The 72,089-nt window shown below is 38.9% G+C and overlaps 1 protein-coding gene across 1 annotated transcript; it reads left to right on the top strand.

Annotated features, from left to right (window-relative positions):
• The first annotated feature begins 35,454 nt into the window (after positions 1 to 35,454).
• Positions 35,455 to 64,977, top strand: lim2.1 (lens intrinsic membrane protein 2.1). Its single transcript, XM_028808987.2, has 5 exons — positions 35,455 to 35,588; positions 36,574 to 36,749; positions 48,831 to 48,980; positions 50,189 to 50,323; positions 64,845 to 64,977. The coding sequence occupies exons 2-5, from the start codon at positions 36,575 to 36,577 to the stop codon at positions 64,904 to 64,906; spliced, it is 522 nt and encodes a 173-aa protein (XP_028664820.1). The 5' UTR covers positions 35,455 to 35,588; position 36,574; the 3' UTR covers positions 64,907 to 64,977.
• The last annotated feature ends 7,112 nt before the right edge of the window (positions 64,978 to 72,089 follow it).

Below are 72,089 nucleotides of genomic sequence, written 5' to 3'. Positions count from 1 at the left end.
ATTACACATTGTACATTTTTTCACAATTAAAACTCAAGTTAGGTTCGGTTCACAGTAAAGCAAAGTAATTTCAATATGATTAACATAAATTGACCATAACAATGTTAGTCTTTTAATATTATCAGTGAGATATGGCCAGTTGATAACCAAGGAAAGGAAAGGAAAAACTTCAGTCAGCAACATCCCTGGAGGAAAGAAAACTCTGAAAAGGTCCACAGTCAGTTATGGGGCTTGAAGGATAGAGCCATTTTATGTGATTCATTGATCGATTTTCTGTGAAGCAATTTAAAGCTTTGTGAAACTGTGTGTCACACTTTTTTGGAGTTATCATCATCATGAATCATGTCGATTCCTTAAGTCTAGATGATTTAGCATTTTGCCCATTGTGCAAAAATTTTAAATTGATGTATAATCATTTGCATTTCTGATTTCAGAAAGTATTTGAAGTTGATGTTAAGATAAATTGTAATACTGTCATTTTGTTGTAGTACATTATGACAAATTATTATATTGGTGGATTTAATTTTGTGTGATTTTTTTCTTTTATGGAATTATTTGTTGACATTTTATTATCACAGGTGGTAGCCTAATACATCGTGAAATGTTCTGTCATTTCCTCACTTCCCGTTTTTCCATGATCCCTTACATGCTGCCCCAATGATCTTTATTCTGCTGTATCTACTTCCAGTCAGCCCCAAAGTTTGCTTTAACCTGCTCACTTGGGGTCAAAGGTAGCACAATCAGTGCTTAGTTTTCTTAACTGCATGAGCTAAACTGATCCGAGCCAGTATCCTTCTTGAGACTGCAGGCAGCCATGTACCATGGCCAATGGATTTAAGCAGAATAATGGATCTCATTAATCTCCTTAATGCTTGATCCCACTCCTCTCTCCCTTTCTCACATTCACTTACACTCTGACACAAACACCCTCTGCGCTGTGTCTCAGGATGGCTCCATCCCATCTGATAGAGTTCCTCTCTCAGGTCCCTGTGGCTTCACCAAAATATTTATGCCCAAAACCATAGTGAACATAAGTAAACCATGGTGCAGTTGTATGAGGTGTCATTCAAATCATTCCAAACAGTGTATACTCTACACTGAAATGCATACACTCTGAAGTAAAATTGTTACACTGTATACTGAGGCGTTTGAATTGAAATGGGAGATCAGAGGGTATAACGGGGATGCGAGGAATAAAAACTCTCTCCCCTGAGCCACCGCCAGTAAAAATTATTGCCTAAATGAGGTTCTTTTGCAGACACATGACCTGAAGTCTCGTGCCGTCACAAAGTTTCAGTGGCTGTACGCAAATCCACAATCGGTTTCATATTGTTTTCATACCTTATCAATTGTGTAATGTGTTTTTTGAACAGGTTTGATTCATCGAAGTGATCACTCCTGCTGCGTTCAGTCACTTCACATGAGCCGCTCTCTTGTGTGATGTTGCGATGTCCACGGGTTTATTTAATGTTAGCTAAGACCCGGCAGTTAAAAGTTTCTCGCTACAGCAATTTTAACTCTGTTACAAAGTGATGCAAACTGTCATTTATACCTCGTGTCTTCTCATTAAACTTGTATCTCGCGAATATGATTGTATGGGTGGTTACCTACCAGGTAACGTTTATGGTTAGCCAGCAAGTCAGCTCGAAGTGATCACTCGAGTAAAGGCAGCTTCACAAAAAAACAGATCCTTAACAAATTGTTATTAGTATATTTTCTCTCAATTTAAAAAGGTTTTCTTTTCTTCTTAATAAAAATTTAAAAGCAGTACTTCACCGGTGCGAAGCGCGGGGATTTGAGCGACTGACGCATACAGACATATTCATGAGTGCAGGTACTTCGGAAAGAAAGCACCGTGTAAACCAAAAGTTTAAATTAAGTTCATAGACCTACAAAAGGTTGCCATTGACTTCAGGCAAGATTGCTTTTCTCCTGTACAACTATACGTTGCATTCTCAAGAGTGTGCTTGCACAGCTTGGTCATATTACAACCGGAGTGCTGAACTGACAATGTGGTATGCAAACAGAACTATAACAATCGTAAAAAAAGAAAAAAAAAAAAAGCGAAGAACTCTTGCATTTAATAAAAAGGCTCCTTCCTTAGCGTTCGTTTATAAAACAGCGGAAAAGCTGTGTTAAGGCTGCTTCACAAAAAAACTGATCCTTAATATAGATATAGATATATATAGATATAGATATATATATATATATATATATATATATATATATATATATATATATATATATATATATATATATATATATATATATATATATATATGTATGTATGTATGTCTATATATATATATATATATATATATATATATATATATATATATATATGTAAGCTTATAAGTACTGCCTTACTTCTCTTTAAGAAAGGAAGATGTAATGATACTTGATTTAAACGATTCCATGTCTTGGTGGGTTTGCTTAGCTTATTGTCAATATCTTTACACCTGTTTTTAAGACTTTTTGACTGAAACGGGCTTTCACGAAAAAAGTTAGGGCTTTGCTACAGGATACACCCTCCACAAGTTAAGGAAGTAAAAATAAAGGTATATATTTCTGTTTTATTTAAACCTTTTAAGTTCCTATGCATAGCCCCATTTGGCTGTTTTAGTTTTTTTTTCCTTTCTTCAGTATTATTTAATCTCCTTAAAGAAAAAGAACATATGCATTTTACTTTTTTTGTATCTCTTTAGTAATATTTTAGTGTAAAAGGATAACCAGTATTTAAACCTTTTATGTTACTTTATAAAGTTATTTTACTCAATGTTGAAAAATTAATAAGAAAGCTACATATTTTGGCAGCTGCTGCTTTAATTTTCAATGAAATGAAAAAAGCTCTCCAAGAGAAAACCTCAATGAAGAAGAAACAGTTTGCACTATCTAAAAATGAGAAACCCTCATTTATAAAGGTTTGCTGCAGATGACTTAACTGAAAATAAATGAATAGTTCCTATGTGTATAATACATATTTATCTATTTTACTTATGCCTTTATTCCAGCAACTTGCAACATCTGAGGTACAATTTGTTACATTACTTTTGTTTTTTGCAGCACAGGCAGGTGAAGTGACTTCCTCAGGGTCACACAGTGGTGTCGGTACCAGGATTTAAACTGACAAGCTCCGGGTTTGCTGAAATATTACTGAAGAAAGAAAAAAAACAAAAACAGGCAAATAGGGCTATGCATACAAATGTCCATCCATCCATTATCCAACCCGCTATATCCTAAACACAGGAGCCAATCCCTGCCAACACAGGGCACAAGGCAGGAAACAAACCCCGGGCAAGGTGCCAGCCCACTGCTGGGCGCACTCACCCACACACACCCACACACCACGGACAATTTAGAATCACCAATGCACCTAACCTGCATGTCTTTGGACTGTGGGAGGAAACCGGAGTACCCGGAGGAAACCCAGACAGACACGGGGAGAACATTCAAACTCTATGCAGGGAAGTGAACTGGGATCTCCTAACTGGCACCTTTCACTGCGCCACCATGCCGCCCGCATACAAACTTAAAAGGTTTAAATAAAACAGAAATATATACCTTTATTTTTACTTCCTTAACTTGTGGATGGTGTATCCTGTAGCAAAGCCCTAAGTTTTTTCATGAAAGCCCCTTTCAGTCAATAAGCCTTAAAAACAGGTGTAAAGCTAAACTTGCAGCACCATTATTCAATTACACTTGCCTAACGCCACTCCTAAGGGGAGATACTGTGGGATCTGGGCATCAGTCAAAGCACCAATCACAGGCCCGATTAGAAAGCGGGAAGCTGTGATTTGTCGTCTCCCTCCCATGTAACAATCACAGCCCGTGTTACAACACACTATGTATATATGCATATATGAAGAGAATGGATGTATATGTGTGTGTTTATGTATGTGTGTATATGTATGTGTATATATATGTTGATATGTGTTTATATATATATATATGTACTGTATATATATGTGGATGTGTATATGTATATACTGTATATATATATATATGTGTATATATGTATATATATGTATATGTAGATATGTGTATATATGTATATATGTATATATATGTTTACATAACCTCTTTAACACACTACTTCTCCACTGCAAAGCACGGGTATTTTGCTAGTATGTATATATATATATGACAGCAACACTCATAACAATGACAACACAATTACATATATATATATATATATATATATATATGTAGATATGTATATATATATATATATATATATATATGTATCAATGTATGTATGTATGTCTAGATATATATATATGTAGATATGTATATATATATGTATATATATGTAGATGTGTATATATATATATGTAGATATATATGTATATATATGTGTCTGTGAGTGTATATATATGTATATATGTGTGTGTGTATGTATGTATGTATGTGTGTATATATATGTATATGTATGTATGTGTATGTATGTATGAGTATATGTATATATGTATATGTGTATGTGTATGTATGTGTGTATATATATGTTGATATGTGTATATATATATATATATATATATGTATATATATGTGGATGTGTATATGTATATACATATATTTAGATATGTGTATATGTAGATATGTATATATATGTATATATGTATAGATATGTTTATGTGTGTGTGTGTGTATATTATATATATAAAAGACAGCAACACTCATAACAATGACAACACAATTACATTGACAATCATATTACGTTATTTTTAAAATGTTTCCTTTTCTTTTTCATAACCTCTTTAACACACTACTTCTCCGCTGCGAAGCGTGGGTATTTTGCTAGTAAACAAATAAATAAAACTGTGTGCTCAGGCTCAGGATGGGCATAGGTGCATACGATAGCGTGGATGAGTGGCAGTGGCCCTGAGGGAATTGGCAGAGCCCGCACTCGTCTGCAGTCACACACAATTCAGCCAGTTTCCTCATTAGCTCTCTCAGGTTCATAATTAAAGTATCTAATCCCACTATAGTATAAGGGAAACCTGAACAGGATAGACAAGAATACTGAACAGGGATCAATAAAAAATGACAAAGAGAGGGTAACCCAGGCATCACACCTCCTTGATTTATCAAATTAAGTAAATACAGTATATGTGCATCACAAGCCTGTCGCAGTCAACTCAATAAATGTTCATTGTTTAAAAGTATTTTGGTAACACTTTCGTTTAGGTACTGCAAAAATGCATCTATTTCTCAATTACTACTATGTAACAAGACCTTAACAATGTCTTCTTTGGGTCTTCGTTACATTTACAAAGCATCAGTAAAGTGTTTCTCTGCCACGTGACTTACTAACACAGCCTCACTTTGGAGTGCTCTGAGGTGTCTTAACTGAGACACGTTTGTTGTGATGATCTGTGACTCCTTCAGTATCACTTTAGTTTAGGTACTGCAAAAATGCATTTATTTCTCATTTACTCTTATATAACAAGACCTTAACAAAGACTTCTTATGATCTTAAAATCACTTATAACAACAACAGTAGATAGGTTATTTATCTTTCTGCTGTGTGGCATGTTGACACAATGGTAATGTGAGGAATTTACAGGTCTTATACTAAATATGATATATGAAGAGAAATGTGTCTCATGTAAGCCAATATACCTGTAGATCTTGTTACGGTCTTGTTACACAATAGTAAATAAGTAATAGATGCATTTTTCCAGCACCTAAACTAAAGTGTTACCAGTATTCCTATTCAAAGTGTGTGACAAAATTTCAGTGATTGTGTTTCACTATATAGTTTAAGTAAATCTGGTTAGATATTTCTATTCATCATTATAAATACTATATGATTCATCTACATTGAGTCATGTGAAAGAAAAAGTTACATTTTGCTACCCAGTGTAATTTGTAAAAACGTAAAATGAACAAGCCTGCTTAACATCTTCCAAAGTTACTAAACAGGCATATTCATGAAACAGATATTTTTAAAGTCTATAAAGCTTAAGAATCAGACACTTGCATATGATTAATAAAATAGGCATTATTAATGTTTAAGGAACTTTGTCACAAATCAAAATGAATGATATATTACTGATTGATAACATTCTGTATAATCAATTAGCCATTTATTAAATCAATAGCCATGGTACCTGTCAAAGACAGGTAATAGAATAATATAAAGATTTTTGCCAACTCTAGCCCTAAGTGTACTTTCCTGTGTATTCACGTGTGTGAACGTCTCTCAACTTCATTCCTCTAAAACCTGTTCTCATACTCTGTCATTATTTTCGAGGTGCCTTTCTTGCCTCCAGTCTGGTTTAATATTTTCCATCTTTAAAGGTGATGCTCTCAGTGTGCGACTTTACTCCTCCTTGTGCATCTCACAATTGCACTTCCTCTTTTGGCACATCACCAAAGCCAAACTGACCAATTAGATTGCTCTGATGAACTGGGCACATAGACTTTAGTGCTTTATTATATTTGAGATTTGTGTTTTTAAAAATCATGACCTAATATAAATAAACACCATTTAATGACTTTCACAACTATTTGAATGTATAAGAACTAGTAATTTGTTTAATAATATATAATGTTTATTTATGGCCTGTTAATAAAAGCTGTTATAAAGTATTTCCTATTCTTTAAACTCACTTCTTTCAACGTAGGGTTATGAGGGACTGGTGCTGTGGCCAGTGAGAGTTTCTTTCCATAAGAAGAGTAAAAAAACCTACATTAACTCAAATACCTTAAAGTCACTTAGAATAAACAATTCCGCAAAGCAGCTGTTCACTTTCAAAAATTATAATGTGTACCTACGTATTTAGAAACAGAGACAAGAATAATTGGTGGGCCCAAGTTTACAGAGCGAGAAAATGAAAAAATGCCTTGCTCTGAGTCACCTTAATGGATATTTTGCCGCTGATCAAAAATGGGACACATGTAGCTATGCCTAATGTCTCCTTGCAGTGTTACAAGTGATAGAGAGAAAAAAAAGATGGATAGGAAATTGTCAACCATTATTTCTCCAAACAATCACTTAATGTGGACAGTAAATTTCAGAGAAATGCACAAATAGTGATCTGTTTTGGGGACCAATTGATGGAATAAATCTTCCCTGCTTTCCAAGTAACGAAAAAAAAAATTCTCTCCGTAAAGTGCAGTCTCTGACAGGAATTTCAATTATTTCATTACAGAGGAAATGAAAGGACTTAAGTGTTGTGATTTCAGCTGTCTTTTCATAGATAAATCTAATGTATGCTCACATTGGAAATCAAGCAGAATGGGGAGAAAACATAAAGGAGCATCTACTTAAATCATGCAATTAAAATGGAAAATTAGTTTCTTGATATATTCATTTAAGTCGTTAAGTGGAAGGGCTTTTTTGCCAGCCATAGTGCTGTCAGTCAGTACGTGAAATTTATCTGGATGCTGTTTTGATTAGGCCTACCAGTTAAATGCCAAAGAGAGACAGAAAGTGCCTCCCAACTAAATTAGACATCTGTGGGCTTCCAAATGACTTTATGGAGATGGAGAGTGTCTCAGAAAGCCAACTGGCAGCAAAACAAAAGCATTTCTTTCTTTCTTTCTTTCTTTCTTTCTTTCTTTCTTTCTTTCTTTCTTTCTTTCTTTCTAAAATAAATAAATAAATAGGCAATATAATAGTTCACAAACAATCAATCCATCAATTTACTAAATACGTTGATTTCAGGTCAGAGTCACAGGAGCTACCCATGCTAACCATGCTATCTGATTGGACATCATTATGGGCACAATCACTTACATGAAGTGGAATGATGGATGAACAAATGTATATGAATAAAGTGTGTTTGAAATTGCAGTTTGATATCATAAATAAATATGTTAGGTTATCCATTCACAAATTTATTGCCATCCTTTATTGTGTGTGTGTGTGTGTGCATCTGTGTGCATGCGTGTGTGCGTGTGTGTGTGCCTGTGTGCGTGTGTGCGTGTGTGTGTGTGTGTGTGTGTGTGTGTGTGTGCGTGGGTGTGTGTGTTTGCCAGAGGATTGCAGATGACTGCCTTTACATGTCAATACTTTATAAATTAATGCAGCTTGTTATATTTATTTTTTGTAAATCATTCCTTATTTCGTTCATTTATTTTCAAAACTCACCTCCTTCAATACACATTCAATGTGGCTGAAGTGTATCTCATAATCACTGGGTGCAAGGCAGGAGTGAGCCAAGCAGATTCACACAACTACATCTACTCTCATCTGGATTCAGTAAGCAACCCAACACTCTCATCTTTTCAATGTGGAATGAAATCTGGCGTCCCCAGAGAAAATCCTCTGATACACAGAGAGTGACTGAGCTGGGCTCTGAACCCAGTCTCCTGGACCCATGAGCTAAATAACCACATTAATTGAACTCAGGTAAGTGTATTTGTATAAGTTTTAAAACTGCACTTCAAATTATAAATATCCATCCATTATCCAACCCGCTATATCCTAACTACAGGGTCACGGGGGTCTGCTAGAGCCAATCCCAGCCAACACAGAGCGCAAGGCAGGAAACAAACCCTGGGCAGGGTGCCAGCCCACCGCAGGGCATGCACACACACACCAACCATGCACTAGGGACAATTTAGAATCACCAATGCACCTAACCTGCATGTCTTTGGACTGTGGGAGGAAACCAGAGTACCTGGAGGAAACCCATGCAGACACGGGGAGAACATACAAACTCCACGCAGGACGGACCCAGGAAGCGAACCCAGGCCTCCTTACTGCGCGGCAGAAGTGCTACTCACTGCGCCACCATGCCGCCCATTATAAACATACTATACATAATTACAATTACAGTACAGTTAAAACACAATAAGTAAATCACATTCCAGCAAAAATGCAAAACACCAAGGTAAAGCAACTTTTGAGATTGAACCTTCATCACAATGCAGAAGGTATTTTTCTGGAAGCATTATCTTACATGTTTAACTTCATGTTAACATTCTAGATCATATGACCTTATTTGCTAAAGTCCAGCCCTTTAGTCATGGCCTGCCTATCAGCAGAAGTACATAAAATGTCATGTCATTATCAGTATGAGATGTGTTCACAATGTTAGTGTAAACATGTGTCAAGAAAACATCTACTCCTTACCTAAGCCACTAATCAAATAACCTACAGTATACATTTACAGCGATTCAGAGAGTATTCAGACCCCTTCTCTTTGTGCACACTCTATTGTGTACATTTAATTTTAAACAGATACTGTACATTTGCAGTTTCTCGCCATAAATGCGCACTGACTAACTCACAAATGTTACACAATAACTGTGAAAGTGAAAGGATACTTTCCAAATCCAGTATATATACATAGTGACAGACTGAACGTCCCTTGCCCAGCCAGGATGCCTCTGAAATGGAGGGACCACTGGAGAGACTGTCCTCAGGGTATTTTCTCCCCCAATTCAATAGATGGCAACCCCCTGGGTTGCTATAGCACCTCAGATTCCCACAGGGCATACTGGGAATTAGAGTTTCGTGGCTCAGCCCTGTTGGGTCCTAAGGGTGTTGCTAGGGGGTGATGCAGGATCTCCTGAACCCTGGAATCATGGAATCATGGAATCATCAGGCTCCCACCTTACCTGGAAGTGCTTCCAGATCAGTCCTATGGAACTTCAGAAGTACTCCCAGGTATTACATAAAAGGAACCAGCTGCCACTTCTCTGGGGGAAGGTGACAAAGCTGCTGAAGGAAGGTTTAGGTGGAGAGAGAGAGAGAGAGAGAGAGAGAGGGATGAAGAAAACAAGAGTTGTGTGTATTTCTGAGCTGTATACTGTGCTTGTGTGGGAAATTATTTGAGAACAATTTCCCACAGCCAAAATAAAGCCATGTGTGTTACTTGACTTGTGTCTGTGTCTGCAGGCCACGATACATAGGTGAATAATAATTCAATGATCAGTGCATGAAAATTTTCAGAAATAAAATGCAATGATATGCTCACAGAGGCCCTACGGAAAAATGACATTAATTTCTCTCCATGATAAATAGAATAAGGTGTTATGATAGAGACGTAGGACATCACCACAAAATAGTGTGGTCAAGGGTTTCCTTTACAGTTAAAACTTTACAGTTTAATATGTAACAGACATCCTTAATCAGTGTTAAAATGTTGTGATTGTGGAAATGTGATTAATAATTTTTATAATTCAGTGTACATAGACTATGGATATTATGGCAATCATCCAATCACTAACATCTAAGTTCCTGGATATAGTAATGAGAACAACATTTGATTTGAGTTTCGCATACATTTTCACTAAACTGATCTTCATTTGTGTATGATTGTAGTGTCACCTTGAAGTTTCGCGGCTTCCTCCATGTTTCTCCATGCGATATCATCATACTGCTTGCTTGCCCTGTACCTCTCATTTAAGTGTGGGGGTAATGCCATTTTTAATAATATACATGTTTCCTTAATTCTGTAGGCCACATACCCAGACCAATTGATTTTGGCAGCAGCAAAGTGCTAGTAGGTATTGCCCTCTTGTCATTAACACCCTTTCTACTCAGGATCCCATAATAAACCATGTCATGCTTTTGTGCTGTTACTCATAGGGAAAAAGGCTGCTGATGAGATGAAGATACATGTAGTAATTGCCTGGATTTCACTTGTGGCAAAAAACAATTTCTTCTGCAAAAGTTTTAAGTTTCTCTGTGAATTCATTTTGTGTGAATTGTTTATGCTTATCAGTATCTGGTTACATGTGAAACATATAAGGGATCCATCTCATAAAGATTAACCAACTATTTGTTGAAGGTTATGATTTTGATTTCCAACACACTACTGGATTTAGAAAGTAATTTCTGAGCAAACCTAAATCTAAATTTCACTCTCCTAAAAATACTGGCTACAAAACCCCTAATCAAAAAAGTGTACGATTAAACATGATAGAGGAAACAAAGAATTGTAAATAAAAAATTAAATAAATTTCAACTACCTCTTTGGTTTTAATTAAAGGGGTTGATTTTCATTCCTTTTTTATTCTCTTCCAAGCTGGATGGCTCCCACGTTTTCTTCATTTTCTAGCACCACCAATGCACTCTTTCTCTGAACTCTCCTCTTTCTCTCTCTGCTAGTGAGTGTTTACGTAAATCTCCTCCTGATTCTAGAGTCAATTACAGTTCATCAGGAAAATACGTTTAAACCCCAAATTCAGAATCCTGGGAAATCAATGGAATTTCATCCAGAGACAGTGGTCTCAAATTATTCTAACTCACTATGGCACCTTATAACCCATAGAGGAATTAGCATTCTTTATTATGTCAGGCCTTTCTCTTTACCTTTGCCATCTTTATTATTGTTGGGTAGCACCTTATCTAATTTTATATATAATAAACAAATTGGTTTTAGTAGGACAACAGAGGATCCAGGTGACATCATCTTCTCCTGTTCTCTAATGTCCCCTAAGTTTCCTCTTGAAACTGTTTATTCAATGTTAATCCATCGGTCAATCATTATGCCTCTGGTTGTCACTTTATCCTACTTGTTCTCCTCTGGGTCATAGAACTATAGCCTTCTAACTCCAACTGAGGAATTCCATACTTAACTTCTCACTTTTAGGGGTGGCTAAGCTTCTCCTTTCACTTTTGGTTTAACTTCAGGGTTCATAATAGCTCCATATTTGTAACACCAGACAACAACTTTTCCTATGTGGCCTGTGGTGTCTCTACACACCTAAGTTGTCCATGGGTCTAAAAAGAACGGAAGACTCATTTGCTTGCTTCTGCTTTTGACATGCCAAGTCATTTTAAAGACTATTATGGCAAAATAAAGTATCTAAATCTGTTCCCATGTTTGCATTGCTGCTCTATTCTTCCTATCCAGGGATAGATGAAAAAGTGAACAGTCTCATAGAAAGAAGGGTCACAGTAACAGTTAATCCTGGGTGCAGTCAGACTATAGACCAGAGTGTAAGTGCTTTGTGGCTGTGGGTTGTGTCTCCTTTTGAAATTGTAAGCACAGGAATAAAATACAAAAGGAAAAGAAGTGCTTTGCTTCTGCTTTTGGCATATCAAGTCAAAGATTCATGGGTGAGGGTTGACTTAACTTGAACCTAGTTTTTGTAAAATTTGACTTGCTTGTATGGAATGTTGTTTGATTTTAATAAGTTCAATAAAATGTTTAGATAAATAAATAAAGTAATGTTAAAGACTAATGACTGATTCAAGTATCTATCTATCTATATCAACTGTGGGCCTCTGGGAAAAAGAGTCTGTGCATTGAGACGAGGATTTTGGTTTCAGGAGATGTTGCCTTAAAATCTTTCCATGACAAAACACCTAATCAAATTTAAACCCAATAGAGTTGCTGTAGTAGGACCTTTACTGAGCAGTTAATTTTCAAAAACCTACAATGTTTGTGCTTTAAAGCAGGTCTGAAGTGAAAAATAAGCTTAAATTCCTCCACAGTGATTTGAAAGACTGACATTAAATTATAGGAAGCTTTTGGTTGCAGTCATTGCAGATAAAAGTGACACAAGCGTTATTAAGTGAAAGAAAGCAATTAGTTTTCACCCACTCCCAGCTGGTGAAGGATAACTTTGTTCATTTAATTAAGGATACACATAAAAATTCTGTTATGTGTTTACTCAGGTATCTTTCATTTAATATGAGACATTGAAGGCCTGAAAACATTCAGGACTAAACATTTGTAATAATAAAGGAAATAGGGAAGGGGCAAATACTTTTCCATGGCACTGTATATATGATTATTTTACAAACTGTATATATGACTAAAACAAAATTCAGGGATGACATTGATGATGTTAAGATATTTTTATGTACTTAAAATAAAATGAACATATTTTGATTATAATTTTTGGGTTTCAGGCTAATATTTATTTACAGCTAAAATCCCATTCAAAGCACATTTGCAAATAAGCAATAAAGAAAGGGGATGAAGGGGCAGGAAAGAACAGGAGTGTGTAAGCTCCCAAGTGCTTTGATAGGTCATTAATAGGTTTTTGATGTGTGTGCGTGAGTGTGTGTGTGTGCATGATGGAGAGAAAGAAAGTGATGGTAACGTGTAAACTCCTTCATTAAAATGATTACATGCCCTGTTTTCTGCCTGCTGGCAGAAGGAGTAGGCGTTCTTTTATATTGATAGATAGAGAAGAGGCTATTAAGGCTGAGGATTTAGATAATTGAGGGAAGGAGAATGGAAGTGGAAGCAGGAAGATAGAAGCAGGAGCTGAGAGCATGCGGGTCACAGAGAGCCAGAGGCATGACATGAAAGGGCATCTTAGAACAGAAATGGAGACAAAGATGAAGCAGAAACATTTTATGAAGTTGTCTAGTGCAAAGAGGTAAAAAATAGACGAAATGTAGGTTTAAAAATGAATTTTGAAAACTTATTGAAAGTATAAGCAGATTACAACACATATATAAACAGGGTTTTTCCTCCACAACCATCTTATCAAAGAAGTTTTCCAAACCAAGTATTATGCAGTAAACAACAAAGAGATTTTGTTACTCCTTTCATCCATCCATCCATTTTCAAGCTCATTTATTCTGAGCTGGAGCCTATATAGGTCAAAAACAAATCAAGTTATGTTTTTGGATTTAAAAAAATGTAATCCACATAACAATTTAATGAATTTTGGACAATCCCCCTACACCAGTGACAACGTCAGCTCCATGCCAAATAAAAATAACTCAAAAATAAGAATCAAGAGTAAAGACTGAATCAGTTTCTGAATGCTGTGAAACATACAGACACAAGTGACGTGCAGTATAAGCTCTGACATACGCAGCCCAGTCCTCAAAATATAGTATCCACATTATGCTTTTTTATATACAGTAAGTCTTGGTGAAACAGCTTTGGAAGGCCAAAAAATTGCTTAAATAACCCTATGAAAAAATACTGTTTTCCACTGCTTAGACACATCAAGCAGAATTTAACAATATATTTGAAGGGCCATGTAGTCATATAAATTTAATTCAAAGGTCTTCTGTGAGACACACATATCTGTGTATATACAGGTACAGAAGCAGGAAAAGTAACATTAACATTGACAAATACATTTATATCTGATTTCTCTTACTAAGTTCTTTATAAACTGGCAGAATAATAACACTTTGGTTAGCATTTCTGCCTCACAATTCCTGGAGTTTGAGTATGAATCCCACCCGGGTCACAACTTGCCTGGAATTTACATGTTCTACCAGTATCTGTACATGACTGTTACAGTACCTGTCTCAGCCACAAGAAGAACAGCTCTTTGTAAAATACAGCCTTTCTGGAAGGCAGGCATCAAAGGCACGTTTGAATGTTTGAGCAGGAAGAGGACATTGAACCAAAGAACATCCTTGTCTTTTATATTTTAGTAATTTAGCCACCAGGCTACACTGCCAGCCCATAGCTCTGCCTGGGAGACATTTTTAATGTGATAACCTATACTTGTGGCCTGCATTTGTTATTATAATAATATTTATATTGTCTTTAAACTTGCTGGAAACAGTATTAGGAGAGAGCCTTTGTACATGTTTGTAATTACACTGCTTGGAATTACTTTTATTGGATATTATTTTAGGAATCAATTCTAAGCATATTTATTAAGAATTATTAACAACTTGTGATTTAATGCATGAATAAAATTAAACATAAATTGCTTTTTGAAATAATGCAATTAAATGACAATATCTCATATTATGTTTTTAGTTAATCTTAATTTACCTTTAAAAAAAGTAATTAATGAAATGAAATGAAATTAAAGTTGTACCTTTCCTAAAAAATATTGTCTATCTACTATATAGTGCCTTTCTTATCTATCTATCTATCTATCTATCTATCTATCTATCTATCTATCTATCTATCTATCTATCTATCTATCTATCTATCTATCTATCTACATTACACACACACACACACGCACACACACACAACCATCTAGTGTACCCATCTTCTGATGGCTACGTCCAGCAGGATAATGTCCCATATCACAAAGCTCAGATCATCTCAAACTGGTTTCTTGAACATGACAATGAGTTCACTGTACTCAAATGGCCTCCACACTCACCAGATCTCAATACAATAGAGCATCGTTGGGATGTGGTGGAACGGGAGAGTCACATCATAGGTGTGCAGCTGACAAATCTGCAGCAACTGTGGAATGCTAACATGTCAATACTGAACAAAATCCTGAGGAATGTTTCCAACACCTTGTTGAATCTAAGCCATAAAGAATTATGACACTTCTAAAGGCAAAACAACAACAACAACATTTATTTATATAGCACATTTTCATACAAAAAGTAGCTCAAAGTGCTTTACATAATAAAGAAAAGAAAAATAAAAGACAAAATAAGAAATTAAAATAAGACAACATTAGTTAACATAGAAAAGGAGTAAGGTCCGGTGGCCAGGGTGGACAGAAAAAACAAAAATCTGTAGGGGTTCCAGGCCACGAGACCGCCCAGTTCCCTCTGGGCATTCTACCTAACATAAATGAAATAGTCCTCTTTGTAGTTAGGGTTCTCACAGAGTCACTTGATGCTGATGGTCGTACAGACTTCTGCCTTTTAATCCATCCATCATTGTTGGAACATCATGGTGGTTTGAGTAGATGGTGGTGGCGCATGTTAGCCCTAGTACCGGGTTCAACCCGGTACTAGTGAGGTGTACCTAATAAATTGGCCGGTGAATGTATGTATTGTGATAAGCTGCCCGGACACAGACAGACGGACACCTTATTCAATTCCACCATACGTTTATTGTTCATAATAATAAGTCCAATAAAGTGCACAAACCCAGTGCCTCCAGCACCAATCTCCCCCAAAGTCCAGGCTTTCACTCTCTCTGCCTGCTCTCAGGCCGCCTCCTCTCTCCTGCCTCCAAAACCTTGTTCACTCCTCACCCGACTCCAGTCCTTCTTTGCAGGGAGGCGGCCCCTTTTATAAGTGCCCGGATGGGCTCCAGGTGTTCCCCGACACTCCCTAGACACTCCCCTGTGTGGCGGAAGTGCCGGCTGTGTTCCCGGAAGCCCTCCGGGTGTTCCCAGTCTTCTTCCCCCCGGCACTTCCTGGTGTGGCGGAAGTGTTGGGGTTCTGGGTTCTTCAGGCATGGGGGCGTCCCCTGGTGGAAACCACGGGCCCCTATATGGTGGGGCTTCCAAGCCCTGCACCCGTGGCCCCTAATGGAACCAGGGCAGTCGCCCTCTCGTGTTCTGGAGGAGGCATAAACCCTCCTCCTGTCTTCCTGGGCATCCCGGCTGGGGGTGGCACCCAGCCGTCTGCCACAGTATATGTATGTATATATTGTCATGCCAACCCGGACACACACAGGCAGGAGACAGGTTTTGCCACAGTACCCCCATTTATTTACATAATACAGTGCCAAAATTACCAGTACAGCAACACATCACCCCATAATTCCTCATTACCGCCAGTCCTCCTCATGTTTTTCTTTTCCTCCCGACTCTGGGCAGCTTATGGAGTGACGTGGCTCCTTTTTATAGGGTGCCCAACAAGCTTCTTCTGGGGAAGCGTGACCAAATAAAGACCTGGAAAGGTCCATGAGCCCCCAAGTTGAGCTCCCATGCTCATAACTCGTGGCCCCACTGGTAACCAAGGGGGCTGCCCTCTATCGCTCCTGATAATACTCTCACCCCCAGCGTCGGAGATGCGGGTCTTTTTAATCCTTGTGTTGTTATTTTTCTGGTAATAATAACCTTTGGCATATTTGAAGTCGAAACTTTCAGAAGAGGATACTTTTTTTGTGAAACATAAGCATGAAAATGACCACTCGAAAGATTAGCTGTGAACCTAAGTCATTTTACAGGGTTATCATTTATAGACAGAACTGCATAGCATCAGGTCGCTCGGGCAAATGATGCACGGCTGTCGCTCACTTTACCATCAGGCAGAAACGGAAACATCCCCTTCCTCATTCCACGCATGCGTGCCGTGTCGTTCGCCCCTCTTCTCAGTGGCAAGAGAATGGATATAGTTGAGGCCTCCCAATTCACCTCCTTAGGGATGGAATTTCAAAAAAATCCTTTCTTAGCGGTTATCCATGTCATTATAGGAATGCACTGTCAAAATTTCAGTCCTTTAGGTCCAGTGGTTTGGTCTGTGCATTGTCTGTCAGTCAATCATATATATAGGGACGCGTGAGTCACTTTCTTGCACCCCAAAACACGAGTCTTACTACTTTAGCAAGACCAGCTTTATTCAACTTGAAACAGGAACAGCATGGTTATTTATTGTAGCGGGAGCTACCGCTCTCCTATACACATACACAGCAATCAGGCAGAGTCATGGCCAAGTTAGTTGCCAGGTAATACCGTTCCCTACATTTATAATGTTCCTTGCATCACCCATCAATGACAGGCACTTATAGCGTGACCGCGATCTTTTCAGATTTGCTTTGGCAGCGAGCCACTGTAGCACTGTGAGCCTGCAGTTGCCCTGGCAATGAATAAACAGTCTTCCACAGACTCGGTGATTGCATTTCGGGATGTTCTTCAGCGTGTTGTCCCGTTGAGGGGAGTCCCAGAAGAGTTTACAAACCTTTCAATGTATATATATATATCCATCCATCCATCCATTATCCAACCTGCTATATCCTAACTACAGGGTCACAAGGGCCTGCTGGAGCCAGTCCCAGCCAACACAGGGGGTAAGGCAGGAAACAAACCCTGGGCAGGACGCCAGCCCACAGGGTATATATATATATATATATATATATATATATATATATATATATATATATGTATGTGTGTGTGTGTGTGTGTTTGTGTGTGTGTTTTGAATTAACAATTCATCAGAAGTTACATCTTTGGTAATTTGGTGAACAATGTTACTACTTTTAAATATTGAAGTGACTGTATATTTTCTGATCTATACATCCATCCATCCATTTTCTGGGCAGTGTTGAGGAGAAGCTGAAATCCATCTCAGCAAGCACTGGGCATAAGGCAGTAACAATCCCTGGACAGGGCTCCAGTCCATCACAGGGCAAACACACAGACAGAGCGAATTTAGTGTCACAAATCTACCTAACCTACATGTCTTTGGACTGTTGGAAAAAACCAGGGCACCTGAAGGAAGCTAGTGTGGACATGGGGAGAACATGTATACTCAGTACAGGGAGGACATGGGACATGAACACTGGCTTTCTTGTTGCGAATAAGCAGTGTTACGCCACTCTACCAGCCTTTCTGATCCATTTAGTACATTTACTCATAGAAGATTTAACTTATTTTAGTATGAATTCATTTTAAAATTCATTTTTTAATATTGTTTTCTATGAATGGTGCTATACAAAAATAAAACTTATTAGTGTAGCAAATGCAGCAGATTCTAAGCCAAACCATTCCTTTGCTTCATATGCTTCATCGTATTTCTGATCTTGAATTTTATTTGGCACCTTTAATAGGGAACAATATTTAAAAAGAACACTGTAAAGTGATTCATACTAAAAATTAATTATACCATATATTCAGCAAGTGAAAGCCATAAATAAATCAGTAAAGAGAAAAGTAATCAGTCAATCTAATAAATAAAGCATCAAGTGAATAAATAAATATAAATCAATAGTAATTATTATATGTGCAGCGAAAGACATTTTTGCTCAGATAATGCTAGGATCTTTTTTTTTTTTTTTAATTTAATGATCCTCTGGTGTAGTGCATTTTTCTTCTTTCTTTTTTTTCTATAGCCCCATTAGCTTAACTTTCTCCTATATCTGTCTGAACTCTTCCCTCCTTGAACACATACAAATGCTTGCTTTTCAAAACAGAATTCATGTTTGAGAAACCTTTATCAGAAAATGCATTTGATCCAGAATTGCTTTTCCATTGCCGAAAAATATTGTCCACTTGTGTGTACAGGATGATATAAAATGCCCTCATACCGGCTCAGTTGAAATAGAACAAAATAGGCCATACTCTATGAAAAAAAAAAAAGTTATGAGTAAAGTGTACCACTCAGGTCTTTGAAAAATCCATTTCAGCTTTATTTTGTCGTCATCAATTGGTCTGAGCAGCTCAGTCTAATGCAAGTAATGAACCCACTCTCCCTCTTTGATCTTTAGAAGGTTATCTACAAGGAAAAAGAAGTCCATCTGGAAACACAGTATAGAAAGCTCACATGAAAGAAATAAAGATGGGTTTTAATTATGATATATTGGGAAAGTCTAATTGCTTTAGGATTTAAATAGGCACATTTAATTCCACACACTTGAGTTAACATAAATAGTCTGACCCCATCTGTCCTGGGTTTGCATTTTGTTTTCTATGTTTACCTCATGAAACTGACAAAATATGCACGAATTGAAAAAATGAAAAATAATAAAATACATTCTGAAAGTAAGGGAACAAATTTAAATATTATTTTAAAAATAATTAATAGATTCTCTGCATGAACTGGCACCACCATAAACTGGACTTAAGTGGGTTCTCAAAATGCTTTTTCTTTTTGGTACTAGAAATTATTTTTGTTACCTTTTATGTTTTTTAGTGGACAGATAAATAATTTCATTTGTCTTTGTGGTACAGAGCTTCACAAATCATTAGAAAGAAATAGATAATGCTGTCCACATCATTTCAATAAGTGAAAGATGTTATTAACCATTACCTCATCTGGTTGACTCCACTTCAACAATGGCACTGGGCTGTTTGTACACTTCTGCTTACCTCTGGTATGACAACCACTACTAGGGTTTCATCTTTAATTCATTTCATTCAGTTCTCGGGGTCATTATGAGCAGTTTATTAGCAAATAGATGAATTTCACCAAATTGATTTTAACTATGTGTTTAAAAAATTTAAATTCTGGATCAGTAATTTATATAATCTGCATATTTTAAGATTTTAATAATTACATCACTTTAGCAAATTATAGCAGAAGCCACCCAGGTAAACATAATTTGCATATTTATTGTACTTTTTTTTTTTTTTTTTTTTTTTTAGTGCAATGCTTAAGCCACTTCCCACTTTGGTCGTTGAGTGGAGTTTGCACATCCACCCATTGTCTGCCAGGGTTTTCCTCTGCGCAGTCTGATTTTCCCCTCAAAAACATACTGGGAAGATAATTTGGTGATAGTTGGCCTTGTAGGATTCTGAGGCTATGTCCATACTACTACATTTCCATCCATCATCCAACCCGCTGAATCCGAACACAGGGGTCTGCTGGAGCAAATCCCAGCCAACACAGGGCAGGAACCAATCCCAGGCAGGGTGCCAACCCACCGCAGGACACACACAAACACACCCACACACCAAGCACACACTAGGGCCAATTTAGAATCGCCAATCCACCTAACCTGCATGTCTTTGGACTGTGGGAGGAAACCCACGCAAACACGGGGAGAACATGCAAACTCCACGCAGGGAGGACCCGGGAAGCGAACCCAGGTCCCCAGGTCTCCCAACTGCGAGGCAGCAGCGCTACCCACTGCGCCACCGTGCCGCCCTACTACTACATTTTCATTCAGTAATTGTGTTTTTAAATGAAAACAATCGCTGTCCATGTTAGCATTTTCACATCATTTAAAAAAGCGTCTCCATTCACACTAAAGTGAATGAAAACCTCACACTAAAATGAATGAAAACACATATGAGGTAGACATGCATACATTGTGGATGCATGAATCGCCAGAAAAATCCTTAAAGAGATGGTGATGCCATCGGCCAGGGCCTAAATCACAAAATTATAGCAACCAGAAAATTGACATTTTGCGCATGTATGTTGCATTCAAACAGTACAAAACACAATCTACATGCATACAAGTATGCAACACAACAAGCCAATATATATATATATGTATATGTTTTTCGCTACATCCCTTGTGGTCTGCGGATGAAAACCCCAAGAGGAAGGTCAATCAATCTGTATATACTGTATATACTAGCTGGGGTCTTGCATCTGACAGACAGACATTGAGTGCTGTGTTATGAGGATTTTTAGTTGTAAGTATTTAGACATTTTCTCCAGTGTCTGGTATTTGCTGATCTGTTTTTGAGATTTTAGCATTGGATTTAGATTGGCTGTGATTGGTTTTGGTTTCCCGTTTTAAAATCCTGTTGTGTCATAGCCAGGTTATTTTTCCATGGTTTGTATTTATTCTTTGGGGGTTTTTTTGTAGTTTTTGTTATGTTTGAACTATAATTTTTCATGTCTTATGTTTTTTTTTACCTTTGGTTTAAAATGTGTCAATGATGTACTGTTACTTTCATTATGCTGTTATTCTTTGTTATTTGTGGGCAGAACCCTAAAATGTGGATCCACCCTGATCCCTGTCACTGATGTTGTTTTTTTTTTTTCTGGCTTTATTAGTCGAGCAGAAAGAGAACCCAAAATATTGAGGTTATGTTTGGAGTTTGTAAGCATTACTGTTTGGGGGATTATCTAGTTTTCTGTGACTTATTGCCAAGTTTTTTGGATTAAGAAAATGGAATAATGTATTGAGACTTGTTTTGTCTTAGATTGCCTTTTTGGCAAATCCTTTTTTGCTTTTTTTTTGTTTATTCTTGTGTCCAGTAATTTCTTGACTTATTTTACTTGTCTTTAAAACCTGGAGTTGTATGTTTCTCTCCCTTGTGAGTTATTTTTGAGTTATGTCTGGGGGATTTGTATTTTTATTTTTAACTTTTAAAGCCTACTTCCCTTTTGTGGGCCTATGCAGGCTGAAGAGAGCAGATAGTAGTTTGGGGAGTGGACGAGTAAAGTTGAGCCTCTTCTGGTCAGGTCAGTGAAGGTCTTAGCCTCACATAACCTTTTTGCCATGTTCCTGACTCTGCTTCACTTCACATGCTTTCTGATTTATTTTTGCTATTTTGGCCTTGTCATTATTTCAATGAAATCTTGATATACTGTACAGTATAAAGGATCTCCTTTTGTTCTTTAAGCCAGAGGTTTATGGTCATTTGTCCTTTCTGAGTGCATTCCAGGCAATATATATATGGAATTTCAAATTTTGACAGCCAACTTCACTAAATATTTGATCGTAAATGATGCATCTGGCAAATTTTATAAGTTCATATTTGTTTTCATATTACTGTGTTACCATTTGGTTTTCCTGAAGAATACTGCATTTCTTTTGAATTTACTGTCTCCCTGGCAATGGTTCCCAGAATGCTCTGTAGTACGCTTGTTAGTGTCATCATCAGAGATACGGCTAAAAGATCATCCTCAGTAGTTCTGTAGTATTTGAGTTTGATGTATAAACTTAGTTTGCTGTGTTAAAGGATATTATTTTTGAACATCCAAGTTATTCAATCTCCACTCCTGTTTTTTGACTTTGATTTCTGGATCTCATTTTGAATTGACAATTGATCGTGTTGTCTCTCCGTTTTGACCTTAAGCCCAGGTCAAGGTATCGAAGAGATTTCAGAAGAACTCCATATTACAGTACATCACCAATAGCAGTATTTGGTTATTTTATAAAGGCAATTTAATTTTGATTAATTCAAAGCTAAAACTGCTGAAAATTTTAACTCTGCATTGGCGTCAAAGTTTAAAATCAGTACTTCCTCATTATATGGTGGGTCTGAATAAATGTCTACCAACAAAAAACAATAAAAGTTACTAATTACTTTAGCACACTCAAAATCGACATATTCAGTTGTTTTCTTTCTATCACAGTGCGAAAAACAGAATCTCTATCAGCCAGAGAAAATATCACAATTTGTTCATTATTTGGATTAGGGAATTTTTACCTTTTTTTTGGTAGAAAGGAAGTAAAATTGCACCCTAAGGATTTGGCAACACTGCATAATCCACTTTTTGGACCCATAAATTTAACCCCAAATGGTCTAGATTAAAATAATTGAGGAGGGGGGCTGTCTTTTGTAAATGCAAAATGGCTAAACATAATTCACGAAGAGACAAAAAGACATCCGGCATGGCAAGGAAGTTGTTATCTCACAGTGGTTGGAAAAAAAATGCAGCAGCTGCTAGCTATGATGACATCCAACAATGCTGATGGTCCTCTTTAAACTTTGTGGGTCCTGATCAAATTGTCCACTGCAGCTCACTCTGCCTGATGGGAATTGTAGTCCCCATTTGGCTTTGCCACAGGTTGCAGATAAGATGAATATAGGTGGATTATATACATTACATACAGTTCTTCCTGGATCAAATGTGCAAATCTGACTAGTCCAAACAGCCTAGTTTAATGCTTCTGTTTGCGAAGTGGAAATCTTTGTTTCCCTGTGGAATCAATTTCGCTGGCACATTACTATAGACTACAAATAGCCTGGACCCGACTCCCACCCCTGGTTCTGAAGTCTATATCTCAAATGTTATCAAATCATGATTACTTTCTCTTAGTGGGCTCTTCATATCAGGAACATCTCATTTTTCTTTTGCTTGTTCAATAAGAGAAAGTCTATATGCAGAATTCTGAATTCGAAAATAGCAATAATTACATGTATTAATTTCCAAATCTTTATATGCCCCTCTTGTACAAACAGATGATTTATAATAAAGTATAAAGTATATCACAAATAATGACACCCTACGAAGAGTTGGTTCCTGCCTTCAGAACAGTGCTGCCAGGGTAGGTTCTGGTCCCCAGAGACCTTGAAATGGTTTAAACAAGTTCAAAGATGGGTGTCTCTTAATCCATTTTCTGTACCCGCTTATCCAATTTAGAGTTAATGAGATAAAACTGAAACCTACCATGTCATGCAGGCCTTTTCCACACGCGGAATTCCTTAGGGATGTCAAGGGAAAAGATCACTAATGGCAGTAGACACTGATGTGGTACTGCAGAGCAAAAGGACTGGAAGAACTCGCTCTTCAAAGAATGCAATCAAACTGGCCAGCTGGTCGAAAGAGATTGATCTGATAAACTCATCGGCTTTACTGAAGAAAAATGCAATATCCATAAGAAAAAAAAAGATCTTAGGTAAATGCATCAATTTAAAAGGAATATTCTAAAGGGTCCTTAAAAGTTATGTTTCGTATCTTTTGCCAGCTGGGTACATTTAGCTAAAACCTGGGTTTTAAGAGATATAAAGAAATTGCAAAAACTATTCACCCTTTATTGCACAAATTCTGTTGGAAAGTGAAAAAAGAAAAATTCCTTAGTTTGTAACATTCCATTTTGAGCTCATTTCAAGTATATATGGCTGATTTAGCCTTTTTTCATTTTAATGCATTTCTTTGTGTGACCAATATGAAAAGATACCACACTTAGATATGAAGAACACACTTGCCAAAATATATGAATAGATCAGGCACCTGGCTACAGATGTATTGATCAGTATTCACAGTAGTGTGAATTGCATCCCATGGGAATGTCTCCTGATGTGCTTCCAGTACCTTCAGCTGCTAAACCAGCATTGAGATTTGACAAGCTAACAAGCTAACTAACATGGATAGACATTTTAAATGACTGGCTCCATCTGCTTAGGTAGGCCATATTGTAGTATATGAGGTCTGAAGATGAAGAAATAGAAGACTTGAGTCACTGTCATCAGATAGCAGCTGAAGTGTTTTGATTTCTTGACCTCAAACTACACCGGCTCTTTAGCTGTTTATTACAATATGTGGTAGCTTTCGATTTTTTAGCATTTTCAGATGTAATCATACTTTTACACTGCATGCATGCATGTAACATCAAAATAGTTTTTATTTTTTATTTTAGTTTATTTTTTTTCAATAGTTCAGATACATTGTCTTTAGAAAGTATTGGGCGCCCCATTCACTTTTTACACATTTTGTTATGTGGCAGCCTTATGCTAAAATCCTGAACAATTTTTTCTCCCTCTTAAAGTAAAAGACTCAATAGCCCAGAATAACAGAGCAAAAATAAGATTTTGGAAGTTTTTGAAAATGTAATCAAAACAAAAAAAAATTGAAATATCTCATTGACACAAGTATTCAGACCCTTTACTTAGTACTTTATTGAGAAACCTTTGGCAGCGGTTTCAGCCTGTGGGTTATGTGGGAGCATGAACTCCAAACTGTAGCATTATATAACAGCTTGTAAAATAAAGTCAAACTGTTAAACCTTAACTAAGTTAAGAAATTCCAATGATGTCAGTTTAGTATTTCAGTCTGTTACTTCAGCATTTCAGCAGTAAAGTCCATGTAATCTCTCCTGTGGTCATGCCTCCATCATCAGAATGGCACAGAAGAAATGTAAGCATAATTCAGTTCCAAATCAAAAGTTTCATCCACAAGTCACTGCCAGGCATAATGCTGTAGAGTTACACCATGAAGCATCTCAGTTCGTGGATTTGTACTGTGATGAACTTCAAGTACTCACCAGCAAACCCACAATGTCTGGCTTAGAAGTGGTCCTTGTCTCGTAAGCACAGACACCATTTCTGAACACCGTGAGTGGAGTGCTTCCTGAAGATGTCAGCTGAGCTCTGTCTCTTTCTACACACTATCCCACCACTACAATCCAGTCATTGACAGTGCAAATCCCATTCTTGTTGCCAGGTATGTTGCTGTGGACTCACACCTCAAAGCATCTGTATTCACAGATTTTAACCACAGTGAACTGCCGGTGGATAGTCACTAACCCGCAATGTCTGGCTCAGAAGCATTCTTCTTACAGTGTGAGCTAATAAGAGAACTCCTCATCTCAACTGCACACTGTGAGCAGAGCACTTTCTTGTGTGGTCAGTCAAGCTTTTTCTCTCATTTTTTTGTATTGTATTGTATTGTATTGTATTTTTCCAATACAACTCGGAGTCCTGCCACGTGCAAAAGTTCACTGATGACACTACTATCGTGGGCTGTATCAGGAGTGGGCAGGAGGAGGAGTACAGGGACCTAATCAATGACTTTGTTAAATGGTGCGACTCAAACCACCTACACCTGAACACCAGCAAAACCAAGGAGCTCGTGGTGGATGTTAGGAGGCCCAGACCACTCATGGACCCCGTGATCATCAAAGGTGACTGTGTGCAGATGGTGCAGACCTATAAATAACTGGGAGTGCAGCTGGATGATAAATTTGACTGGACTGCCAATACTGATGCTCTGTGTAAGAAAGGACAGAGCCGGTTATACTTCCTTAGAAGGCTGGCATCCTTCAACATCTGCAATAAGATGCTGCAGATGTTCTATCAGACGGCTGTGGCGAGTGCCCTCTTCTACGCGGTGGTGTGCTGGGGAGGCAGCATTAAGAAGAAAGACGCCTCACACCTGGACAAACTGGTGAGGAAGGCAGGGTCTATTGTTGGCATGGAGCTAGACAGTTTAACATCTGTGGCAGAGCGATGGGCACTAAGCAGGCTCCTATCAATTATGGAGAATCCACTGCATCCACTAAACAGTGTCATCTCCAGACAGAAGAGCAGCTTCAGCGACAGACTGCTGTCATTGTCCTGCTCCACTGACAGACTGAGGAGATCATTCCTCCCCCAAACTATGCGACTCTTCAATTCCACTTGGGGGGGTAAACATTAACATTATAAAAAGTTATTGTCTGTTTTTACCTGCATTATTATCAATCTTTAATTTAATATTGTTTTTTTGTATCAGTATGCTGCTGCTGGAGAATGTGAATTTCCCCCTGGGATCAATAAAGTATCTATCTATCTATCTATCTATCTATCTATCTATCTATCTATCTATCTATCTATCTATCTATCTATCTATCTATCTATCTATCTATCTATCTATCTATCTATCTATCTATCTTAGATCGCACAGTTTCTGCACAACACGGCCACCACACATTGGATTTTTCAAAGACCCTTTTATAACTAATTGTTGACTGTACACTAGTCCTATATAAGTGAGTGTCCACTCTGGTGGACTGGAGGTCTGCCCAGGGTTTGTGTCTAATATGTTTTGTTACACTATGATGCTAAACTTGGAGAGGCAGGTTTGATAATGGATATAATGGACACGATTCAAGATCGTACTACACATTACTCTTAGCCAAGAAGTCATAATCATCAATTTCTAGTAGAATTTGAAATAATATTATACTTTAAAGTAATTACATGTTTTCCTAGTAATTAACATCTTCTTTTAAATTTGCCTTTCATACTTTGTTTTCAGTCGACTAGATTACTGTAACTCACTCCTCTCAGGACTACCCAAAAAAGACATAAATCGATTGCAACGAGTGCAGAATGCAGCTGCTAGAATCTTAACTAGGAAAAGAAAATCCGAGTACATCTCTCCAGTTTTGATGTCATTACATTGGTTACCTGTGTCATTTAGAATTGACTTTAAAATACTGCTTATGGTTTATAAAGCTCCATCTTATATTTCGGAATGTCTTACACTTTACACTCCAAATCATAACCTTAGATCTTCAAATGAGTGTCTGCATAGAATTCCAAGAGCTAAACTTAAAGAAGTAGTGAGGTGGCCTTCTGCTGTTATGCACCTAAAATCTGAACTAGCTTGCCAATAGAAATTCGCCAGGCTAATACAGTGGAGCACTTTAAAAAACTGCTGAAAACACATTACTTTAATATGGCTTTCTCATAGCTTCATCTTAGTTTAATCCTGATGCTCTGTATATTCAATTAATTATCATTATTATTCATGGTGGCTCGAAAATCCGTACTATCCCAAAATCTCTTTTGTTCTTTTCCCGGTTTTCTGTGGTGGTGATCTGCGCCACCACCACCTAATCAAAGCACCATGACGTCTCTACATTGATGGATTAAAGACCAGAAGTCCACGTGACCGTCATCATCAAGTCCTTGCATGAGAACCCTGAATACCATGAGGACTGATTGATGTCATTTATGTGAGGTAGAATGCCTAGTAGGGTCTGGCCGGTCTTGTGTCCTGGAAGCCCTGCAGATTTTATTTTTTCTCCAGCCGTCGCCATTGGACCTTACTGTTATTCTATGTTAATTAGTGTTGTCTTATTTCAATTCTTATTTTGTCTTTTGTTTCTCTTTCTTCATCATGTAAAGAACTTTGAGCTACATTATTTGTATGAAAATGTGCTGTATAAATAAATGTTCTTGTTGTTGTTGAGTACTATTACAAAGGTAATATAAAAATGATATCAAAACTAACTGAATAATGAACTGAATAAATGTACAGATAGCTTCTTTGTTCATTTTCCACATAAACCAACATTCAAAACTGACTGTAATTAGCTAAAGCGGAGAAAAGAAAGCAACCATGAAACATGATGGATGAGGTAAACCATTTACCATCCACTAACAAACTCTGTGCTGAGGTTATAAGCTATTATATCAAGAAATGGCTACATACAATGTGTCCTATTCTGTCTTTAACTCAGGATATGAAGAAAAAATTAATCAAAAGCATGAATTAAACATTAATAAAATGTGTCCTTTACAAATAATAGTACATAATTCACTCTTGTCACACTTTATTAAACTACAATATCTCTTAGTGAATCACTCAATAGGCAAAGAACATAGAGAACAGCATGACACAGCTCAGAGTCAAGACAGCCTATCTGTGGTAATGCCCTAGCTGATGGAGTTGCTGGTACATCAGAGATGGTGGATGCATTGGTCTCCATGATGGTAACAGTCATCCTTACCCTGCAATCCTTCAATGTAAAATGATCAAAAATTAAAGTGTTCTGAGCAATGATCTGAAAAAGAAATGCTGTGTGCCATTTGGAGCCATATGGAGCCACTAAAGTAACATGGGCAAAAAAAAAAGTCTCATTAGATCTTATTAGATCTCTTTTTTGCATGCACAAGAGAAAGTTATTATGTTAACGAGATCTTTTTTGCGTATACACACAATAATGTTTCTGGGATACACTTGTCCCTTTAGAGTCTCTGCACTTTAGGAGCTCTGCATATTTCTGGTAGACCTGTTCTGCTGTAAATGTTTTATGTCCAGTGCCCATTTGTATGGTCAAACCATGCAAAATTGTGGACTCTTTGCCAAAATATTATTACATGTTACTTCCTGGAAAGGTGCCATTCATAGTAAACAGGAAAGATGTTATTCCCACAATGCTGTACATTTGACTTGAAGAAGTGCCTCTCCCCTTCTTTTATTTGTCAAAAGTCCTGTCTTTAATTCAAAGTATTATGGGAATGACATCTTCTGTGTTTACTACTTGCAAAACTCACAGCATAATGTCCATTTAATTACTGATGGCAAACCCACGAATAGGTAGATCTGTAAATTGTAACCCTGTGAATCACAAGGGCTGACTGTACAGTTTCATTGATATCCGTAAGAACGCTGAAGGTTTGGCTGCCAAGCTACTGTATCTGTTTTTGGCACTCTTAGAGCAGACCAAGACATATCCCTGTATATCTAGTGAATAATTCCAAACAAGTATACAATTAGGATAATAACATGAAAACGGTAATACTTTAGAATAGGAGCTATCTAGCTACAGTACATCTATTAATCACTTACTGCTATATAATAAATCCTTAACAAATTTCTTACACCAATAAAAAAACTTAACAGGCTCCCCTAGTGTGCATCTATTAGTCACTTACTGCTTTGTAACAAGACCTTAACACACTTTGCATGTGTAACATAACAATAAGTGATGAATACACGCACAATGGCAAGCCTTTATAGCCATGATTCTACAGGGTTACCAAAATATTTAGTGCTTAAAGAGAACCAAGGGTATTATTTTGGACCGCGGGTCAAAGGAAGAAATTTACAACATGAGCAAATGTACATGTCCAACTTACTGCACATCTGTAACCGATAGTAGATAATGCTCACTGTTGGAAAACCATTGGAGAGGCAACAAATAAATATTTATACTCACTACCAACATCTGTGGTATACTTTGTGATAAGAGAAACAGAAATGTTTCAATTCACATAAAATTTTGCAAAACTGTCACTGAAATTAATTTCACAATTTCAAAACACGGAAAATTCACTAAAGACCTTTTTGGGGTTTTAATTTTTTTTTTGGGGTGGAACACAAGGTATAGTGTGCTTTTTGAAGCCTAACTCACACTGTCGTGTTCACCTGTTGTGGACTGTAGGGGTACTCATGTGTCATTCCTGAAACCAAATGATGACCAGAAAAACAACAGTAACAAAAGATAGAATATTATTAAAAAAGTAGGCGAACTACTGAGCAAATACCCAAAAACACACAGTGTTTGAAAATAACAAAAACCTAAGAGTTCTGGCCTTCCTATTTACCCCTTACTTAGTTCACCTGTAGCCTCTTTACCTGTTGAGCCATTAGTAATGGCTTTCTCCCAACTCCAGGCACCCCTATATACTGAATGCAAGTACTGTTTAGGCCTGGATCATGAAACCCTTCCAGGTAGGCATTTACAAGTGTTTCCAGGTTACCTGGCCATCACTTGAAATTCTCAAGTACCCCTGAGGAGCTCCCCCTAGCAGCAGTAGGTTTCCCCTCAGAGAATGTGATTGATGGAGGGTCAGACTGTCTGTCCTCTCCAATACTGCAAATCAAACTCCCAGTGCCCTGTTGTGTCTTGCGGAGCATTAACAACAGTAGCGACTCTTTTGTTATCTGTCCCACTTCGCAGTGTGTTTTTCTTCACAGCTAGGCACCACACCTGTGACTTCAATTCTGCAGGAGTGCGGCATGTTTTTTTTTAAATATCACTTGCTGCATATTTTCCACTCAAAGACACACTAAAATGATCCACTGTGCACATTACTGAGTTTTCTCCACAGGAAAATTACGTACACATTGAGTCGCCAATGCCTAACCCCACCATTATCTAGCAACCCCCTTTATCCTAGTTGAGGATATATACACTTCCAGTGATTTTTTTTCACTACAGATCTTTAATTAACTACTAAATGAAAAGGAAACACATGTGGAATTAATGCATAAAAATGCTTCCAGGCAGACATAAGTAACACAATTAATTTTGCAATTTATTTGGCGCAAATTTTGTGCAAACTGTTTTGCTCATTTCTAGTTGTAGTGTAGTATATGAAATAAAATGGGTGGTCCAAGGGAACATTTTAATATTTGTTTGTCAGTGTTGCTGCAAGCGTACCACCATCTCTATCTATACAACCCTCTCATCAGAATTAATTACAGTTCCAGGAGCAATGACTTAGCCTTTGTGCGAATGTATAAGGGTTCTGGTGATGGTAATTATCGGCCAAACCAAGGGTTGGCTCTGTGGTCTAATGCCTTCTCTTCTCCTCCCTTTGAAGAACAGAAGATTGACAGCCACTCCACCACTGACGTCACTTTCATTGTTTGCCTTCCTGGACCCGCCCCTTCCTGCCAAGTAGCCATATAACTCTTGTTCTCAGTTTTGTTCTGATCTCTGGAAAGACGTCTCTGCCAAAAATTGCATATTGCATTATTGTGCATTCTTTCGAATTACAGTATATGGGGTCACCAAGGTGGTGCCCTAACTCTTTCACTTTGTTGTGTCTCTTTTTTACAACTTATAATATCGGCAGGCTCTGTAACTGTAGCTTCCCATGCAGACTTACAGCCACCTTTCTACTTCAGTCTGCCAAACTCTCGACAGGAATCCAGTTCAATAAGTCACACACATAGACATTTGGGAGATGTTAATCAGCATACAGTAACAGTATGTCTTTGGCATTTTGGGAGAAAATTTATATGAAAATAGTGTGAGTTTTCATAGTCAATGTAATCACATTTTGTTAATTTTTTTTCAGTCTGTCATTTTTTCTGGTGATATTTCCCAAATATTGCAAATAGCTAAGCTGAATAACAGGATGCAGGAGCCTGTTGTAATTTTTGCAAGTCAGATCTCACTCAAAAACATAGCAGATCCTTTACGGGTATTGCATTCATACATACAAGTGCCCCCACAGGAGTTCGGGTCACTCTGGCACACACTCATTGAACAAGGCAGGCTATGCCTGTGTAGACATGGTTGGAACATGCAAAAAAATAATATATGTGGCTGTGAATACATGGGAATATTCCTTTCACAAACTGAAACATACATGAATGTTTTGGTGTTCACCTTACTTCTCGTCAGTGTCCCTTCCTAAATAATGAATAAATTATTCTGTCTCCTAGTAAGTGCTTACAGTAAAACACCAATTTTCTTTCATGTGCATTTTCTTCTTAATCAAAAGCATAGTACTATTTAAAACATTCAGACAGCTGTTTCCTATTACTGGCATTATCAAAATAAAATTTAGTGCAAATAATCCTATTAGTCATTTCTATTTCCTAACCCGCTTACTCCTGAATAGGGTCACAAGGGTCCACTGGAGTTTATCGCAGCTAGCATCGGGTGCAAGGCAGGAAGAAACCCTGGACAGGATACCATTCTGTAGCAGGACAAACACACACACACACAGACCTAGCAGCCAATTTAGGGTCACCAATTCACCTAACGTGCATGTCTTTAGACTGTGGGAGGAAATCAGATGAACACCACACAGATACGGGGAGAACACACAAACTCCACAAAGGGAGGGCCTAGAACACAAACCCTGGTCTCCTTATTGTGAGGCAGCCGCGCTACCATTGAGACACTGTGCCACCCAAATAATCTTAACAATTTTTTTGCTAATTTATGCAAATAATAACAAGTCCTCGGTATAGCTGTTATACAATGCTGTACTGCCGCTTGTTTCTTTGAAAGTTCATCTAGTGATACATGTAGCAAAAGAAAGAAGACAAATGTAAATTCATTTCTACTCAAGAGACAGACAATAAAGGTGAAATATGTTAGAAAAATACCTTTTTAATGGGGTTACTATTTTAATGTATAAAGATTTGTATAGGTAATTAGGATTTAATCATAGCCAATCACTAACCTCTCAGCACTGACAATTCTGAATGATGGGTGATGGTTTATTTTTGCTTTATATAATTCACTTGATCTGCATCTCTGTTTTTCTACATAAAAGCTTTTTTGCATCTGCAGTAATTGACCATTGTTTACTGAATTCTTTTAAAACAAGAAAGAAATTGACAAAAGACTAAATGAATGGATGCCTTATAACAAACACAGGAAGGATTTTTATTTACTTATGCTGTACCTAAAGCCTATATTGCATTTTATTTTCTGTGATATTATTTTAAGAAGCATCTTGCGAAAAATAAGGCTATTCAGAACAGAACGTCCATTGTTATAAAGTGATATTAGTAAATCTACACTTATGAGCCAAGAGCATTTGCTAATTTAGTGGAACAAATAATGTGAAATATGGATAGATTAATAGATTAAATTCAATTTTAATAATAATAACTACAAAAAACACTGTGATTTAAGTTTAGAATCTAAGATCTTCTGATATTATCCACAGTACCTTCAAAAAGTGTTCAGATCTCATCACTTTTTTCACATTTTGTTATGTTGCAGCCTTGTGCTAAATAAAATCTTTCAGGTTTTCTTTCATGAAGTAACAATCAGTATTTCAGAAATCTTTGCAAATTTATTGAAAATAAAAACTGAAATATCTCATTGAGACAGGCATTCAGAACCTTAGCTATGACACTTTGAGTGTGGCTCAGTTACGTCCCACTCTTTTGATCATCATTGTGATATTTCTACACCTTGTTTGGAGTTCCCATGTGGTCATTTCAAATGAGTGCACATGTTAAGGAAAGACGCAAACACACCTGTCTATAGAAGGTCCCACAGTTGACAATGTGTATCACAACAAAAACCAAGAGAAGAGGTTGAAGGAATTGCCTCCGGAGCTCAGAGGCAGCATTATGTTAAGGTTAAAAGGCTACAGAATGTCTTCTGCAGCATTAAAGATTCCTAAGAGCAAAGTGGCCTCCATAATTCTTAAATGAAAGAAGTTCGGAGCAACCACAGTTGTTCCTGGAGCTGGCTATAATCAGTGACATGGGCCTTAGCAAGACAGGTCACCAAGAACCCAATGGTCACTCTGGCTGAGCTCCAGAGAACCTGTGTAGAAATGAGGGAAAATTCCTGCAGGACAACAATCCTCCTATCTGGGCTTTATGGTAAGGTATCCAGATGATGGACAGGTTGACAGATGAGGTTAGACAGGAGTCCCCATTGACTATGATGTTTGCTGATGACATTGTGATCTGTAGCGAGAGTAGGGAGCAGGTTGAGGAGACCCTGGAGAGGTGGAGATATGCTCAAGAGAGGAGAGGAATGAAGGTCAGTAGAAACAAAACAGAATACATGTGTGTAAATGGGAGGGAGGTCAGTGGAACAGTGAGGATGAAGGGAGTAGAGTTGGCGAAGGAGTTTGAGTTTAAAACCTTGACATAAACAGTACAGAGTAAAAGGGATTGTAGAAGAGGAATGAAAAAGAGAGTACAGGCAGGGTGGAATGGGTGGAGAAGAGTGTCAGGAGTGATTTGTGACAGATGGGTATCAGCAAGAGTGAAAGGAAAGGTCTACAGGATGGTAGTAAGACCAGCTAAAAGACTATCAGACTATGAGAAACCACAATCTCTGGTCTGATGAAACCAACATTAAACTGTTTGGACTAAATTCTAAGCAGCACATCTGTAGAAAAGAAGGCACCACTCACCAGCTGCATAATATCGTTCTAATGGTGAAGCGTGATGGTGGCAGCATCATGCTTTGGGGTTGTTTATCATCAGCAGGGACTGGGAAACTAGACAAGGCTGAGGAAAAGCTGAAAAGAGTAAAGTACACAGATATCCTTAATGAAAACCTGTTCCAGAGTGCTCTGGACCTTAGACTGGGATGAAGGAATCATGACAATAATCTTAAGTACAAAGCAAAGAAAGCACAGGATTAGCTCTGGGAACATCCTTGAATAGCCCATTCGAAGCCCAGACTTAATTAAACACCATCTACTGATGGACTCCACCAAATCTGATAGAGTGTGAGAGAATCTGCAAAGTTCAATGGCAGAAAACATCTAATCCAGGTGTGTGAAGTTTGCTGTGTCAAACCCAAGAAGACACCAGGCTGAAATCAATGCCAAAGGTACTAAAATGTAGTATTGGGCAAAGGGTTTGAATACTTGTGTCAATCTAATACTTCCGTTTTTTTCTTTTTTTTAAAAAAAAAAAATTGCAAAAGTTTCTAAAATCCTGCTTTTGTTTTGTCATTTTCGGGTATTGAGTACTGATTGATAAGGGAAACAAGTGAATGTAAATGATCTTAGCAGAAGGCTGCAACATAACAAAATTTGTAAAACGTGAAAAGGCTTGAATACTTTCTGAAGGCACTTTATGTGGCAAATCATGATTTGAGACTTTATAGACTGATGTCTGCCATAGGTACTCATTAGTATCCCTAGAATATTATGGGCTTTCATGTTATCTGCAGACACCTGCATGGCCCAAACAATGACGAATATTCCCTTGTTAAGGAAATTGTCATTAATATTGATAACATGACAGTGGGCACATTTTATTAACTGCAGGCATTTTATATCCAAGAAAAAAAATGTAAATAAATGTTATTCCCAAAGTAATTTAGCACTTTCACTAAAAGCAAAAGAATGCTGCTTTTCAAACTCAGATCCATCCAGTCATCAGTTTTGTTCAAGCTTGCAAAGCTCAAAATATTTTTGTTTTTTCAGCAAATTCCCAAACTACAAAACTGCAATCGACCAATTGGATACTACAGGCTCAACTCTACCATTGTCCCTCAGTCCTCTTTGTTGTTTTCATGTTTCCCATTCGTTATCAACAAGGACAAAATAGGCACTAATGACAGATGCAGGGAATTTGCCGATATGAGCTGTAAAGATCAGAGAATTGAACTGTAGCACAGAATTCAAAGGAGGGATTAATAAAGGTATGTGGTTAAGTTTTTATTTTTTCTGCTTAGAAAAAAAAAGATTTCTGAAAAATAGTTTATATTTCTGATTAAATTCATTAAGTAGTGCTTGCTGAATTTAGACATTATCTTTGCACATTCAGTCTACAGGGCTAATGCTCTTAAGTGGCACATAATGACCACTAGCTACAGTATGAGGTGAGGTGGAAAGGGGTAATTTAATTAAACTAGAGATTATACAGGAGCTGCAACAGTTACAACATAAATACACACTATTGTAATGAAGTTGGCAATGACCACATTGTTATTAATTTCTAATTGGTATTGCTATAAAAATAATAGAAAAGTAAAGCATACACTGATTTTAAAACACCAGACAGACAGACAGACAGACAGACAGACAGACAGACAGACAGACAGACAGACAGACAGACAGACAGATAGATAGATAGATAGATAGATAGATAGATAGATAGATAGATAGATAGATAGATAGATAGATCTATATATGTGCGACAACCAAGAGGCACTTGGCAAAAGAGAGGAAACAGAAAGCCTCCTTATTTATTTATTTGTTTGTTTTTGAGTCACTAGTTTTAAAAGTAACCTATACAGCTTTTTAAAACTTTAATAAAACCAAGTACTGATTGGCTGATTGTCTTGGACTGGCATTTACAGGCCTCCATGTGGAATCTGGCTCAACTTTTAGGTACTGCAGGTAGAATTAAAAACCTAAAGATTTTTCAGAAAAAATATTAAGTTCTGCATTCATATTATACTGTGAAAATGATTAGCTACACCACAGTTAACTAAAAAGATTACAATATGCAAGCTTTCGAGGCAACTCAGGCCCCTTCTTCAGGCAAGATGTCTATCTATCTATCTATCTATCTATCTATCTATCTATCTATCTATCTATCTATCTATCTATCTATCTATCTATCTATCTATCTATCTATGCTATGGTAACTCATGATAAACAGATTTTTCTCAATTGCTGCAGGATGTACAGCTTTATGGGAGGAGGGCTCTTCTGCGCTGGTGTTGGGAACATACTCTTGATTGTTTCCACGGCAACAGATTATTGGCTGCAGTACCGTCATTCAACCAACTACATGCATCAAGGACTGTGGCGGTATTGTGTACCTGGAAAATGTTATTCACACACAGACAGTATTGGTAAGAAATGATAATTGTGTTCTCTTTTCAGATTTTTTTTTTTACATTAATCTGAACTACAAATATGTTTTTGTGACATATTATAATACTGATTTGCTAGTTTCAGCTTTAATTAATGTCATCTTTGGTATGGCCCATATGTATGTTTATCTGTTTGCAATGTGTGTTTACAAAAGAATTCAATCTTTCAGCTAGGTGACATTTTTTCAAAATTGACTTCAATACTTATATATTTACTTTTTAAGTAAAGACATTATTTATATTGAAACTCCAAATTAACTCATGTGTGAGTAAAATAAGTCCAATATCATCTCTACATTAAAAGTCTTGATCATATTATAATTCATTCAGTCTTTTCTCACAGGGTTTTGGCAACTTTGCAGTCCTGGGTAGTGATAGTTACATTCATTATTTTGCATTTAATAATTGCTGAAGATGGCAGTTTTCAAGTTATGCTACGTTACTTTAATCACATGAATGACTATAATATGTGTGTTGTTGGTTCTTTTATATTTCCAGAAAGTGTCTGTATTCTTGAAGAGCAGAAAAGTTTTATTATAATATTATGTAATATAACCATCACCTTCATGTAAATTAAGCTTGATATAAAATGGGATAAGGGCGGCACGGTGGTGCAGTGGTGGTGCTGCTGCCTCACAGTTAGCATACCTGGGTTCTCTTCTCGGGTCCTCCCTGTGTGGAGTTTGCATGTTCTCCCCGTGTCTGCGTGGGTTTCCTCCGGGCGCTTCAGTTTCCTCCCACAGTCCAAAGACATGCAGGTTAGGTCGACTGGCGATTCTAAATTGGCCCTAGTGTGTGCTTGATGTGTGGGTGTGTGTGTGTGTCCTGTGGTGGGTTGGTGGATTGGTTCCCTGCCTTGCGCCCTGTGTTGGCTGTGATTGGCTCCAGCAGACCCCCGTGACCCTGTGGATGGATGGATGGATTAAATGGGATATGTGATATATAAGCATGACTTTCTTCAGATATAAACCATTACATTTACACAAGAAAAATGCAGTGTTTGCTATGATTAAAAGGATCACATCATTGTCATTAGGCCTCTGATAACACTGGAGAACAAAGAATTTTCTTCCTGAATACTTTTGGGTGTATTTTATGGATTTTGGGCTGCTGATCAAATGTACCGATTTTATTGCAATCACAGATTTTTGTGATATCCTCTAATATTTTTAAGTGTGCTAACATGTTGCCCACAACATAGCAAAGTAAGCTGTTTTGTTTAGTTTAGGCATGCCAGGTGAAGGGTTAACAGTGTGCAATGGATTTGCTAAGACTTAGACACACCTGGGGAAGCTAAGTCAGAATGGATGATGACAGGACTGGCTCTAAAAGCAGCTTGCATACATAATGTTTGCATTACGTTGATATCATTTTGCATGTGTGCAGATGTATTTATTCTACAGTATAGCATAGCATGCCTACTTACCTACCATTTATTGTCTAGATTACAATTTGTTAAAGGTGAAATATCTTGCCAATGTTGCAACATTAATGATACATTCTACTACATTTGTAGCAAGTAGATGCTGAAGCACTACAGGAGCTGCATGGCTGCACTTGTTAAGAAAGCGTAGGAGCTCTACTTTGGTTGTAAAATTAGTGATCAAAACAAACCGTGGGCTCCTCCCATTTTTTGTGGCACATGCACTGTCGATCTTGGCTTAGAGGTGCTTGGAAGTCAATGGTTTTCATTGTCCCAATGAAATGACGAGGACAGAAGGAACATGTGACCGACTGTTACTTCTTTCTGATCAATGTCTCTGGCTTCTCTACCAAAAACAAGAAATCCATTGAATGCCCCAATCTGTCTTCAGCAATGAGACTAATGCAAAATGTCAACAGTTTGCCAGTACCAAAGCCACCTGAGACATGAAGCCTAGATGATTTGAGCAAAGATAAACATGGAAACTGAAAGTGATGTAGACTTTGAGCCATTTAGATAGATAGATAGATAGATAGATAGATAGATAGATAGATAGATAGATAGATAGATAGATAGATAGATAGATAGATAGATAGATAGATAGATAGATAGATAGATAGATAGATAGATAGATAGATAGATAGATAGATAGATAGATAGATAGATAGATAGATAGATAGATAGATAGATAGATAGATAGATAGAGACAGCTGGATTTTTAAAGGGAATGGAACACAAAGTAATAATGAGTCAATATAAACAGGCAAGGATCAAACCCAGAAAATTAAAACACAGTATCACAAAAAACCTAAGCTAAATTCCTTGTGCCAGGAAAATTAATCACACACAAAGTTTTAAAGAAGTTTATGTATAATCTTGAATAGAAGGAAGTGAAATACATCAAACTTTAAAACAGTGAGCCATAGGTCATGACCCCAAAACCACACTCCGCAGCTAAAAGGTCATGGCAACAAATTCTCAAAATGGCAGTGAAAAACAATGGCATTGGACAAGGGGCAGAATTATTTAAAATTATTTTAAACACTTTTGATCAAAATACTAACTTCATAATTAAAATGTGGGTATTTCAAAACCCAAAGCAGTGAGAAGAGACACTAGAAAAACATAGTACATAAATCAGGCACAATTCAAATAAATCACATTTTAACAGGCTAATGGTTCTAATCACCCCTGCTGTGAGAACTTAAAAGGTTTCTGAGAGAGTTTCATGTCATATTTATGGTCCTGAAAGAGAGTCAATATGAATAATCAGACTGCTAACTTTCAGACAAGGAAACAAGCCTATAATTGAATATTTAATAAATGTTAAGATGTTATTGGTAAACGTTGGCTTCAATTAAGATGATGGAATTTCAGAATTTACGAGTGGCTTGTAAGAAAACAATATGACTGGTAAGAATGTAGGAGAGACATTTGAAAAAATGGCTGTAAAGTCAGCTGTTTGAAAGAAAATGAAAGAAATGGGCTACAGCATTACTGTATATCCACCATATTCCCCAATAAGAAGCAAGAAATCTGAAACCTCTGTGGAGCTGGCCAAATTAGTTTAAATGAATGAAGATGTCAAATTGATACAGTAAATGGTCACAGTTTTATTATGGATGATAAAATTGAGCTCTGATTAGTATTTCATAGCATGAGAAACTAAAAAAGCTGAAGCCCTTCCCATTGTAGCTCATAAAAGTATATTACAAGTATTTCTCAGAAAATATTATGGCATCATGATTCCTTAGTTTCTGGGATCCTAGGATACAGAAAATAAAATAAAAATTTTAGATACTTACTGTAGCATTCATTTCAAGAGATGTAGCGGATTGCATTGAGACACATGCTACTTTTAATCAAGTTAAATCTTGAATATCAGCCCAGAAGGACTTCTCTAACTGCAGCCACCACCACACAGACATTGAGAGCACATGAGAATGGATTTGTAGGTCTCTACAACATTTGTAGTTATACAAATGTTTTGGTTATGCTTGACAGGCTCTCCAAAGCAACCAATTTCATGCCCTTGAAGAAACGTCCCATTTCTTATGAGCAAGTGCTGGTCTTCACAGAGACAATTTTTTGTTTATATTGGACACTAAAGTAACTGGTTCAATGTCTCCAGTTTGTTTAAAATTCAATTTAAAACAAAAATTAACTTTAGGTATCATCATTTTTAAATAACTTCAGGAATTCTAATACCTTTGATACTACTTGTATGTTAACCGTAAGCAAAAGGTTTTGCCTACCGGATTAAAAATAAAGTGTGGCTCTACAAGAGATTACCAAGAATGTTCCATTCTAGAAAACAACACCCAAATAACTTGGTTCTTTAAAAATAATAAATTTGATTTGACCTGCCACTTATTACAAACTAATGATAAAATGTATCCTACTGTGTCAAGGTTAAAATCAGTTTAAGTGCTTTTTCTATTCTATTATTATTGTTAGTGAGTCCAAATAAGGCTGAAGATTACCGACACTTGTTGTTTGAATTCCCATGTTCATAACTTAGTGCTTTGGAGGGGTTATGGACCCTAAGATCATTCTTGGGTCCCAGACAAAGATGTTAAAGCTCCTAGATTGCTTTGGAAATTTCACCTGAGGCAACCTTCTAAACCTGAAGGAGTGTTCTTGATGCTAATGTCTTAGGATAGAGGAAATGTAGATTTATGCTTTGTTTTATTTTTTGATTCATTATTTTGGTAACACTTTAGTTTAGGTACAGCAGAAATGTATTTATTACTCATTTACTCCCATGTAACAAGACCTTAACAAAGGCCTCTTTTGGTCTTCATAACCCTTACTGTATAAAACATCAGTAGATGGGTTATTCATCTCTTGACAGTGTGGAATGTTGACATGATGGTGAAATGACTTGTTAATATGAGGAATTCACAGATCTTATACTAAAAATGTAATATCAAGAGAAATACATCTCAGGTAAGCCACCTCAGATCATCACTCCAAAGTGAAGTTTTGTTAGTTGGTCACATTGAAGAGACAAATAAACACTCAACTGATGTTTTATAAGTGCTATGGAGACCCAAAGAAATGTTTGTTAAGGTCTTGTAACATAAGAGTAAATGCATACTGTAACTGATGCGTTTTTGCAGTACCTAATCTAAAGCTTTACCATTATTTTTAACTCTTACTTTATTTGATCATTTTATGTCTTTACTTTTTGGGGACACCACCATTTTGTGTGTTTTCTTTTTCCCATAGCAACATGGCCAAAGTGTGCTGTAATATAAATGTAAGACTTCCATAAGGAACTTTGTTTTAGAGCAAACTTTAGCTAACAATTAACCCCGCGATTCGCTGGCGAATCGGAAATCCTAGAATGGCAATCAGTTTCTGTTCCGTCCGATATGTGGATGGATGACATATCATGGAGGGCGGCTGCGTCTGGGGAAATGTCATTTAATCCAATAAGCATATCTGTACTAAAGCGGTTTTGTTTTGTGGAGACGTGAGTCTGTTGCCTTCGCTGACACCGACTGTTTGAACAGGTTGTGTTGTTTGGGGGCCACCTACTGACTCTGGGAAGCCGCTGCGTCTGACTGTGGGGCGAGCGCCACAGCGCAATATGCACCTCGGTGGGAAGCCGCTGCGTGAAGACATATCATGGAAGGTATATGCGGTGGTGTGGGCGGTCACGTCTGGGCGGCTGTACAACCTGGCGTGCACGCTTTACCCCAGGTGCAGTCCACAGGTCGTAGTCTCGTCTCTGTGTTTTCTTTGGTTTGAGCCGCGACTCCTTTCGCAAGTGCGTTGTATGTGCGCGCGTTGTCACAGTTGGTTTGAGCCGTGACTCCTTTCGCAAGTGCATTGTAGGCACGCGCGTTGTCACAGCTTCGCTTAGTAAACCTCTGGGGTTTCCGTACTGTAATACAACCTTCGAATCCTCTCGTTTCTTTTTTTGCTCTGTGGCGGGCGGCAGTGCGCGTGCACCTCGATGTGCCCAGCGCCCTGCGTCCATATCTGGTTTACAACCTTCGGTTAGTAAGATGGATACCTAGTTTCGACTTTGAATTTGGTGTAAATTGACTGAACTATCAATCTCTTGTCAACTTGTGTTTTGACCTTGTCTTAAACTGGCATTTTTTGATCTACAATTAGATCTGTCACACTCTAATTTAAATATACACTGCCTGGCCAAAAAAAAAGTCTCCACCTGGATTTAACTAAGCAAATAGGTACGAGCCTCCTATTGGATAATTACTGCATGGGCGATTATCTTTCAGCTGGCAACAAGTTATTTAACCCCAACTGGTGCAATGAGTTGCTTCTCATTTCTTAAACAACCATGTCGAAAGACACATCTCATGGTCGTGGAAAAGATGTTAGTCTGTTTGAGAAGGGTCAAATCATTGGCATGCATCAAGCAGAGAAAACATCTAAGGAGATTGCAGAAACTACTAAAATTGGGTTGAGAACTGTCCAACGTATTATTAAAAACTTGAAGGATAGTGGGGACCCATTGCATTCGAGGAAGAAATGTGGCCGGAAAAAAATCCTGAATGATCGTGATCGGCGATCACTTAAACGTTTGGTGGAGTGGCTGTTGAACAAGTAAAAGAAAAAACATGAAAAATATCCAAGTTGAAGTAACTATGCTGAAGGTAAAATTGAAACAGTAAACTAATTCAAATATGAAGATGCACAGACATTTTAAGTGTGGGATGGGATGAAGATCATCACTGGCTGCAGCTCGAAGCAGGGTGCCTCCATCGAGAGAGACAGGGAGAAAGCAAACCTGATGAACAACTTTTTTAGCAGGTTTGACCACCCTAACCCACTCTCACTCTCACCTCAGAGTACCGCATCCTCCACCCATCCTTCTGCTGATACCAGTATAGGAGAGAGTTTCCCCCCACCCACAATTACAGCAGCCCAGGTAAGCAGAGAGCTGAGGAGACTTCGTGTCAGCAAAGCAGTGGGTCCAGATGGAGTATCGCCATGAATGTTGAAGGCCTGTGCGTTGGAGCTGGGGAGTCCTCTACAGTGCATCTTCAACCTGAGCCTGGAACAGGGGAGAGGCTTTGGAAAACATCTTGCATCACCCCAGTCCCAAAGGTATCACATCCTGGTGAGCTGAATGACTTCAGGCCTGTCGCCCACACGTCACATGTGATGAAGACCATGGAGTGGCTGCTGCTTCAATACCTAAGGCCACAGGTCCGCCACACCCTCGACCCTCTGCAGTTCACATACCAGGAGAAGGTGGGAGCAGAGGATGCCATCATCTACATGCTACACCGATCCCTCTCCCACTTGGACAGAGGCAGTGGTGCAGTAAGAATTATGTTTCTGGACTTCTCTAGCACGTTCAACACCATCCAACCTCTGCTCCTTAGGGACAAGCTGACAGAGATGGGAGTAGATTCATACCTGGTGGCATGGATCATGGACTATCTTATAGACAGACCTCAGTATGTGCGTCTCAGGAACTGCAGGTCTGACATTGTGGTCAGCAGCACAGGAGCACTGCAGGAGACTGTGCTTTCTCCTGTTCAGCCTATATATATCGGACTTCCAATACAACTCGGAGTCCTGCCACGTGCAAAAGTTTGCTGACGACACTGCTATCGTGGGCTGCATCAGGAGTGGGCAGGAGGAGGAGTATAGGAACCTAATCAAGGACTTTGTTAAATGGTGCGACTCAAACCACCTACACCTGAACACCAGCAAAACCAAAGAGCTGGTGGTGGATTTTAGGAGGCCCAGACCCCTCATGGACCCCGTGATCTATCTATCTATCTATGTCTTATAAATGTGAAAACAATACTGCTGTGCTGTACCAGCTAATTAAAAGAGATCAGTTATTATCTATTATTATCACTGATTGTGAATCTAGAACAAATTCTGCTCTCACAGCGGGAATCTAGGACCTCACTTCAACAAAGGCCCATTGAAACAATAAGCTACTTAAAAGGGCAAGCTCTGTTATGAGACACACTCTGGACCCCCTGAAGATTGTGGGAAAGGAACGAATTAAAACAAAACTAAGTGCCATCATGAATAATTCTTCACATTCTCTCTCTGAAACACTAACACTGAAGACTTTCAGAAAGCAAATTATTCAGCAGAAGTGTGCCAAGAAACACTATACCAACAGCAAAACATTGCCTAATGCCTTACTGGGATTATGACAGTCAAGTCTTTCTTTTTAATTTTCTTGCTTTATAGTCATCTGGTGTGTTCAGACAAAAGTATTTATTTATTTATTTATTTATTTATTTATTTATTTATTTATTTGCTTACTTAACATATCTACCTAGGTATGTATTTATTTATTTAAAGAGCTTCTGTAAAAAGCCAAATTTCTCTTTGGGGACAAATAAAGTTCTATCATCATTATCAATCAGCAACTCAGCATACATTACGATTGTTCAAAAATAGTTATTTTTACAATAAGACATCAAGCATGAAGCACAGTGCTAAATGCCTTAATCAATAATATATTGTAACTTCCAGCTCATCTATACAATCTACCTAATGTAATGTATATTAAGGGATATAAATTAAAATAAAATTCTGAATAAATGTACAGTGTATATACAGTGTTAAGAGACTGATGCTTTTTTAATGAATGATATGAACATACTGTATGTAAATATGGGGAAAACAATTAGATGAATTCAGAAAGATTGTAATTAGTTTGCAACTTTCCATCTTATAGTAGGTAACTCTGATATCATAGGAACATAAGAACATAAGAAGTCTGACAAATGAGACGAGACCATTCAGTACATCAAGTCCATTTGTTTAGCTAATAGCTAAGCTGTCCCAATATGTCATCCAGATTCTTATTAAAGGTTGTCAAGGTTTCTACTTCACCTCCATTTCTCGGTAGTCTGTTCCAGAGTCCCACAACTCTTTGCATAAAGCAGTGCTTCCAGGCTTCAGTTTTAAATGCACTACCCCTTAATTTCCACTGGTGTCCTCAAGTATGTGTTTCACTGTTAAGTTGAAAGAATGTTGCTGGATTTACTTTATCAATGTCTATGAGGATTTTAAATATCTGGATTAGGTCCCAATGCCGTCTTCTCTGCACAAGACTAAACAGATTTAATTCTCTGAGTCTGTTATAGTAGGACACGTCCTTAAGTTCTGAGATGCACCTGGTTGATCTCCTCTGCACAGCTTCAAGTGCTGCTATGTCTTTCTTGTACCGTGGTGACCAGAACTATGCATAATACTCCAGATGTGGTCTTACTAATGCATTATGTAGTTTGGACACAACATCCTTTGACTTAAATTCAACATGATATAACCTGACGTTTCCTTTGCCATTTTAAGTGCTTCCGTGTATTGCTTAGTTGATGAAAAGGTTTCATCAACATAAAGTTCTAAATCCTTCTCAGAGGTTGCTTCCTGTACGACATTCTCTCCCATTTATAATTGGTTTTCCCTTTAACCATGTGCAGCACTTTGCATTGTTCTACATTAATTGTGAATTTTCCAGGCGTTCGCCCAGTTCTGAAGGTCTTTTTGAATTCTTTTTGCTGCCTCCTCAGTGTCTGTCATCCCTCCAATTTGTGCGTCATCTGTGAATTTGACAAGTTTACCAACTATACCAGAATCAATGTCATTAATATAAATTAGAAAAAGTAATGGTATAAAGACAGACCCCTGAAGGATTCCAGTGATGACCTTGCTCCATGGGGAGCATTCTCCACTTACAGTATCTGTACTCTTTGCCTCCTGCCAGTTTGCAGACTAGAGATCCTGTTTAGTAGGTTACCTTTGATGCCAACAGCTTCTAGTTTCAGAATCAACCTTTGTTGTGTGTCTGTACCAAATGCGTTTTGAAAGTGTCATATTATGTTGTATGTTTTGTTCTTGTAAACTATTCTGGTTGCTACTTCTAAAAAATCTAAAAGATTGGTTTGACAGGACCTTCCTCTCATAAACTTATGCTGACTGCTATTTAGAATATTATTTTCGTTAGGTCATTTTCTAATGTATTTCTTATGATTAGTTTCCATAATTTTGCATGGCACAGAAGTAAGACTAATTGGTCTGTAATTACTAGGATCCATTTAGTCTCCCTTCTTAAAGACTAGCCCCTGTTCGCTTAGCTCGCCAACCTCTTCCTTCCTAACCCCTGCCAGCGCTATGCACCGTTGTGAAGAGGGGGGCTGAATGCACCCCAAGGAGACACAGTCGCTCCTCCTAAACCCCTCTTAAACGGTGATACAATGGGACACAAACACAGGTTTTTTTTTTACCTCCTCTTGTCGAAGCGAAAAATTGTCACCAGAAGTCGTTTTACCTGAAATGAAAGCTATTAGGAGTCTCAGGATAGGCAAACAGAGTCTATAATTTTATTGCAATAAAATAACAATAAAAATAACACGGACTCAACCCAATATGATCAAATTGAGCTGAGCCCCCAACAGTTCAAAACCCAAAACTTATATATCATTTCTTATCACTCTGACTTTGTTCAATTAGCTCATTCTGCACCTGTTTTTACTGACCATTGTTCCTCTCTAGTCTCTGTTTTGCTTATTTTTTATTGGTATACAGCTGGGCAGATGCCTTCCTTTTACCATCTTTGGGCTTTTCTTGTGTCATTTCTTTTCCTAAGCCTTTCAAACTATATTATAATGGTGGCCTGAAGCTAAGCTTTAATTTTAAAAGAAATATGGCATGTGGCTTTATTTAATCATTTGCTTGGCATGCTTGATTTACATTTAATTTCTGTACTTAGGTTAAATGCTAGTATTACTAATTTTCTAAACTTATTTATGCTAGAATATAGTTTGTTATTTTCCATACATTACATCATCTGACCTTGGCAGCAATGCCTTTTTTTGCCATCTTTGCTGATTCACTATTCCAGCTGGCTTCTTATGTGCCTACTAAAACCATTGTTCCTGCATTTTGTTACTGGTATTGCTCCTTGTTTTCTGGCCTCCATGAGAACAGATGTTCTCTTGCCTTCTTATCTTGTCCGCGGTTAGTTTCTGTGCATCATTTTTGTCCTGTTCTCTTCTTGCTTTCTTAATACTGGTAACTTTCCTTCAGGCTTAAAAAATAATGCAATTTGACTGGTTTTTTAGTTAACCATTTGCTTGACCTATATCTTATTTGCTTAACATTCTAATGTATGCTTAATCTAATGTTTCAGAAGCTTTTAATTACTTTTATGGCTATTTATGCTAATATGCTATTTATGCCTAATGTATACATTTTTTTCCTTCTATACTCTTTGCTCGATCAGCTGCTGGCTTGCTGCTGCTGCTGCTGCCGTGCCGCGTGATCTGCATTTTGTGCGGCGCTTCAAACATTTAAAAGCCTGTACAGCACCTGTCCTTTTGTCTCACTGCCTTGTCTCTCTTCTCCCCCAGACATCCTCAAACACTATTCGATCTCTTTTCACTGTTCCGTTATTTCACGGAGTAATATTTTCCGTTTGTTTATGCTAATGCAATCTTTACTATCATTTTTTTGAGACTTTCTAATTTTCCTACTTCCATTATCTCTAACCTGCTCTGCATGTGTCTCGTGCCAACGTTTTTGAATTCTTTACAACTTTCTACTTTGTCTTTTTCCGGCCCCGAATTTTTAAGAGATGAGAGCACAGGAAGTGTGTCTGCCAAAAGCATTCCAATAACTAAGAGGTTAGATGACAGGACTTGCTTCCAAAGGTTGTAAGTATGACATGTCTTGACTGTCTCGCAGGATGTGAAAGTGTCTCTCTGTCTTTCTTCAAAAGATCACATCTCGTCTCAGGAAAAAAAAGTCTCATCCCATCCCAAGATTTTTTTTTTATAATAGAAAGACAGGAGAAACATTTGCAACTTTCTAGTCCTGAGGTGGGCGGCACGGTGGCGCAGTGGGTAGCGCTGCTGCCTCGCAGTTGGGAGACCTGGGGACCTGGGTTCGCTTCCCGGGTCCTCCCTGCATGGAGTTTGCATGTTCTCCCCGTGTCTGCGTGGGTTTCCTCCGAGCGCTCTGGTTTCATCCCACAGTCCAAAGACATGCAGGTTAGGTGGATTGGCGATTCTAAATTGGCCTGTGTGTGTCCTGTGGTGGGTTGGCACCCTGCCCAGGATTGGTTCCTGCCTTGTGCCCTGTGTTGGCTGGGATTGTCTCCAGCAGACCCCCTGTGTTCGGATTCAGCGGGTTGGAAAATGGATGGATGGATAGTCCTGAGGTAGGTACTTGTCCGTTCTGAAGTGACTGCTGAAATATGCCAAATAAGGGTTTATAGATGATGTCTTTCAATAAAATTAGTAAGATCCCATCAGGTCCAGGGGTTTTTTTTGGACTTCATTGTATTGAGGACTTAAAGCACATCTGACTCTTCTATTTTAAAATATATGAACTCATTTGTTTTTACTTGTGCATGAAGCATTCCACTTGTTTATTCCTTTATAAAAACTTTCTGTTAAAATCAATTTAGTGTGTTGTAATCGATACACATTAAAAAAATGAAAAATGGTGCTTCATCTAGGGCTGATTTCTGTTTTGTCCAGCATACTGCCAGGATAAGCTTTAGGTCCTCGTAACTTTGAATTAGATTAAGTTGGCTTGAACAAAAATATAAATGTGCAGATGTTCATTTCATTTTCTCTTTCTATGTTATGCATTTATTTATATATTTTTTTACACAGCCTACTGGGATGCAACACGAGCCTTCATGATCTTGTCTATTTTGGCTTGCTTTATTGGCATCATCCTTGGAGTCATGGCCTTTATTCACTACTCATCCTTTGACAAGTTTGACAAAACCTTTGCTGCTGGCATTCTCTTTTTTACTTCAAGTAAGTAACATCATCATATTCTACAGTTTTTAACTGTAAAAATACAGTATATGGCCAAAAGTATGTAGACAATCCACTGAATTCTTGAGTTCAGGTGTTTCAGCCGCAGTCATTGTTAACAAGCACATAAAATCAGCACAAAGCCGTAACATCTCTATTGGTAAACATCATCAGTTAAGTGAGTTGTACTGAAGAGCTCAGTGACTTTTAGCGTCAGACTGTCATAGAATGTCACCTGAAATTTCTGCTTTTCTTAGATTTGCCCTGGCAAACTGTAAGTCCTATTATTGTGAAGTGGAGGCATCAACAAGCAGCAAACAGCTCAGCCACACAGTGGTAAACCTGGCAAACGTACAGAACAGGACCGCAATCCTGAAGTTCATAGTGCATAAAAATCACCTGTCCTCTGTTGTAGCACTCACAACTGAGTTCCAAACTGTCTCTGGAAGCAACATCAGCACAAGAACTGTGCATCAGTTAGGAGACTTTTGGAGTAAATAATGAATTTAAAAGTATTGAGGGAAGGGTTCTACTTTGCAAACTCTGCTACCTAGACATTGTTCTAAAGACAAATGTTATGCAAATGATATGAAGTGTTACGGCTGGTTAATCACATAGAAACTGATCTACACAGTAAAGTTCTGTTAGGAACCTACATTTCACATGTGATACAAGTGGTTTCAACATATAGAAGTTAAGGAACATGGAGTAACAGTACAGTTTCGCCCAATGTGTTTCAATGGGGAAAGCAAGTGAATTTGAGATGTGAAGTGTACCTTGAGTAACACTTAGGACACCATCCAAACAGCTCTTACCCATTAGGGAACTGTAGTTATAGTTGAGTTATATTTAAACAGTAAAATGTGAGAAAACAACCCTCACATCAAGGAAATCAATTACAGTAAAAAATGTTATGTGTTTCTTTTCAATGCCACCATGTTCTAAAGAAAATGATCAATAGATGCATGACTAAAAAATGAGAAAACAGAACGCAATACAAAAAGCTACACCTAGATTGTGGCATCAGTAAATCTCCAGTGTGTTTATGTTCTGCTGCTGAGAACTTTCTCACATACTGTTTTACTGTATGATCTCTTGTGCACCACTTCAGCAATACTTTCTATGCAAAATTGATTTCGTAGCTTATTTATACTAAATTGCTTTCTTTGGAATACTTCTTTGAAAATTGTCTGATTTTGCTTCTGTAGGCTTTTTCGTCTTGCTTGCCATGGCAATCTATACTGGTGTCACAGTAAATTATTATGGAAAACGGTATGGAAACTGGAGATTCTCCTGGTCCTACATTGTTGGCTGGGTGGCCGTGGTCCTCACATTTTTTTCAGGTATGTTGTGGGAGGACTTTCCAACTAACATAACAAGTATAAAAATAACATTAAATGTGTATTGCTGGTATCATTTATATGAACTGTAATTTGGGATGTGAAGAAATCAGTCTTTTTCTAACCTGCTTTGTCCTGAACAGGGTCGCAGGGGGTGCTGGACTGTATCCCAGCCAGCACAGGGTGCAAGGCAGGAACAAACCCTGGACAGGACTCATATACACACACACACAGCTAGAAATCGAGGGCCAATTTAGTATCAGAAAGCCACCTAACTTACATGTCTTCAGACTGTGGGTGGCAACCAGAGCACCTGGAGGAAACCCATGTAGATATGGGGAGAACAAGAAAACACCATGCTGGGAGGACCCAGAACACCAACCCTGGTCTCTTTACTGCGAGGCAGCAGCGCTACCACTGCACCACCATGCTGCAAATGTGAAGAAGTGAAAAGACAATTGACAATTATGTATCAACGCTGGTGTGCTGAATCCATTTCTGATACTGGAATTTCTCTACCACAAACTGTTTCTACAAGATATCACATGTAGTGAAAAACACTGTCTTGAAAAAAAAGTTGCATTTTTTTATGGCATAAGTATTTTTCATGCTCAGAATATTATATGAAATATATTTTGAGCTGAGAAATCACTGTCTTCTTCATTCTTCATGCTAGTTAATGTGAAAATAACCCAAAATCAAGTATTTGCTACACATTTTCTGCTCTTAATCAATATGTTTTCTCTCTTCCTCTTACTTCAAAATAGGCAGGAATTTATATTTAGTAAGTTAGAAATACGGTGTTTTATTGTCCAGAAGAGAGAAAGTTGCTGTTTAAATGTTTTTGACAGAAATATGTACGATCAGGTTGATCCATCTATTGTCTTAATGATATAACAGGTAAGCAAACAGTAACAGCCTTCTTTAAAAAAAAAAAATAAAAATGAAAGCTTGTTCATAAATTTTCTTGTGAATACATCCATCCATCCATCCATTGTCTCCCGCTTATCCGAGGTTGGGTCGCGGGGGCAGCAGCTTGAGCAGAGATGCCCAGACTTCCCTCTCCCCGGCCACTTCTTCTAGCTCTTCCGGGAGAATCCCAAGGCGTTCCCATGCCAGTCGAGAGACATAGTCCCTCCAGCGTGTCCTGGGTCTTCCCCGGGGCCTCCTCCCGGTTAGACAAGCCCGGAACACCTCACCAGGGAGGCGTCCAGGAGGCATCCTGATCAGATGCCCGAGCCACCTCATCTGACTCCTCTCGATGCGGAGGAGCAGCCCCTCCCGGATGACCAAGCTTCTCACCCTATCTTTAAGGGAAAGCCCAGACACCCTGTGGAGGAAACTCATTTCAGCCACTTGTATTCGCGATCTCGTTCTTTTGGTCACTACCCATAGCTCATGACCATAGGTGAGGGTAGGAACATAGATCGACTGGTAAATTGAGAGCTTCGCCTTGCGGCTCAGCTCCTTTTTCACCACGACAGACCAATGCAGCGCCTGCATTACTGCGGATGCCGCACCGATCCGCCTGTCGATCTCACGCTCCATTCTTCCCTCACTCGTGAACAAGACCCCGAGATACTTGAACTCCTCCACTTGGGGCAGGATCTCGCTACCAACCCTGAGAGGGCACTCCACCCTTTTCCGGCTGAGGACCATGGTCTCGGATTTGGAGGTGCTGATTCTCATCCCAGCCACTTCACATTCAGCTGCGAACCAATCCAGAGAGAGCTGAAGATCACGGCCTGATGAAGCAAACAGGACATCATCTGCAAAAAGCAGTGACCCAATCCTGAGCCCACCAAACCGGACCCCCTCAATGCCCTGGCTGCGCCTAGAAATTCTGTCCATAAAAGTTATGAACAGAATCGGTGACAAAGGGCAGCCCTGGCGGAGTCCAACTCTCACTGGAAACGGGTTCGACTTACTGCCGGCAATGCGGACCAAGCTCTGGCACCGATCGTACAGGGACCGAACAGCCCTTATCAGGGGGGCCGGTACCCCATACTCTCGGAGTACCCCCCACAGGATTCCCAGAGGGACACGGTCGAATGCCTTTTCCAAGTCCACAAAACACATGTAGACTGGTTGGGCAAACTCCCATGCACCCTCCAGGACCCTGCTAAGGGTACAGAGCTGGTCCACTGTTCCGCGACCAGGACGAAAACCACACTGTTCCTCCTGAATCCGAGGCTCGACTATCCGACGGACCCTCCTCTCCAGGACCCCTGAATAGACTTTTCCAGGGAGGCTGAGGAGTGTGATCCCTCTGTAGTTGGAACACACCCTCCGATCCCCCTTCTTAAAGAGGGGGACCACCACCCCGGTCTGCCAATCCAGAGGCACTGTCCCTGATGTCCATGCGATGTTGCAGAGGCGTGTCAACCAAGACAGTCCTACAACATCCAGAGCCTTGAGGAACTCCAGGCGTATCTCATCCACCCCCGGGGCCCTGCCACCAAGGAGTTTTTTGACCACCTCGGTGACCTCAGTCCCAGAGATGGGGGAGCCCACCCCTGAGTCCCCAGACTCTGCTTCCTCATTGGAAGGCATGTTAATGGGATTGAGGAGGTCTTCGAAGTACTCCCCCCACCGACCCACAACGTCCCGAGTCGAGGTCAGCAGCGCACCATCCCCACCATATACAGTGTTGACACTGCACTGCTTCCCCTTCCTGAGACGCCGGATGGTGGACCAGAATCTCCTCGAAGCCGTCCGAAAGTCGTTCTCCATGGCCTCCCCAAACTCCTCCCACGCCCGAGTTTTTGCCTCAGCAACCACCAAAGCCGCATTACGCTTGGCCTGCCGGTACCTATCAGCTGCTTCCAGGGTCCCACAGGACAAAAGGGTCCTGTAGGACTCCTTCTTCAGCTTGACGGCATCCTTCACCGCCAGTGTCCACCAACGGGTTCGGGGATTGCCGCCACGACAGGCACCGACCACCTTACGGCCACAGCTCCGGTCAGCTGCCTCAACAATGGAGGCACGGAACATGGCCCATTCGGACTCAATGTCCCCCACCTCCCTCGGGATGTGGTCGAAGTTCTGCCGGAGGTGGGAGTTGAAGCTACTTCTGACAGGGGGCTCTGCCAGACGTTCCCAGCAGACCCTCACAACACGTTTGGGCCTACCATGCCTGACCGGCATCCTCCCCCACCATCGAAGCCAACTCACCACCAGGTGGTGATCAGTTGACAGCTCCGCCCCTCTCTTCACCCGAGTGTCCAAGACATGTGGCCGCAAGTCCGACGACACGACCACAAAGTCGATCATCGAACTGAGGCCTAGGGTGTCCTGGTGCCAAGTGCACATATGAACACCCCTGTGCTTGAACATGGTGTTCGTTATGGACAATCCGTGACGAGCACAGAGGACCTCAGGAGCTCTAACAGAGTGACCATCGGGTTCTTGGTCACCTCCCTGACTAAGGCCCTTCTCCCCCTATCGCTCAGTTTAGATGGCCGGCCAACTCTAGGAAGAGTCCTGGTGGTTTCGAACTTCTTCCACTTACGGATGATGGAGGCCACTGTGCTCATTGGGACCTTCAAAGCAGCAGAAATTTTTCTGTAACCTTCCCCAGATTTGTGCCCCAAGACAATCCTCTCTCAGAGGTCTACAGACAATTCCTTCGACTTCATGCTTGGTTTGTGCTCTGACATGAACTGTCAACTGTGGGACCTTATATAAACAGGTGTGTGCTCTCCAAATCATGTCCAATCAACTGAATTTACCACAGGTGGACTCCAATTAAGCTGCAGAAACATCTCAAGGATGATCAGGAGAAACAGAATGCACCTGAGCTCAATTTTGAGCTTCATGTCAAAGGCTGTGAATACTTATGTACATGTGCTTTCTCAATTATTTTATTTTTAATAAATTTGCAAAAATCTAAAGTAAACTTTTTTTACTTTGTCATTATGGGGTGTTGTGTGTAGAATGCTGTGGAAAAAAATGAATTTAATCCATTTTGGAATAAGGCTGTAACATAACAAAATGTGGAAAAAGTGATGCGCTGTGAATACTTTCCGGATGCACTGTATCTTCTTATGTAATATGCTACCGTGGCTGTCCATTTGTCAGCCCAGGATTTTAAATCACCTGTACCTCGCAAACCGTTTAACCTATTGATGTGAAATACTTTTACTATGTGACCTCTACTGTCCGCTTTCGGGGTGATGATTGACCACCAAGGTCAAAGGTCAACCCAGGAAGGTCAAGGTCAAAAATCAAATAACCTGTAGCCTGAAATTTGGTACACATATACTATGCTGAAACTCTACACTACAGTTTTATATTAAAAATGAAGAGTTTTGGAATTATTAGTCTTTTTATTTTCATTTTATTTTATTGTAGAATCAGCTCTCGGCAACGGGCAGCAGGACGGCCATGCTGCGCATATGCACGGGCGCTGTTCTCATCCCTACCACCTTCGCCGTCACTTCCCCTACCTCTTCATATCTTAAATCATTCTTGAGGCAGATTGAAGACTTAAGTGCCATCTTAAGTGAAAAATTAAAGGAAACGTACTAAGTATTTGCAACACAAAAACTAACTTAATCAGTTTTAACGCAAAAAGATGCCAACAAAAGAAGAGAAGCAGCGGGCCACTAGGGTGGAGAAAAGAAGAGCTGCTCAGGAAGCAGCAAGCGCCTCAACCTCTGAGCAAACGAATGCTAAACGTACAGAGAAAGAGGATGAAAACTATGAAGGGCACAATCAGCATTTACAACAGGCTGATGCAGAGCGAAAGAGAATTGCTCGAGCAACTGAAAGCAAAGAACAGATCATACAACAAAGACAGGCCGACACTGAGCAAAAGACAATATCAAGAGCAAATGAGACTGAACAAAATGCCATCCAGAGATGACAAAGAGACGCTGATCGCGTGAGAATAGCTAGAACACTCTCAGTCAAGTGTATTCATTGCAGGTTAACAAAATACACCATTACTGGTATATTATATTTTGTTACATGTTGGAGTATGTGTGAGCATTCCCTGCAATTAACTTGTGTCCTGTACAGGATTAGTCACAATTAAACATAATAATATGGAGGAGAAGCTTTCTTATCAGCCCTTGTAACCAGAAAATGCTTAAAAGCCAAGAAATGCAAAAATAAAAAATGTATTGATATAATTAAATATATACGGTATAACATGACATAATTAAAATCAAGGGAAAAAACAAAGTAGCAAATAAGAAGAAGGGAAATTTGAACACATGTGATTCTAACACCAAGATCAATGAGTCTATGGGCTCAAGGAAATTTGAACCCAATCACTTCCAGCCAAGTGCTGCAATAACTTCCAGTTTCTGGGCCAGATCAACTCGGTCTCTACTCTCACCTCCAAGGATAGAATAATAATGTTCTTTGTCAGTCAACATACTCTCAACAGCTTTGTTGACTCTCTTTTTATGAGGGCCAAGCATTCTGGATAACTATTAGGTTGCTTCTCTGTCCTGCAGGAACATCAGATGCTGGTGCCCAGGACGCATCTCACTTTCTGGCTTCTAGGTGTTCCTGTCTTTAGCCATTGTGGGGTATCCCATACATATACTTACACAAAGAATCATATTTTCCAGACATGCAAGTAAGAATTTCATATGTGACGACTGCTACTACTACTACTACTACTACTACTAGTACTACTACTACTAATACTACATCTTGGTAATATGATTGTTTCTGAACTGGAGTGATAGCACATGTATTCCCAGCCATTTTTTGCTTCCTCCTCCTCATAGACCTTGCTGTTTTATGTCAACCTTTCTTTGCTGTAATTTCCTTATCAACTAATTTGCTCATCACTATTTATAAAGTTAGGCGCTCAGTGGTGAAGTGGCCAACAACGCAAACTTACAGCTCCAGAAAGCTCTCTCATCTGCATGAAGTTTGCATGTTCTCTTCTATTCAAGTGAGTTATTTCTAACCCATTGTGTCCTTTCACAACCCAGAGATATACTTGTTAACAGTAAATTAATGTTGGCAGAATAAGTTCATGCTGTGTTGGCTCCTCTTTCCTCTATAATAGGAAAGTGGGATTAGAAAGTCAATGATGAAAGAACACAAAGAAACATTTTCAATTTCCTTCTTTTGAATACACAAAATAAAGCAGCCTATGACAAAGAAACAGAGTCTCCAAGTTTATATCTCACAGCAGGCATTGCTAAGATAATATGTTGCAGAAAAAACAAATATCTAAATTGTCTAAGCATGGCAGAATGTGAATGTGCGCATGACCGTGCCCGGCGATGGACTTCTGAATTCTGAATTGGGCTATACAGTTGTGGCTAAAAGGTTTGAGAATGAGTCAGGTATTGGTTTTCACAAAGTCTGCTGCTTCGATGTTTTTAGAACTTTTTGTCAGATGTTTCTAAGGTATATTGAAGTATAATTAAAATCATTTCATAAGTTTCAAAGGCTTTTATTGACAGTTATATTACATTTATGCAAAGAGTCAATATTTGCAGTGTTGGCCCTTCTTTTCAAGACCTCTGCAATTCGCCCTGGCATGCTGTCTATGAACTTCTGGGCCAAATCCTGACTGATGGCAGCCATTCTTACATAATCAGTGCTTGGAGTTTGTCAGGGGCGGCACAGTGGGTAGCGCTGCTGCCTCGCAGTTGGGAGACCTGGGGACCTGGGTTCGCTTCCCGGGTCCTCCCTCCGTGGAGTTTGCATGTTCTCCCCGTGTCTGCATGGGTTTCCTCCCACAGTCTAAAGACATGCAGTCTTGTGCCCTGTGTTGGCTGGGATTGGCTCCAGTAGACCCCCTGTGTTCAGATTCAGCAGGCTGGAAAATGGATGGATGGAGTTTGTCAGAATTTGTGGGTTTTTGTTTGTCCACCTGCCTCTTGAGGATTGACCACAATGGGATTCTCAATAGGATTAAATTCTGGGGATTTTCCTGGCCATGGACCCAAAAGTTTGATGTTTTGTTCCCTGAGCCAATTAGTTATCACTTTTGCCTTATGGCACAGCGCTCCATCATGCTGGAAAAGGCATTGTTGGTCACCAAACTGTTCTTGGATGGTTGGGTAAGTTGCTGTCAGAGGATGTTTTGGCACCATTCTTTATTCATGGCTGTGTTCTTAGGCAAAAATTTGAGTGAGCCCCCTTCCTTGGCTTAGAAGCAACCCCACACATGAACGGTCTCAGGATGCTTTACTGTTGGCATAACACAGGACTGATGGTAGCTCTCACCTTTTCTTTTCTGGACAATATTTTCTTCGGTTGCCCCAAATAATCGGAAAAGGGATTCATCAGAGAAAATGACTTTACCCCAGCAGTCCTCAGCAGCCCAATCCTTGTACCTTTTGCAGAATATCAGTCTGTCCCTGATGTTTTTCTTGGAGAGAAGTGGCTTCTTTGCTGCCCTTCTTGACACCAGGCCATCCTCCAAAAGTATTCGCCTCACTGTGCGTGTGTGCAGATGCACTCACACCTGCCTGCAAGCTCTCCATTGGTGGTTCCCCAATCCTGCAGCTAAATCAACTATAGGAGACAGTCCTGGCGCTTGCTAGACTTTCTTGGGTGCCCTGAAACCATCTTCACAACAGCAGTGGAAATGGGTTTTTGGGATTAAGTTCGTTTTCATGGCAAAGGGGGACTGATTACTCTTCAAAACATTAGGGAGTAAATGCAAATTGCCAACATAAAAACTGAGGCAGCAAACTTTGTGAAAATTAATATTTGTGTCATTCTCAAAATCTTTGGCCAGACTGTTGGTGAGGGGAGTGGATGGATGAATTTTACATGCAAAATTATTATTAGTGATATTAACAAAATAACTGCGGTGGGCTGGCACCCTGCCCGGGGTTTGTTTCCTGCCTTGCGCCCTGTGTTGGCTGGGATTGGCTCCAGCAGACCCCTGTGACTGTGCAATTAGGATATAGTTGGTTGGATAATGGACGGATGGATTAACAAAATAAAAAAGACATCCCAAACAACGTTATGCTTTTATAATACTAAAAGTTGCTATAAAATGGACAAGTTTGGATTTCTAAAATATGTGCCAGAGGCCAGCCTGCCAAGTGCATTTATACTTGAATTCTTTCATTATTTTTTGTGAGGTTTTATTGAGATACCAAGGGTGGCCTGTTTCTCATACCTTTATCCATTTTTTTCCAGGCCGTTTTATCATTGTGCAGTGGGAGTTCGGTTCCAATTGATTTTTGTAGCATTAATGGCTCTGGATATGACGATTGCGTGCTGCCTTTTTGCAGGGGTGGCAGGAAAGACTACAGTGTGTGTCTATTCACCTGTGAATCACGTTGCTTGGGAAATCCATTATTAAATGGTAGACATATTGGAAAAAAGGAAACAAATTCAAACAAACTATAAAATATTTTTAACAGCAGATTCTTACTACATAGAACCATGATATCCAATGGTATTATTATTATTATTATTAACAATAACAATCTTTATATATAATACGGTACCGTGGCTGTCTGTTTGTCTGTCCGGGATTTTAAATCACACTGTAGCTCGCAAGCCGTTTGAACTATTGACCTGAAATTTGGCACACATATACTACGTGACGTCTACTATCCACTTTCGAGGTGATGATTGACCTCCAAGGTTATTCCTCTGTTTATTTTTATTTTATCTTATAGTAGAATCAACTCTCTGCAGTGGGCAGCAGAGCGGCCGTGTGGCGCATGTGTACGGGCGCCGCTCTCATTCCCTACCACCTTCGCTGTCACTTCCCCTACCTCTTCATATATTAAATCATTCTTGAGGCAGATTGAACATTTAAGTGCCAGTTTAAGTGAAAAATTAAGAAAAACGTACTAAGTAATTGCAACACAAACACTGACTTAATCAGTTTTAACACAAAAGATGCCAATGAAAGAAGAGAAGAAGCAGGCCACTAGGGTGGAGAAAAGAAGATCTGCTCATGAAGCAGCAAGCGCATCAACCTCTGAGCAAACGAATGCTAAACGTACAGAGAAAGAGGATGAATACTATGAATCCTCAAGTCAAGTGTATTCACGGCACGTTATCATGCAGTGTGCCATTACTGGTAATAATAACTACAAAAAAGCATTTGAAAATGTCTTGCACACATAGCTAGTACAAATATTACATTTCTACAAGATACTCCACAAACTCACACACTGCCTACAAACACTAATGGGACACTGCGTGTATGTAGTAACAACACATCAGTACATAGAGACTCAATACAAAGACAATGAGGAATCTTCCACTTCACTTAACCCTCTCTGCCTCTGTCTCACTTATCACACAGATTAAACAACACACATTGTGGAGATCAACAAAGTCAAAAACCAACCCCAACCATAAACCATATCACAGCTCTTCTATATGGACGACATAAAGATATTTGCAGGAACAAACAAACAATTGTAACAGTTAGTAGAAATAATAAAAACATATTCACAAGACACACAAATGCAGTTTGGACTGGACAAATGTAAAACAATTAATGAAGAAAAAGGAATCCTTAGAGAAAGTGACTATACCGTTGAAAACAGTAACCAAATTATGGCCACTGCAGATGATGAATTATACAAATGTCTTGGGTTCCAACAGGACAAACTCATTAAAAACAAACAAATTAAATATACTCTTATACAAAAATATACATCACATCTTTCACTAATACTAAAAACACGCGTTATACAATTGAAGCCATCAGAACATACATCATACCAATGCTCACATAGTCCTTTGGAATTCTGCAATGGTCACAAACAGACCTACAATAGCTCCAGCCGAGAACATGAACACTACTCAAGTTCTCCCATCTCAGCAGAGAACTTCTGAAGCTCTGTTAATTAAAGTGACCATTGAGTTCTTGGTCCTCTTCTTGACTAATACCTGTCTTGTCCAGTTGGTCAGTTTGAACAGACAGGCTCTTGGACTCCAGGAAGAGTCCTGGTGCTTCCAGACTTCTTCCATTTCATAGTTATTGTGACCACTGTGCCCCTGGTGACACTCAATGCTTTAGAAATGGCTTTATACCCTTGCTCTAATATATGCTACACCGCAAACTGATCACACAGGTATACAGAGAGCTCCTTGGACTTCATGGCTTGTTTTTTTCTCCTGACATGCAGTATGAATTGTGGAATTTTATTTACAAAGGTGTGTTCTTTCCTAATAAACTTAATTCAGTTTGGTATAAGTGGACTAAAATCACGTTAGTCCAAACACATCTCAAGTAGCAAAAAGGATGCACCAGGCCACAGTTTGTAGTGCCAAAAAAAAGGATCTGAATACTTAAATACATTAGAGATACCAGTTTTTGATTTTAATAAATTTGAAAACCTGCCTGTAAACATGTTTGATCTTTGTATTATAGGTTATTGTGAGTGGATTGATTGTGCAGAAAGTGAAGTGGTCAGAATACTTTCTGAATTCACTGTATTTTGAAAATATTAGTGATGGAAATGAAATACTTAGTACGGTGACGCAGTGGATAGCATTGCTGCCTTGCAGTTAGGAGACCCGGGTTCGCTTCCCTGCATGGAGTTTGCATGTTCTCCCCGTGTCTGCGTGGGTTTCCTCCTGATACTCCAAATACATGCAGGTTAGGTGCATTGGTGATTCTAAATTGTCCCTAGTGTGTGCTTGGTGTGTGTGTGCGCACCCTGCGGTGGGCTGGCACCCTGCTTGGGGTTTGTCTCCTGCCTTGTGCCCTGTGCTGGCTGGGATTGGCTCCAGCAGACCCCCGTGACCCTGTAATTAGGATATAGCGGGTTGGATAATGGATGGATGGATGGATGGATAAATACTTAGTTACAATCCAAAAATATGTTATTCTCCAAAATGAATCATTGGCAAAGATTGAAGGTCACATCCTCAAGCATAATAACTTTAACCTGAGGTTTTTAGGATAGTAAATTAGCTCTGGAGTAGGCAAATATATGACTTTAGTCTCCGAGTAGATCTTAGTGTGGGCTATTCAATATCCGTATCTTTTGAACAGACTTCATAATGATTTAGCATTACACATCTAGCAAGTGCAATGTTGAGTGCATGGTATATCATGCCAGTAACTTTGCTAAATATATGCTATAACTCTACCATAACTAAATATTAACCTGCTGATGGCATTAACACTAGAATTACCAGAGCTTACGAAAAAACTCGTATATCCGGCCCACCTTAAATCGCTTCTTAAATCCGTTCACACCTCTCCGCCAGCATCCTTTGTCCTCTAAATGTGCTGATAAAAGACAAGCTGCCAGCAGCCAGCTATTCCATCCCCCCACCGACTTAGAACGTGAGCGAACTTTTCCCAGCTCACGCCTTGATTGTTTACCTGGGAGTGAAGTGGAGTTTTACAGTGGAAATGATAGATCGTTATTTGGAAGACACGCATGAAATGCGTGTTCCGTTTCTAAAGTAATCTGTGTAAACACATTGTTAAAACAGAAACTTTTTCATATTTTAGTAATAAATGTTACAAAATGTAGTAGGCATAAACTATAGAATATGTAAAGCTTGAGTTCCAAAGATCAAATAAACACTTTCATAAAAGCTTCAAGAATGATTCAACAGCTTCTGTGGCGTAGCACGCTAAGATTTGCCTCTTTTCGCAGAGCAGCTTTTCTTTGCCTCATAGACCTGAGTTCGATTCCCCGCTGAGGATGAAGTGTTGCTTTTTTTTTCTTTTCTTTTAAACCTCAAACGGACATAAAATTTATACATTGGTATGCACTGTCAGTTACTGAGATCGTTATATTTTCATGTGGGATGTTCCTTTTAAAATATTTTTTTAACAATTGAGACTGCAATTAACAGGAACAACTGTCCTTATAACTTATTTTTAAGATCCATAACACACAGACAGACAGAGCACTGCGTAATAGAGAGACAGACAGGCAGAGAAGTCACTAGATATAGAAATAAACAGGGAAGCCACGTGTACTGAAAGAAAAAAAGAACAACATGTGCATTGTCCCTGCTGCACTGAATAAGCGCAGGCGCTCTATCATCACCCCTCTCCCCATCTGACTCTCTAAGTAAGGTGCAAATGCCATTTAAACTGGATAGGTAACACCAATGTGCCCTGCTTTTATGTGCAATTCAAAGAATGAATTTACAAGACTACATTTTTAAGTGTCTTAAAATGCATCATGAGGATATTAGAAATGGCAACCTTCTGGGGTTTTCATGCATGACAGGGTCACAGTTGTTTTGATAATGGGCAGCCACACAAAAAACACCCATTTATCAGCACTACACAGTTAATGAGTTTGTTGGTTTGTATTTGTCTGCACATCTTTTTATCAATTTTCCATTCTTTAATGTTTACATAGTTAAAGGAAACCTTCAATTGTATATGTTGATCCATCCATTTCTTCTTCTCATTTCTTTGTACCTTTAAAAGTGAATACTGTCACAAAAATTCGATTATAGTACATGACACTGCATGTCATGTATACATGGAGTGAATACCTCATTTGGTCTTATAAAGACAAAGGAAATAAATGAAAAATAATGAACAAAACTAAAGAAGACCAAGAAGATAAATAAAAAACAATAAGGAAAACTAAATATAGGGACATGGGCCAGACAAAACCGTGGTATTTTAACATGTTCTGAGAGTTTTCAATTAAGGAAGACAGAACTTTGAAGATAAGGCGGTTACACTCACTAATCATGGTGATGTAGAGTGGCAATGTGCTGTATTTTGATTATTACATGCAAGTAAGCAAGTAAGAATGTCCGTATTATTGTAACAATAATGACCCTATAAATCTGTAAACCTACTCAAAAAAATTATAATAGCTTTCATATTTCCTTTCTTTTAGCTATTACTGTGCTTGATCTATAAAAATAAATCCTATATTACTTATTCTTAATCATGGTCCTGTTCATGGGGGCAGCAGACTAAGTAAAGCTACCCAGATGTCCCTTTTCCCTTCCACCCTCTCCACTCCTGTGCATCCTGAGTCTGTCCCATTTTCCAGTCTCCTCAGCATGCCCTAAGTCCACCCCAAGGACTCCTCCTGGTTGTAAAGTTAATTATTTCTAGCAAATTATACAAGGATGTACAAAATGGAGTGACTGGTGTATCTGAATTAGCCCTGCATTTGAGAGAATGCTGTGATGATCTGGACTGGATATGCAGGGCTGATTCCTACCTTACAGTAAAAGCTGTCAGAACAGATCCTGCATCCTCATACCCTTTTCAGGGCTCCAAACACCTTACTGAATTGTGGAAGACCACGTGAATACATACAAAAGTGTTTCCAGGTATAACTATTCAGTTTTCATTTCATAATTTGATACTTATGTTTTTCTGTAATACAATACAAAGCATGTGTATTGTCTTAGGCTATGTCTACACTACTATGTTTTTATCTAAAAATGCAGACATTACTTTCTCTGTTTTTATCTTACCTCCACACTCCTCTGGCATTTTTAATCCCTGAAAATGGAGACTTTTAAAAACACTCTCCAGAGCCATACAGTTCTGAAAGTACAGGCACAGTACTGCAGTGTGGATGGTGAAAACACAGTTCTTAAAAACACAAACCCAGAGTTGTTTAAGCTTATTACATGGCATATTCCTGATTGGATCCTACTCAACGTCTCACTCCTCATTGGTTGCCCTTCATAGACAAGTCACACACAGCAGACATAGAAAAGTTGCTTTAAATGGCACTTGTTGTTTTGCTTACCTTTATGCATCTAAATTATATTTTGCACAATTTGAATACTGCAAACATACTCGAAAAGGAAATAATTTACTGGTTGCTACAGTTTTGTGATAAAACCTGTGGCAGGCTATGTTAGTATCTCTTCAAGAAGTTTAACACCAATGCATGCATGCCCAGGGTGGGTCACAGGGAAGCTGAGGAATATCCTAATAACCATCAGCCACAAGACAGTGCACCAGTCCTCACATGGTGAACACATGCAGTGGTAGTTTACCTAACCTGCAAGTCTTTGGACTATAGGAGAGAACCGACTCAGACACAAAGAAAACATGTAAGCTCCACGCTGGGACACGAACCCCGGTCTCCTTATTATGAGTCAGCAGCACTACCACTGTACCACTCCACTCATCCAGCTTTTTATATAATAAAGCTTGTGATAGAAATATCTGGGCAGCACGGTGGTGCAGTGGGTAGCACTGCTGCCTCGCAGTTAGGAGACCCGGGTTCACTTCCTGGGTCCTCCTTGTGTGGAGTTTGCATGTTCTCCCCGTGTCTGTGTGGGTTTCCTCTGGGTACTCCAGTTTCCTCTCACAGTCCAAAGACATGCAGGTTAGGTGCATTGGCGATTCTAAATTGTCCCTAGTGTGTGTGTGTGCCCTGTGGTGGACTGACTGACGCCCTGCCTGGGGTTAGTCTTCTGCCTTGTGCCCTGTGTTGGCTGGAATTGGTTCCAGCAGAGCCCTGTAACCCTGTAGTTAGGGGGTTGGATAATGGATGGATGGAGAGAAATATCTTGTTAAACTCTATAATGCTATTATAGAGAATGAAAATGCTCACTTGTTATACCTCTTCTTTAATTTTTTTTTTTAAATGTTTTCTAGGTATCTTCTACATGTGTGCCTACCGCATGCATGAGAGTCACAGAAGCCTTAACACTCGCTAGAAGAACCAATGCGCATGTTCAAAGACAAGGAGGCTGCATCAAATTTTGTCACTGAATATTGAAAAAGCTGTATTAATAAATACAACATGATAATAAAATGTAAAGATACAGGAATGCATTTTCGGTATATGCCTTGAGCCTTGAACAAAATGGCTAACCTGTATCATTTCTGGTGTGCAATGAAGTCCAACTCATGGTCATGTAGAGTATATGTTAGCCAATTTTTGAATTTTTTTATACTCCTATCTATAAAGGAACACTCCATCTGTAGCATATGAAAACAGCAGAGTGAGAAAAGAAGTATAAGCAGAAATTCCCAAGAGGAGCCACACTAGGAGAACCTCACAAGCCATCTATCTATCTGTATTGGTGTTTATTTATGAAAGATGTCAAATCCAATCAATTCTCCTTAGTGCTCTTCTCTGACGCTTAAACACCACCAATAGGGATTCTTCTAATTTCTGACACCATTTAAATACTCATCTGCTTTGTCAGTTTCTCTGCCACTTTCCATTGAGCTTTCTGACTCCATATTCACTGTAGCACCAGACTTCCAACAACACACCATCAAAGTCTTAGGTCACTTACCACATACTGATACTTTCACCTGTTTTACATGTAAATGTATTTATTAAGCAAATATGTTTGCCTAAGGCAATTTAAATTAGTAAGATAGACAAGAAGGGCACCATGGTGATTTAACTAAATAAATTAAATGAAAGGATAAAAATCTGAAAGAACATAATCTGCCCTAATTCAGCGTATTCATAAGAATTGTAACAATTTACTTCATGAGGTAGAAGTGCATAATTAACAAGAACGCGTGTCATATAATTGAAATGTTAAGCAATTTGCTTCAGTTTAAACGTTGTGAGACATGCCCGGACACCACTAGACACCACCAGAGGCCACATCTTTATAAAAGTACACGTTTATTTTCACCAGCAATACACACAGTGCTCCCAGCACTAATCACCCCTAATCTGGGCTTTTCTTTAAATGTCCGTGGGCCGCCTTTCCTCCCTCCACAGGATCTTCGTCCTGCTCCCACTCCCGACTCTAGCTCCCTGATTGTAGGAAGGCGACCCCTTTTATTCTCACCTGGACGTGCTCCAGGTGCCTGATGACGTCCTTCTGGCAGCACTTCCTGGTGTGGAGGAAGTGCTGCTCTTGCACCCGGAAGCACTCCGGGCGTCCCTGGAAGGATCTTCCTCCATCTTCCCGGGTGTGGCAGAAGTGAACATTTCCCGGGTTCCATGATAGCTCGGGGCACCCCCTGGTGGTGGCCACAGGCCCCAACGGACTTGAGCCTCCTTGCTCCTCTCCTATGGTCCTCTCCCGATCCAGGGCGGTTGCCCCCTCGTGGCCCAGAGGACAAATATGCCACCTCCCAATCCTTCCAGGCGTCCCAGCTGGGTCTGTCCCCCAGCCTCCTGTGACAATGTTTAAAGTCTAAATATTCTCAATTGTAATAGAAATTTGTCATTTGTCACCCTCTGATAGCAGTCCTTAGAGGGCTAGGTCCCTACTAAAATTAAAAATCAAAAATAACATCATATTCATAACCACTAACCTAGAAATAGTCTAATTTGATATCCCATATGCTTATGTTTGTAAGTTGTCATTTTTAACCTTCTGGGAGTGGCTTTAAAAAGGCCACCTGTAAAATTTCAAACATCAGAAATATTATCATGTTCATGATCAGCAACCTCATAGTATCATAATTTTTTCATGATTTAAAAATGAAACTCCAGTGTATATTTTACTTTATAAAATTTAAAGCAGTAAGGTTATGGTGGAGTGAAATGTTGCATACAAGTTAGTAAATATTTTGTATGTCCTTATTCGTAGATTTAGAATTTTATTTCTTATACTGTTTAAAGAGAAAGGTAAATGGACAACCAGTTTTTCTCTACCACCAGACCTTTAGGAATGCTGGTATTTATGACTGAATTTGTTCACCACCTGTGACAGAGAGGGTTACTTTTATTGATTAATGACTTTTTTTTTGAAAGATGCCGAAAAGGAACAAAATTACTTGAGGTTTGGGGTCTGTGCCTGAGCTATCCAACTGGTGAATGCCCGGAAGGTACTGTATGTCTGTCAGGAGCTACACAGGGGCAATAAGGAGAGAGGCTTGCAAAAGCAGGCTCTCTCTGCCATGGTGCATCTTCATAAAAGCAGCCCTGATGATGACCTGAAGAAAGCAGGCTGCCTGTGCAGATGATGAGCTGACCAGGAAGAATCAAATTCAAGTATAAGTAATTGCACTACCTGAAATTACACATCTAGAATTATTAAATTATATGGTCTTGGTTTAAAAAGTCACATTCTATTTACTTATATGGTACTAATTCTAATATAATGTATTACCTACAGTATAATAGTAGAGTATTGTACCATGTTAGCCATTATGGATGCAATGAGAAGTGTAGCGATTTGAAGTACTAAAACTTGCCTGAAGAAGGGGCCTGAGGTGCCTCAAGAGCTTGTATGTTGTAATCTGTTCAGTTAGCCAAGAAAGGTGTCATTTTGCTTCACGTCTCCTTAAAGTTTAAAGGTTTAAAGTTTCTTTATTTAGTCATGTTTACACAAGAAAACATGAAATTTGCCTTCTCAGTTGCATCTAATAACAGACAGAATGAAATAAAACAGACAAATAGAAACAAGAAAGATTAAGGTAAGGCAGTTAGATAATACATATTTACACCAAAAAAAAAAAAAAAAAAAAGGTAACAGGATATATATCAAAACCTTAATCGTTATCTCCGATATTTCTTATTGAAGATTCGTATGGCACTAGGAAGAAATGAGTTTCTGGAGCAATTTGTGTGGGTTTTCAAAGCGACTATCCTTCCTGATTTACTGAACTTTAGTTCTACGTGTAATGGATGTCTGTCATCAGTTGAGATGATTTCCAGTTTCTTTAACATTGCCCTCTGACACACACTAGTCAAATCATCTACATCAGCCCCAATAACTTCAGTTGCATACTTCGTAATCTGCTGGAGCTTTTTTGAGTTTTGATTTGTCAGACTATTAAACCAGGCAATGAAACTGAAAGTGATCACAGACTGGATCATACAGCGATAAAAGGACAACATGAGGTCCTTGTCTACTTTAAATAGTTTGAGTTTATGGAGGAGAAATAAGTGCTGGTTGCATTTAGAAAATATTTTTTTTGTATTTGTATTCCAGTTAAGATTGTTATCTAGGGAAGTTCCTAAATATTTATATTCAGTCACTATTTCTACCTCCTCTCCCAGAACTACAATAGGTGAACATACAGATTTCTGTCTCTTAAAATCAAATATCATTTCTTTGGTCTTTTTTACATTCAGAGTGAGACCATTGTTATTGCACCAGTTTACCATACAGTCCACTTGATATAGATAGTGGCTTTCATCCTCCCCAGATATGCGTCCTATGATCATTGTGTCATCCGCATACTTGATAATGGAGCAGTGGTCATTATTCTGTCTCAGGTCACTTGTGTACAGAGTAAACAGTAATGGTGATAAGACATTGTGTCACAGACCTTACCCATAATACCTAGTTAAAAGTGTAGCTCTTTCCCCTGCCTGTTTGTTCACTTTGTCTAATTGCCTGAAGTTATAGATAAAGACCTGATTGTACTGTATCTGACTACAGATTGGTAAGTGTATGGGATCTGAGGCATTTTGGTTAAGTCTGTACAATAAAGAATATAAAGGGGAAAACAGGGTCGGAATAGGACCTGTGATATACCAGCCCGGCCACAGACAGACATACACCAAATGTCTTGAATATACACACGTTTATTAATCTAAATATGATAAACAGCACCACAATGCCTAATTCAGCCAACTCAGTCTCTTCTTTCTTTCTTTCTCTTTTTCTCTCTTTCTTTCTTTCTTTCTTTCTTTCTTTCTTTCTTTCTTTCTTTCTTTCTTTCTTTCTTTCTTTCTTTCTTTCTTTCTTTCTTTCTTTCTTTTCCCTCTTCAGCCACCTCCTCCTCACTCTGATGTTCCTGCCTTCTCCCTCCCGACTCCGGCTTTGAGTGGAGTGCGGCGGCCTCCTTTATACTACACCTGGAAGTGCTCCAGGTGCTTCTTGATTAACATCCGGCGGCACTTCTGAGTGTGGCGGAAGTGCTGCCAACCACCGTTCCGTAGCTGTCCAGGTGTCCCCCGACGGTGGCCACGTCCCCCCACAGGGTTGAGCGTTCTGGCTCTGTGGCCCCCATACAACCCAGGAAGGCTGCCTTCTTATGTTCTGGGGAAAATACTGCTCCTCTCCTGGTCCTTCCCTTCTCCCGGCGTCCCGGTGGGGCAATGTCCCCGGACATTTGTCACAGACCTTATATGAAAGAACAAAGTGTAGAAGTCATAGTCTGGATATGATGCTGTCTCCTTATTCACAGTCATATGAAAAAGTTTGGGAACCCCTCTTAATTCTTTGGATTTTTGTTTAACATTGGCTGAGCTTTCAAAGTATCAACTTCCTTTTAATATATGACATGCCTTATGTAAATAGCAGTATTTCAGCAGTGACATTAAGTTTATTGGATTAATAGAAAATATGCAATATGCATCATAACAAAATTAGGCAGGTGCATAAATGTGGGCACCCCAACAGAGATATTACATCAATACTTAGTTGAGCCTCCTTTTGAAAATCTAACAGCCTCTAGACGCCTCCTATAGCCTTTGATGAGTGTCTGGATTCTGGATGGAGGTATTTTTGACCATTCTTCCATACAAAATCTTTCCAGTTCAGTTCAATATGATTGCTGCTGAGCATGGACAGCCTGCTTCAAATCATCCCATAGATTTTCGATGACATTCAAGTCAGGGGACTGTGACAGCCATTCCAGAACATTGTACTTCTCCCTCTGCATGAATGCCTTTGTAGATTTCAAACTATGTTTTGGCTCATTGTCTTGTTGGAATATCCAACCCCTGCGTAACTTCAACTTTGTGACTGATGCTTGAACATTATCCTGAAGAATTTGTTGATAATGGGTTGAATTCATCCGATCCTCGAGTTTAACAAGGGCCCCAATCCCTGAACTAGCCACATAGCCCCACAGCATGATGGAACCTCCACCAAATTTGACAGTAGGTAGCAGGTGTTTTTCTTGGAATGCGGTGTTCTTCTTCTGCCATGCAAAGCGCTTTTTGTTATGACCAAATAACTCAATTTTTGTCTCATCAGTCCAAAGCACTTTGTTCCAAAATGAATCTGGCTTGTCTAAATGAGCATTTGCATACAACAAGCGACTCTGTTTGTGGTGTGAGTGCAGAAAGGGCTTCTTTCTCATCACCCTGCCACACAGATGTTCTTTGTGCAAATTGCGCTGAATTGTACAACGATGTACAGATACACCATCTGCAGCAAAATGTTCTTGCAGGTCTTTGGAGGTGATCTGTGGGTTGTCTGTAACCATTCTCACAATCCTGCACATATGCTGCTCCTGTATTTTTCTTGGCCTGCCAGACCTGCTGGGTTTAACAGCAACTGTGCCTGTGGCCTTCCATTTCCTGATGACATTCCTTTCAGTTGAAACTGACAGTTTAAACCTCTGAGATAACTTTTTGTAGCCTTCCCCTAAACCATGAGACTGAACAATCTTTGTTCTCAGATCTTTGGAGAGTTGCTTTGAGGATCCCATGCTGTCACTCTTCAGAGGAGAGTCAAAGGGAGCACAACTTGGAATTGACCACCTTAAATACCTTTATATCTCATGATTGGACACACCTGTCTATGAAGTTCAAGGCTTAATGAGCTAATCCATCCAATTTGGTGTTGCAAGTAATCAGCATTGAGCAGTGACATGCATTCAAATCTGTGAAATTACAAGGGGACCCAAATTTTTGAACTGCCAGTTTTTCACATTTGATTTAATTTCATACAACTAAATACTGCTTCAATAAAAATCTTTGTTTGGAAAACACCTCAGTACTCAGATGTTCCTAGGAAATGAAAGACATACCACTGTTATCTTTGTTGTTGAAAGTAGAGGCAATTATTTTGCAGGCTGAGAGGGGTTCCCAAACTTTTTCATATGACTGTAAATAAGGCATTACATTAACTTTTCCGCTGTTTAATATTATTTTTACTTTAAAACAATGGCAGCAGTCATAAGTTTGCACTCTTGAAAATAAAGGGGTCCGAGTGGTTCTTCAGAGTGATGCCATAGCAGAAACATTTTGTTGCCCTAAAGAACCATCCATGTGAAGGTTCCACATAGGCTCCATAAACAACCATGAATAGATAATAGATTTATAAATACCAGTGGGACCCTCACTGCATACAATCACACAGGCTAAGTTCATGTTTTCTTGATCTGTCGATACCCTATTAAATAGCATACTAGACATTTTAAGAAGTTTTATTGGAGACCAATTCAAAGCCTAAAACCCCAAGTTCATATACAAAGAACCCTTCACAGAATTAAATCATTCTCTGGCAAATCAATGGCTCTACAAGGAACTATATAAACCATACTCATTTTGGAACCTTTATTTTTACCAGTGTCCCATTCCAACAATTACAATGAATCTCTTAAACATGGGGACATGGACATCCCTTAAATATGTCTGTTATCCAAACAGATTCATTTTCATGATCAAAATGTACTACATTTCTGTTTCCAACCTTCTCCTCACTCCTGTAATTCTGACTCAATGAAAATGTAACAACACTAACTGCTTCTTATGTCTCATAAACCAAGTATTACTATCTGTAGGAGGACAAACTCATTTTATAAGTATTGATGCCAACCTGTTATACCCGAATTGCAGATGTTTCTCACTTAAATATAATATATATATATATATTAGTGTTTAAAGCTGATTAAATCAAAATGTATGACTTATTTATCTTTCCAGAATTTCATTAACTTAACTCTACAAGTGCTCAGAGGGCTAACTCTAGATTAAAGATATACAAACTGCAAAAGACAATGCTTTGTATTTCTAGTTTTCACATAAACATCCAATGTTATGCATAGTGCATTTTCCGAAATGTAACGAAAGACGTGGCACTTTGGAGAAACTCTCCATAATAGCATGCTAAAAAATACTGTAAGAAGAAAGAGAACTTACCAAGACAGCTCAATTATTATCTCATTTTATTTGTATCTGTCTATTTTCTGCAAAAAATTGCTGAAAAATCCATTGTCTCACTACTAAAGCTGTCT

Source organism: Erpetoichthys calabaricus, chromosome 9 (assembly GCF_900747795.2).
Source record: "Erpetoichthys calabaricus chromosome 9, fErpCal1.3, whole genome shotgun sequence".
In the NCBI taxonomy this organism is placed as follows: domain Eukaryota; kingdom Metazoa; phylum Chordata; class Cladistia; order Polypteriformes; family Polypteridae; genus Erpetoichthys; species Erpetoichthys calabaricus.
Note: the sequence above shows the minus strand (reverse complement) of the source record. Positions and strands in the feature narration are given on the sequence as shown.

What these genes read in the sequence shown, in the direction of transcription:
- lim2.1 (XM_028808987.2), top strand. Translation starts at nt 36,575, where the DNA reads ATGTACAGCTTTATGGGAGGAGGGCTCTTCTGCGCTGGTGTTGGGAAC. An exon ending in CATTCTCTTTTTTACTTCAA is followed by an intron (nt 48,981 to 50,188) that starts GTAAGTAACATC and finishes TTGCTTCTGTAG; the next exon opens with GCTTTTTCGTCTTGCTTGCC. An exon ending in GGTCCTCACATTTTTTTCAG is followed by an intron (nt 50,324 to 64,844) that starts GTATGTTGTGGG and finishes AATGTTTTCTAG; the next exon opens with GTATCTTCTACATGTGTGCC.